The sequence below is a fragment of the Microtus oregoni genome, unplaced genomic scaffold, assembly GCF_018167655.1.
Source record: "Microtus oregoni isolate MIOR12 unplaced genomic scaffold, Mior012 000010F_ref0000083, whole genome shotgun sequence".
Taxonomy (NCBI): Eukaryota; Metazoa; Chordata; class Mammalia; order Rodentia; family Cricetidae; genus Microtus; species Microtus oregoni.
The window spans coordinates 35,394,380-35,465,964 of NW_024543069.1; the positions used below are offsets into that span (position 1 = coordinate 35,394,380).

Sequence of the window (71,585 nt, forward strand, 5' to 3'; positions counted from 1 at the left end):
AGGAAGAGAGTTGTTATGTGTGGTAGCACACGCCTTTAATCCCAGTGCCTAGAAGGCAGAGACAGGCAGATCTCTGTGAGTTCAAGGTGTAATAGTGTACACCTTTAATCCCGAATGCCTGGGAGGCAGAAACAGGCGGATCTCTGAGAGTTCAAAGACAGCCTGGTCTACAGAGATATTCCAGCTCGAAGATATACGCTCAAAAAGCAAAAAGTTAACCTAGGAATGTCACAGCTTAGATTCTTAAGCGCCTAGTGATTTAAAGGCGCAAATCAAAAGTGCCCCTGGATAGTAAAAAATTGCAGATTCACAATAGGACAGATTCAGACCACTAAATGAGTCACACTGTGGATGAATGTACATAGGCTTGGGAGAGAGAAGAAAAAGAATATAGAGAATAAAGTTAATGGTTTAAAAAAGTAAAAGTAAAGTCTTTAAAGAGACAGAGTACAGATAGTTAAAAGATTAAAAGAAATAAAGAAAAGTAAGCCACATAAAAATGGAAAATTCACAGAGAGTCTGGATTATGTACATTGTGTTTTCTTTAAAATTTTTAACTGTGAAGGAGCTAAGTACAGAGAGACATTTCATTATATGGGCTGCCAAGTGGAACCAGAACGGATATCATGAGGGTATGATTTCAGAATTTGGATTTAAGGATATGATACTTTGGAAAAGAGATTCTTCTTTTGTTTTCACAGAGGATGAGACGCTGTTCATTTCTTCTATTCCGATTTGGTATGATGGACCACGCCCTCCTGAAGGGTTGGTGTGAACGCCTTCAAAAAATTGTTTCGCTCAACTGCCAACTGAGATGAAGCTAACACACAGGTTATACCATGAAAGACCTAATTAACGACGCCCCCATTCAGCAGGAAGCAGTTTGGAGAGAAAAAACTGCGCCCGTGTTCCCAAATATGGTTTATAAATGTTCCTTTACATTTAAAGGGGGATATGATATAGATATGAATAATTTACATTAGTATAGTTTTGCTTTATTGATAGAGATTTAAGGTCAATTTTGTTATATGTATAAGTGTTTCTGATTTTGATTAAGGTATTGTGATTGTGTAGTTCATTTAAATATGTACTGTATAATTAAGAAATATAGGTTGTTAATGGATAATCATCGATAATAGTAAAGCTTGTAGTCATGTTAGTTAGATTTTCTAGATATATAGAGATGTATCAGTTAGATAGACATTCTTCATGTCTTTCAAAGATTACAGAATAGGACATTTAATGTTTTAATAACTGAGGACTTTTCATGACAATGAGACACTCTGCTCCTGGCAGCACCAATCTACTTCAAGAGGAAGATGGGCATCGAAGAGGCTCGTTATGGAGTTTTGATAGCCATTTGGGCAAGAAACTGCTCTTGCCTGGACTATTGCATAAACTGGACACAGAGAACCCACAGAGAGAGGACTACTGAACTTGCCTAAGGTGAGATGATCTTTCGGGGTTCCTGATTCATGAAAGAGTCTGCGAGACATTCTGAAGGACACAACAGATAGTGACTGAACTGACTTTGAATTTTCCTGCTTTATGGAAATGTCTGCTGGATACCATGGGCCTGAAGGCTGAGGATGGATGCCCCAACGGTACAAAAGAACTTTGGGTGACTGTCCAGGCAGCGAGATGTCTTTGTCATTTCTAGAGTTTGAAGTTTCTTAGTTCTTGTTTACTTAGGTAATATATCTTTCTGGAGTCTTTGATGGAGTTAAGAATAGTTAGTTATAGTTATAGTTTTCCTTAGTTATGATAAAGATTATTGTAACTTTTACTTGATAACTGTTTTGTTATATGTAATTTTGCTATGTTAAAGCCTTTTTTTTGTTTAAACCGAAAAAGGGGAAATGATGGAGGAAGGTCATTGGCTAATAAAGGAACTGCCCTGGCCCATTTTATTGGTTAGGACATAGGTAGGTGGAGTAAACAGATCAGAACTCTGGGAGGAAGAGGAAGTGAGGTCAGAGACTCCACAGCTCTCTCGGGAGCAGACGCCTCAGAGAGAGACGCCATGCCCCGCTCCTGGGATGAAGCTCCGACCCAGGATGGACTAGGCTAGAATCTCCCCGGTAAGCGCACCTTGGGGTGCCATACACAGATGATTAGAAATGGGTTAAATTAATATGTGAGAATTAGCCTAGAAGAGAATGGGCCAAGCAGTGATTAAAAGAATACAGTTTGTGTGTTGTTATTTCGGAGCATAAGCTAGCCATGTGGGCGGCCGGGTGTGGGGGACGCAGCCCTGCCGCCCCATATTACTACAGCCAGCTGTGCTTATGAGTGTCTGCTGATTTTGCTTGGATTCTATTCTGTTATTGGACGACAGCATATGAACTGTGCAGGAAGCTGTGCAGTCCCTGGATTCCACTGCTAGAATTGCCACCAGAGCAAGCAGCAAACAATGATGCGACCTACACAAATGCATCTTCTTGCGGCTCTGAAAACCAGAAGTCTAAGGCTTAGCAGTCTTGGAATCTGGCCAGGTCTCTGATTTTGGTTTGCCCATGGCCATATTGACCTGCACCCTTGCTTAGCATTTCCTCCGCGCAAGCATCCCTGCCTCTTCTTTTGAGGCTCCAGTCCTACCGGATCAGAGCTTACAAACACATTTGACTTGAATCACCACCTACGGCCTTATCTCCAAATACACCTGGACGTCAGGGATCCAGATGAATGCACTTGAGAGTGCGGGGAAAGGTGCCATCCAAAAGGACGCCAGGGATTAACTGGAGTGTCAGAGGTGTACCCTTCTGCTCTCTAACCACAGAAAAAGCTGATAAGAAAACCCGCAGAGGAAGTCAGAGCTTAAGTCAGAGAAAAGATGAACAGCATGAGAAGGCACCAGTGTTCCTGAGGGTCAGAGACTCTGAGGTGTGTATGTGTGTGTGTGTGCGTGTGCGTGTGTGTGTGTGTGTGCGTGTGTGTGTGTGTGTGCGTGTGCGTGTGTGTGAAGCATGCTCAGGCAGAGAATGCAACAGTACAATGAAGCTCAGAAGTCACAAGGCTCTATTGCTAGTGAAAACGCCTGTCGTAGAGGGACCGCAGCCAGCAGCATCAGGGACAGTTACACGGAGAGTTAGAACGCCATCCCTTTATGCATATGCATGCGTGTATGAATTAATAATATGCCCCTCTATGTATATATGCATATTTTAGTGGTGGGGTTCAAAAGTTCCACTTTCTGCATTTTTATGTATTTCGCATTGTCATGAAATACCCAGTCGTGGTGCAGTAAAAGAAGGCCAGGCCATGGGATGAGGCACACAAGATCAAGGTGGTGCCTGCAGCAGAGACACTGCCTTATGCTCTTAATTTCAAGAGAGAAGAAGAATGCCTCTTTTTTTTAAGATTTAATTTTTTTATGTTTGTGTGTGGATATGTGTTGGTGAGTGTATGCTCTGTGTATGCAGATGCCCTGGGAGGCCACACAGAGGCAGTGGATCCCCCAGAGCTACAGGACATTCTTTTCAACTGTTTTGAAACACTATAGGTGTGGCAGGTTGTTATAGGGCAATTAAAAATGGACTCAAGCTGGGCATGGTGGCACCCACCTATAATCCCAAAGATTGAGGCTGGAGGAACTTGGTGAGTTAGAGGCCAACCAGGGCTACATAGTGAGAGGATGTCTCCAGAAGAAGAAGAAGAAGAGGAGGAGGAGGAGGAGGAGGAGGAGGAGGAGGAGGAGGAGGAGGAAAGAAAGAAAGTAGGAAAGAAAGAAAGGAAAGAAGAAAGAAAGAGAGAAAGAGAAAGAAAAAGAAAGAAAGAGGCAGAGAAAGAAGGAAGGAGAGAAAGAATGAAAGAAAAAGAGAGTTGGGGAAGGAGGGAGGGAGGGAGGGAGGGAGATGAGGAGAAGGAGGAGAGGAAGTAGGGGAATAAACATTCTCATCCATCCAAAAATGGGAAACTTCGGATGGTTTTCAACCCATCTGGGAAAAGTCTGGGAACATCCTTTGTGGTTTTGGTCCTGGTCCTCTGGAATCTTCACTCTGACCCTCTTCTTCTTCTATGAAAACTGATTTGTATCAGTAGCTGAGTGGTTCTGGTGGCCCCGGCTTCCTGAGTCTATGCTATTTTATAAAACCTCTGTTCCTTTCAGGCCCAAGTGGACGATTTCCTGGAGATTACATGTTCTCATGCACCCTTTGGGCTTCCCATGGATGCCCCCATGAGACACAAAACAGATAGACATTTCCTTTATGGCCTCTGCCACTAGGGATGCTCAGGTTGGGCAGGAGGCTACCTTTGGTCTTTGGTGTTGAAACCTCCGAGGTTTTGCTCTTTCTGGGGTTTCAGCAAAGGGTCCACCAGTCTTTGTCTGAGCATGCTCAGCCTTTGTCTGCATCCCGGTTCTGAAGCCGGGGAATTCCCAAGCTGTGACCTCTCTATTAGCGGTTCACAGTCCTTTCTTGAGCTGCTCTCTCTACTGAAACAAAGGGCAAGGCTTCACCTTTAGCCCTTAGCAATCTCCTCTGCTCCTAGCCTAAGCTCACCACGTCAAAGCTGCATATTATAAATAGCCTCGGGAATTCATGTCCCTAAGCCTGCCCTGACCACCAAGCAAAAATGTCCCTCCTTCCTGTTCTGATAACACGTTCCTCCTCAGGCCTCTGGGCCTCCAGAGCTCTCTCTTGCAATGTTGTTGTTTGCTTGTTTTTGTTTTTAATCTGTGTTTCTAGTAACCATGCCAAGGTTCTAAGCCTTGTCTATTATCCTTAAAATTCTAATGGCTTTGGCTCACTCCCAGACAAGGCCTCTCACATATCTGAGAATTTCTGGGGTGGCCTCGTGGTTCTGAGATCTATCAGTTTTCTGCAGCTAGCAAACAAGTTATCACAGACTCAGGATCTCAACTTCCGCTTATCACCCCCTCGGTTTCTGTGCAGCAGAAACACAGCCAGACTCGGGTGACTCTATCAGGTGACCCTAGGTTTAAGGTGCCACTAAGTCCCAATCCAGGTGCTCCCTGCGGGACTTCAGTTTCTGTTCCAGACTTCCATCTCGTGACTGGGAGAGTTTAGTGTCCTACAGCTGTAGCCATTTCCTGTTGGCAGCTAGCCAGGCTCCACTTCACACGGAACTCCCGAGGTCACTGTCCCATCCTTACCTGGGCCCATTGCTGTTTCCAAGCCCGCAGAGGTGCACGAAAACTTCCTTGTTACCCCAACAGTACAGAATCAGAGAGACGGCCTGAAAACCATCAGGCTACTGTGACTGAAATCCCCTTGATGGGCCCTCATTCTGGTAACTCCTGTGATGGCTGATCTTTGTCATCCTCTCCACACACCTGGAAAGAGGGAACCTCAGCTGAAGAAATGCCTCGATCAGACTGGCCTGGGGCCATGACTGTGGGGCATTTCTCGATTGCTAATTGAGAACAGTGGGGCCCAGGCTACTATGAGCAATGCCATTCCAAGGCCAGTGGACCTGTGCTATATAAGAAAGTTAACTGAGGGCTGGAGAGGTGACTCAGAGGTTAAGAACACTGGCTTCTCTTCTAGAGGACCCAAGTACAATCGGCAGCACCCACAGTCCTAGGGGTTCCGATGCCCTCTACAGCATCTCCCAGAGTTCTGTATGCGTGTGGTGCACAGACACACACACAAGCAAACAGTCACACACAGTTTTGTTGGTTGGGTTTTGGTTTTTTGAGGCAGGGTTTCTCTATAGTTTTGGAGCCTGTTCTGGAACTTGCTCTGTAGACCAGGCTGGTCTCGAACTCACAGAATTCTTCCTGCTTCTACCTCCTGAGTGCTGGGATTAAAGGCGTGCACCACCTGGCTCATATACATTTTTAAAAAGACTTGTTTGAGATGAGAGAGAGAGAGAGAGAGAGAGAGAGAGAGAGAGAGAGACTGACTGACTGAATAAAACTGGGGATCAAGTTGGTAAACTGTACTCTTCCATGTTCCCCTTCAACTTCTGCCTCTAGGTTTCCCTGGCTTCCCTATGGGATGGGCTGTAACTGTAAGTCTAATAAAGCCTCCCCTCTCAATGCTGCTTTTGGTCAGTGTTTACCACAGCATCAGGAAGCAAATTATGACAGTTCCGTGTGTGAACTTTTGGTTTCTGCTTTGTCCTATGGTTGCTGTGTTCTCTCTCGCAGCTCAGGTTTGCCTTATCTAGTGGTAACACCTTGTTCTCCTGGCCGCTCAGGAACTCTGGGAGAGTTTTTAGCCAGTGCCGTGTGGACTTGTGCAAAGCACAGCTGGTATCTTATCAATCACAGAAAGTGCCAGTTGCTTGTGCAAGTGACTTTGCTAAGATCTTCCGGAAGCAAATAATGAAGGCCTCTAAAGAATAAAATACTCTTCATTCATTTCACTTGAAACTCAGCCAAATCAAACTACCACACGCTATAATACATGCTCACAGGACCAAGATCGTATCAAACAGCAAACGTCTCTGAGGAAGATACACCAGTGCCAACGATTATGTCATATAGCAAATTACCTTTGAAAAAAAAAATCTTAAGATAGGTTGCGACAACATAGTTTAATTTTTAACAACATAAATTAAGAATTTGACTTTCTTGTTGGATGGAAATCACTCCAACCAACACCCAACGTTTAAAAATTAGGTGATCTTAACCTTCTTCATTTAAAATAATTGAATCTTAGGGAATGCCAAGTTGTTGACCGACATTCTAGAATTAGCTGAGGAGATAGGACTATTTTGCTATTGCGTTCATTTGCAGAACACATGATATGTGCTCAGCTTGTGGTCTCCATTTATACAGTTCGGGGTTCCAATCAGGAAGTGCATGCCACCCGCAGTGGGCCCAGCTCTCACGCCAATTAACATAATCAAAATACGCCCCCCCCCCAGTCAAAATCGGGGATTCACCTCCCAGGTGCTTCTGCACGTTGATGGGAAACTTACCATCCTACTTGCTAAAGCCGCTTTGGACAGCTAATTTGTGTGGCAACAAGAAAAGTTACCAACAACGTAAACACAAAATGCAGCTGTTTCACACAGGTCGTCCGATAGCTACCCGTGATGTCATTCCCTGTTCCTGGCGATGTTGAACTGTGACCTTAGCCCGCCTTGTGACGTCGAGAGTGGGGTTTCTCGTTTGTGCAATCGTCACTTTTCACTTTGGGAGCATTTTCCATTCCAGAGTCTGGATTATTACGTTCAGCCTGTGTTTGTGGGTCACTCGGTGACCTCTCACACCACCCGGGCAGGGTACAGGCTTGACGCTGAGACCATTTTGTTAACCCTGGAGTTCCTGAGGCTTCACAGGCTCGGTTGGACAATCTTGTCACTGTTCTTGGTGCAGTTCATGGAGGTGGTGACATTGGGACCTCACTGTATCCAGGGATGTTGGACCGCCTGGGCCTCTCTTTTCTTAGTGATGGTTCTTAAATGTGAGCCTTCCCACAGTGGAAAATCCTGGAGCTGATGGACGCTCAAGCTGTTACATTCTAATGTGGCCAACAGGGTACATCAAGGGGATTGCCTAAAGACACCCACTGAAGGAGGTAGGGTGCATCTTGGCATCTACCTAGGAAACCCCATAGCTAGGTGTGTGTGTGGGGGGGGGCATTGCCAACTTTACCTCCCTGTTGAAGAATGGGAATCTTTTCATTTAACACCCTTAAAAGAAGGATGATAGAATATATTGAGCTAATCAACAATACAGGCACCTACCCCCAGTTGACTTGCTATGAAAATTATGAATTACAGCTTTGTGGCAAACCTTGTGGCCCAATCTCAAAGAGGAACACAGCTCTGTGGCAGACACCATGGGAGGCCTCCTGTGGTGTTGGAGGATATCTCTGTCATCTGCATCGCATCACAGTTGACTTCCATGAGCTCTCAGTGCTGGGGAGAACAGAGGCTGTAGGACCCACAGGAGCCTCCGAAGCCTTTACATTTATTTATTTATTTGTTTGTTTATTTATTTATTTATTTTGTATACAATGTTCTGCCTGCATGTATGTCTGCGTGCCAGAAGAGGGTGCTAGATCTCATTACAGATGGTTGTGAGCCACCATGCAGTTGCTGGGAATTGAACTCAGGACCTCTGGAAGAACAGCCATTGCTCTTAACCTCTGAGCCATCTCTCCAACCCTTAAATGTCCAGGCTAGCCTCGAACTCGTGATCCTCCTGCCTCTGCCTCCTTCAGCAAATCCTACCGGCATGAGCCACCACAACCGGCTACTTTTATTTTTTAATTGTATAATTGTGTGTGTGTGTGTGTGTGTGTGTGTACGCGTGTGTGTGCACACAAGTAGGTGTGTGCTTGTGACTGCGGGTGTCCCCAAAGACCAGATGGGTAGGAACAACTGGAAACTGGAGGTATGGGCCAAACAACGTGGGTGCTAGAAACCGAACTCTGGTTCTCTGCAAGCACTCGTAACTCTTAACCTCCGAGCCATCTCTCCAGCCCTTGGGAATGTCTAATTAGATCTGTGACTTCTGCAGTTTACCTTTGTGCATCCTAGCCCATGACATTAGTCTTCTGAGGGAGGGCAAGCTATCAATGTATCAATGTGAAGTTATCACACTGGCTGAAGTTATCAGTGTGGCTCAGCAGACACGAGCAGTCTGGGGAAAGAAAAGTCAGGTGTGCTGCTGGGAGCACAGCCAGCCTGAGGACAAGTGATTAAACAGCGGCTCTCATTTCCCTGGGAACGCTCAAGTTAACAAATTTTATGAAAGCTAATGAAGTGATTAATTTAGCCAATGTTGCCATCTCACTGGAGGGATGTGTAGCAGACATAATAAAGTTACAAAAGTTCACCTTGGTGGATGGCACTCAACAGTAGTTTCAAATCGGTGTAACTCCGTGGGATTATCGCTATGATTGTATATGAACGTATGGCCCAGGCCATATGTAAGGACTCCTGAAGGTCATTTGTTGCTAAGTCGGTTTCCAAGGTGCTCAGATATTTACGGTGTGGTTCAGCGAATGCTTCTGAGCACAGGAGACACTTTGAAAGGCGGAGAAGACTTCAAGGCTGAAATTAGAAGATCATGAAAATTGCACGCAAGTTCAGTGCCTGACATATTGTTAGAGGACCCTAACTTGCTCGTTAAAAGTTCCTTTCTGCCTCTGAAAGTTGGACAAGGGTAGACAGTTTAACTTCATGAGACTAAGTCTGCTGTAGGTGTAACGCTGGGGTCTACTGACAATTGATGCTCTGTCTCGAAAGCTAGAGAATAAAGGCAAAACTTTGCAATCAGAGGCTGAACCATAGCTGCATTGGGCCAGCATTCTGCAAAACACAAGTTATCTGGGGTTTCTCCTATCCTTTGAGGAAAAACACCTGTACCTCTTATATTTTCTAAGCAAAGGCTATTTCAGGTATATTTTCTAGAACAGTGCAAGCAATAAGTACCTTTCATATGTAAAGCTCACACAGGCATTCCTCCAACAGGCACTCAGAGGGACAGCCACAAGATGTCCCATGACTAAGCTCCAGTCTCTTTGTCTTGGTCCTTTGATGTCCAGACTGGCCCCGGACTCTCAGTTAATTCTCCTGTCATGAGCTTTGGAGTGCTGGGATTCTAGGTGTGAGCTAGCATGTTCTTAAATGGTAAAAAGCTGTTTTATGCTCTTCATTTCTGTGAAGCTCAGTTCGCATAACCAACATGTCCCATGTTTGTGTAGCGATACCTGTGCTAATAGCAACCTTGAAGCGCCTGTGGGATGGGTGTGGCACCTTCATTGCTTTCAGCTTCTGCCCTATTGAGTGGGGCATGGCTTAAACTGTTTAGAGTTCTTTACATTTGTGGGGAAATGGGAGAGGCTACCGGGGACAACTTCTTCCCTAGCCCTACCAGATAAAAAGCTCTTTTCTTTCTAGGATGGTGAGCTATTGCAAAACACAAAATATAGCTTTAAGGGAGTGGCTAGTGCTCTCTCTCTCTCTCTCTCTCTCACACACACACACACACACACACACACACGTGTGTGTGTGCGCAGTGTGGCTAGATACTTGTGGATTTGTTCTGTGCTGTAGTCAGCTACTGCCTCCCACACTTGGGATCCCTGCAACGCGTGCCTTCCTGAGACTCAATGGGAATCGAATGGAAGCTGTCTAGGACGTGTGCAGTAAAGACCGTGTCATCTGGTAAGGAAGCCGCAGCAAGCACAATCTTCAAAGCTGTGCATAATCTGAAGATGCCCCAGTCCTTAACTTGGCTTTGTAGCGAACCCAAGGATCTGCCTCCGAGTACTGGCAGGAGTCCTCTGCATTTTCAAAGCATCTGACTTAAGCACTCTAAACTCTCAGTTATTGGTGTTTTTGGCCTCTGTCTGCTGAAATGACTGAAATCAGGGTTTAGGTTGAAAAGGATATTTTTCTCTGCCAAAGAGGTAGAAATAGATATTTTCCTTGGCCAAAGAAGAAAACTAACCATTTTTAACATTCTAGTCTGAATTTTTATTTGTGTTTTTTAGTACTTTGTTTGTGGGGTTAATCTTTTGGTTAGAGGTGTGTTCCTAACCAGATAAAAACTTATTTTATCCATAAATGACTAAAATAAAAAGAAATATAACTTTGCAGTGCATAAATCTTAAAACATTAAAATAGATATAAATTTTAAAAGTATGTATGATGAGCATGTTTTCAAACATATTGCTGAGGTGTACAACTCTGAATATGGAACAAAAACAATGTAAGAAATGATTTGGAATGAAAAATGTGCTTTCAAATAAAGAAATTAGAGAGTGAGGCTATATTTAGCCAATTTGCTTTGAGCTTAAAAGGCACCTCACCTCTAATAGGGGGGAAATAAAAAATAAAATAAAAATTAATATACAAGGAAATATATTTGAAAGTGTGAATAATTTCAAATTATTGCAACTGTGAAGAAGAGTTAAGAAATTTTTTTAAAGATAAGGAAAACAATTCTTTAAATTTCTTTTCCCAGAAAGATTTTGTTAAAGGAAATATGGCTAGCTAAACAATGTATGAAAGCCAGCGGACTTGGTAGCACACACTTTTAATCTCAGCACCCAGTGGCGTAGAGGCAGGCAGATCTCTACAAGAGTGAGACCACCTTGGTCTTCACAGTGAGTTCCAAGCCCTCCAGGGCTGCACAATGAGACTCTGTGTCAAACAAAGTCAAACCGATGTATATAGCAAGAGCAAATGTCTGCTAATGTTATTTCTAGTATTTAGGTAATTGATAAAAATAAATTTGATAAAATTGTATGTAACGTATTGCACGTTTTTTTCTGTTAGGAGAAACACAATTATATAAGTGACTTGTGAGATACAGATAAGTGAAAAATTAAAACCCAAATGGGCTTGAAGATTAAAGACTGTTATAGCTGAAGATATTCTTTTAGCGGACATAATCCATCCCTGTAATCCTAGCACTAGTGAGCTAGAGGCAGGATAGCCACATTTAAGGCCAGCCTGTGCTACATATGAAAACTGACTTTCAAAAACAGTATTCCACCTTCTGGTCCAGGCCTAAACTATTCCTTTAATTAACTCAGCGACTAGTTTACTAGAAATAATACTTACAGGGTCAACTGAAACAAACGAGTCTACATACGTATTAAAATCTCTGCATTTACCGTCTTGCCGTATGCTGTAGGAGACTCAGGCTAAGTATTGACTAAAGCTGTGTCCCCAAACTGTGTCTTTATAAAGATCCGCTTTCAGGCAACTCTGGGGTCCCTAGTCACTTCTGCAGGTTCGCTGCCGACCTGGACAAGGTGTGCAGCACTACAGGTGCAGGAGTTAAGCGTGCGCGAGATACCGCTCCGCCCCTCAGCCTGGGCGGGCCTAACTGAGCCGCCTATTTAGCAAGGCACAGAGGCCGACAACAGGCCGGTTTTCCACGGGAGAGCCCCAGGCCCCAATGCACAAAGGCGGCTACTGAGCCGAGCTTGGGGACCAGGGCGCCGAACCACCCCGAGTCACCCCCTCACCCCCGTGCCACCGCCTGCTCTAGCTTCGTGCGGGAGCAGCGGACGGTGGGCGGGGTGGGGCGGGGCCGCGACTCGTGGGCCCTGAGGGGAATGGCTGGGCATAGGAGGCGGGGCTATGAGCTGGGAGGGGCCTGTGGGGAAAAGAAAGACTGGGCCGGGCCTGCGCGAGGCGGGCCAATGGAGTGGGACTTGAGTGTGAGGGGCGGGGTCTAGGCGAGCCGTGACCTATGGGGAGGGGCGTGGCCCGCGGCGGGCGTGGTCTGCGCGCAGCGGGGCGGGGTTGGGCGGTGTCTTTGAGGGGCGGGCCCTGTGTGGGGCGGGCCCTGCGCGGCGGGCGGGGCGGTGGCGCTGGCGGAGACAGTCTTTGCGCCGGCGGCGGTGGCGGCTGTGGGGGCTGGGCGGAGCGCCGCGGTGCGGGGCGGCCGGGCTGGCGGCGGCCAAGAGCCGCAGGCGGGAGCGAGGAGGAGTGCACCGGGCGGCTGAGGCGGTGGAACGGCTTCGGAGAACCCAAGAGCGTGGAGCCGAAAGGACTGAGGTAACCGAGGGCAGCGGGCCGGGTGGAGCGGGCCTCTGCCAGCCGAGCCCGGGCCGAGGCGGGTCAGACCCCTCTCTGGATTCCCGGGGCTGGAGGCGGCGCCCTCGGCGGGACACGGGCCGCGCCCTGCCCGCGCCGCACCGGGCTGCACCTCGTTCCGAGCCTTTGTCTGTCAGCCGAGCCGGTGCCGGAGCTGCGGCCGGGAGCACGAAGGGAAGCGGGTGTCCGAGTGGGTCCGAGTAGGGACTGCCTGTCCGGGCTCAGCCGGCCTTCTGCAGGAGCAGGTCCGGTGCAGCAACAGCCCCGTGCCTCCCCTACGGTCTGCAAACTATCAACAAAGAAGCCCCGGCGGACGGGGCAAGCCCGAGCTGCCTCAGTGGCGCTCAGACACGGCTACACTGCGAGGGCTTTCGGGCTGAAATCCAGAGTGGTGCTGTAGGTGGCATAAAGTACCATTTTGTTTCCGTTTGGACGGCGAGGCTTTCAAAATCTGGGTTAATTCTGATAAAGTCTGTCTCGGAAGCATACCCATGCGGAAAGAAAAAAATGTACAAAGGAAAATGGGCTTATTTAAGGGGTAATCATGTAACTTTTGAAAGTGCTTTATGGGGTGAGTGGTAACAAATGGGTTTGAACGCGGTGTTTTGCATTAAACATATTTTTGTTTGCTTCGTTTTAGTTTTGGGAATTGTTGACTACCTGGACATGGGAACGCCGAGAAACCTACAAACAGGTCTATTAAGGATTTGTCATCTCGAAAAGAAATATTTTATGACTGTTTTCCATTAAGAAGGTGTCAACAGAGGTTTGTGATTTTTGCCACATAAGAGACTAATTTGAAACAGTTCCCTAGCTGTGGTCAGATGTCTGAGACTGGCGAGAACTAGGCTCGGAATGCTCATCCTTCAGCGGGAGGCGCAGCGCTACCTACCTACGGTCTAAATGCAATCTCTCTGGTGCCACTTAACATAAGGGATGGCTTTTCTGCATCTCGCGTTCAGCTAGAGCACTGAGCCTTGCCGTGCTGTGGGGGCGTCTTCTCCGGATCCAGGCACTGGCCGTTCGCTTCTGTTTCCAGATGTGTTTTCTCAGTTGTGTACTTGAAACATCTACCGTCACATGAACTGCAGATTGAGCCACACAGAGTTCTGTGACCCCCCGCCGAAAGATCCAGGAATGGTGTTGCCCTGCTTCGGGGCAAGCCAGTTTTACATCTGCTTGACAATTAAATAAATATATCCTTTGCTAATTAAGGCTATGGAACCAAATAAAGACATGCACATTCCTTTGCCAAATGAAGTCTGGGGCTGTTGAATTTCCCCGTAACTGGTTATTTCCAGTGAACTAACATATAAGTTATGTACAAATGGACATGAAGCCTGTGGCAATGTATCCGGATTCTAGCCCACACTGAAGATTTTTTTTAAAAAAACAACAACAAACAACAAAACAAAACAAAGCCTATTATGACTAATCCCTGGGAAGAGAAAGTCTGCAGAATGGCCCAAACGAGTCTACTGCAAGGGAAGCAGTTTTACTGTCGGGAGTGGGTTTTCCACAAACTTCAGCACTGCCTCCAGGAGAAATCAAGCTGCTGTACCAGTGCAGCCAACACACAGTCCCTCGTGGGGAATGCTGGGAATAACGCTAGTGCTATCTCTGGGAAGGGAGCCTCCTGGGGTGTGTTGCTGGTGGGAGGGCCTGGCAGTGGGAAGACGGCCCTGTGCACTGAGCTCCTGTGGCCCAGCTCCCCAGCCAGCGTGCAGAGAGGTCTGCATCGCCAGGCTCTGGCTTTCCACTTCTGCAAAGCCCAGGACTCGGACACTCTGTGTGTCGGAGGGTTTGTCAGAGGGCTGGTAGCCCAGATCTGCCAAAGTGGACTCCTCCAAGGTTATGAGGACAAGCTGAGGGATCCAGCCGTCCAGAGTCTCCTAGAGCCTGGGGAGTGTGAGAGGAACCCGGCGGAAGCATTTAAAAGGTAACCGTGAGAAGGTAGCCATGCTGGCTTATCTGTGCATCAGATACCCTGGCTACACTGTCTAGCTGTTGGCTGTCAAGCACGGCTCCTCACTACACCTCCCTAGTTTTAATAGGAAAGAGAGCCAAACTTAAACTTTGTTTTATTGCATAGTGTGTGGCTTAGAAGTGAAGCTTAATGTTGCCCATTTCATAATAGAACGCTCCTTTTTTGAACCATGCCTGTAGATAGGGAGGGGAATTTGTTGTGCTAAGACACCGGGGTGTGATTTCACTGAAGCCAGCTTTTGTCTATAGTCGTGTTTATAGTTTCTGTAAATACGAAAGGTGCCTTCTCTAAAACAGAGTCTCGGGAACTTCGCTCAGGTTATGGAGTTTATTCTCCTATTAGCTAAGGGAAAAGTTGAGCGATCTATGGTGATATTTATACAATAGCGAACATTTGAAGCATCTTAGTGCTTTGAGTGAGGAAGACACCATTGTTTTACCCATTGAGAATCTCTGATAGAAGGGTTGGTGTAAGGGAGCATGTTGCTTTGGAAAATGGTTTCAGATGCAAAACTGCATTCCAGGAAAGACCCTTCTTTGGAGATAAGTTTTGCTTGTGGGTCCCTGCTCGTGTAGAAGCGGTCACGGGGTCCTCGATGCCTCACTTCTGCTTGTGTACCTGTGCTCCCTGTGCACCTGTTTCTGCTCCGCACTAGCCAGTTCCTCCAGGACCAAGTCTGTGTAAAGTATTCTGTGGTCCTTCTCAAGCCCGAGAGCTTCGTGTGTCTGCAGGAGGGACTTGCAGAGGATGACAGAAAGCTGTGTTTCCTGTCCTGAAATCGAATGCTTTTGCAGGTGATACTGAAAGTAGTCAATAATAATAGCAAACACTGGGAATTACTATGTTAAGGGTGTTACAAATATTAAGCTAGGTAATTTTCTTAAGAATTCTGTGACATGGGAACCTTTATTCCATTTTCCTGATGAGGAAACTGAGGGAGAGAAAGCAGAAGGAAATTACCTAAAGTTGAACAGGTTGGGAAGTTGATAAATATCCTTTATCAATAAATTCAGGAGTCAGATATGGGGGTAAGGACCGAAGGATGAGAGAAGCAGAGAAACCACCAATCCTCTCCTACCTGCTCTCTTCCTTCCTCCCTCTCTACCCCACCTTACTACTTCCTGTGCCATCTGTCCTCTGTCCTCCAAAACCTGTGGTTAATTTCCAGTCAGCTAGTGGCTAGCTCCGCCCTCTCACTCCAAACAAACTTTATTGTCAAAACACGATAAAAATATCACAGGACAGCATACCTGACACTTGAAGTATATCTCTATAGAATTGTAACTGAGGAGTTGCGTGCACTTCTGAGGAGTAGAAGCTGTGGGTGGTGAAGGTGGAGAGCTGAGAGTGTGTTTAGTGCCATGTTCAGATGGACCAGAGAGTGGCAGGGAGACTGGGGTTCGAATGGGTGATGCCCCAATAGACTGTGTTTGGAAGCTTGGACCACAGTTAGGTGCAGCCCTAGAGGTGGGGCCCGACTGAAGGAAGTGGGTCCTAGGGATGGACCTTGAAGTTCGTGGGCCCCACCCCATTTTCTCTCTGCTCTCTGCTTCCTAATCTGACGATCTCCCTCAAGCTACTGCTACCATGCCTTTCCCAGTGAAGTGGACTGTGCGCCCTCAAACTGTGCCCAAAGCCCTCTTCCCTTAAGTTGCTTCTTGCTAGACATTTAATCACAGTACCGGAAAGCAGTCATGTTGGTAGAGTCACCATAAAGGTTGAAGGTGAATAGTGTAAATGTGTGGTCATCTTGGGGTAGGGTTTGAGAGACATGACATTCTTCTAGACTTGTTATGTGTAAATACAGTCCAGTAAACTGGACAAATCTTCTGTTTTGTTAGCCATCCCATTCAGGACTACTCTCCGAAGCTGATGAAGAAATCAGTACAGGCCTGTGGCATACTCAGGCAGGTGGGAGGTTTGGTGGAGGGCACCCTGTGTGGAAGCCCTCCATGCCTTCCACACGGTACATAAACACTCTCCTTCCCCCTTACTGCCTTCTCTGAAGGTAACTTGGTAATTAAGGAACCAGGTTTTAAATAATTCTGTAAGTTATCTGGGTGACATCTTAATTACTCCTAGAGTGTGTCTTCAGCTATCTGAGTTCCTTTTTTGGTGTGTTCTCATCCCGAGCAACAACTTCTTCATAATATTGGTGATCTTCCTTTTAAAAAAGTTCAGGAAATTCTCTCCCCTTCAGACTTTACTCTGTTACTATTTTCCTACCTAATTTGAAGTTATTAACTAATTGAAGGGAAGGAAGCCACATTAGGACTGTGGGTGAAAAACCACACCCACATTGCGCTTCTGGTTGGCGGAAATACCAGTCCCTTGGTGGTCTCACCTCTCCTTCCTGTGTGTCTGCTTGCTTGGCTTTCCGTGCAGGCATTTAGCAGGAAGTCCCTTAAGAGGCTCCTCCATCTTTTTTTTTTTTTTTTTTTTTGAGGCTCCTCCATCTTGAGTGTCCCACTCTTCAAACTGTAAGAAGCCCAGTAAGCCCATTGTTACCCTTCCCGCTCATATTTTGTTATAACAGTACTAAGTGGACATACACAACTCACTTGGAGTGAACTCTTCAGAAAAGTTTATTAGGAATGTAATTGATTTGGACATTCAACAGGTCACCCAGGAAAGGGCTGTTGCTTCCAAATAACTACTTTATTTGGGGAGACATTGTAGTAGACAGTTAAGGGTGTGTGTCCTAGTTAAGGTTACTAGTCAGGGTTTCTGTGATGAAACACCATGACCAACAGCAATCCAGGAAGGAAAGGATTTATTTGGGTATGCTTCTACATCACTTCATCATCAGTGGAAATCAGGACAGGAACTCAAGCAGTGCAGGAACCTGGAGGCAGGAACTGATACAGAGGCCATGGAGGAGTGCTGCTTACTGACTTGTTCAGCCTGCTTTCTTATAGAACCCAGAGCCACCAACCCAGGGATGGCGCCGCCCACAATGAGCTGGCCCCTGCCCCATCAATCATCAATAATGAGAATGTGCTACAGGCTTGCTGACAGCCAATCTTACAGAGACACTTTTCTTAACTGAAGCTCCTTCCTCTCAGATAGCTGTAGCTTGTGTCAAGTCGACAGAAAACTAGCCAACATAGAGTGAAATTAGATAATAGGATTAAATAAAATATAAATGTAAGCCTAGAAAAATAGAAGCATCCATATTCCTTCCGATAAAAATTTCAAAGCCAGCTTTTGTAGCTTACTTTAACATATAAATCTTGATAATTAATGGCTCTATGATACACAGGAAACATTAGGGCAGCAATCTACCCTTGATGAAGAAAACTCTTAGCTAGGGAACTGGCAGAGGGAGATTCAGTCATGCCTTTTTCATCCACTTGACTTTCAACTTCTTCCTTGTGTTTTGCTCTTAGTCCATGGTAGACTGTGTAGTACCACTGGTTACATTCTTCCGTGACATGACGCATGGCTGAGTTTATTGGGGTGACTTTTAATCTAGGTACACGTGGCAGCCCCTTACCCCTCACACATGCCATGCTGCTTCTCAGTAGAGTTGTCCAAAGTCCCCCTCTCATTCATTCGTTCATTCATTCATTCCTGAGCAGACAGTGGAGTTGTGCTGAGATCTGGAAGAGTCGAGCTGAGCTGGGGATAAAGCAGTGTGTGGCATGGCAGCTGCAACCCTGCTGTCAGAGAGACTAGATTCTCAGTAGCACCCGGCCTGCTTCTGACCACCTGTGAGTGTCCCTGTGACACATGAGCACTGTGCCATGCACGGTGTTGCTTCACTTACTGAAGAGACACAGAAACACACGATTGCTTCTTTTCATTTTCTTTTAGTTTTTAATTAATTTTATATATTTACAGGGTTTAAAAAGAATTCATTTTTGTTACTCAAAGGACCTAGGTTTATAGTGCTTTCATTTTTATGTGTGCTGAGAACTGATGGCCTTTCTTTGGCCCCTCCCTCCCGCATGACTCCCAGGTTTTCATTACAAAGAGCTGTGTGTTTTGCTTTCAACATGGCTTCTTCTCTAGTATTGGAACAGTTGAGGCAGGGCTTCCTGTCAGCCCTGTAACCGTTAGCAAATCCCAGCTATGACTGAGCAAATGGTAACTATCTCTGTGGTGAGGTGTTGGGGACAGTAGCTTCAGGTCTCCTGTGTGCCTTAGAAGCAGGACAGATATCATTTCACTAGGCTACAAACTCCCAGTGAGGCCTTCCCGGTCCTTTAGATTCAGGTGGACACAGTGCCCAGAAGCCTTCATCTCTATCCCTGCCTTTATTTCTGGATGGTATTTGCCGGTGTCCCTTTCCCTCTGGTATTAAGTGTTAAGGAATAGAATTGTGAGGAAATATTAAAGATGGGTGAATGGCTCTAGGTACTGAGAGTTTACCAGGGAAGTGTGTTAGTCAGTGGTCAAGGGCAGTGGACTTGGAAAGAAGATCTCAAGCTGAGCCATCAGTCCCCACCCCGACCCAACAGAACAGGAATCCTGGAAGATCTGAATCTCTCTGGTGATAGATTTCACCTGCCATCCCCGTGCTCTTACCTGGGGTCTCTTACTCATGCAGGCATCCTTTGTTCCCACCTCTTCACCATCTTCATGATGTCATTCATGCCTGAGGACCTTTTCCTGCCTACTCAAGTGCTTAGTTAGCACTCTGCATGATGTCAGCAGCTCTAAGTAATTATCACTTAATAAATGCATAATGCTGCTTGCCTATCTAAAGTTTCTCCGAACATAACTGAAAGGCTGAAGCCTTTGAATGAGTTAAAAAACAGAAACAGAAATGTTGTATTGTTAAAGCTAGTTTAAATGCAGAGCAGGCTAATATGGTGATTTTTATTTTATTAGTCCTCTGTGTGAATTGACGTTAGGTAATTTCATAGCCAAATACCCATCTTTCATCTCACCTCTCTTCAACAGTGGACTCAGGGCAGAGGGCCTGCTTTCTTGTTCTCTTGTGTGTGCTCATGGCAAAATACTCTGTTTCCATCACTTGTTTTTTATAACTAATACTATGTAGGATAACTGTCATTTTCCATTCTTTTTAAAAAGTATTTTTGAAAATTAAAAAATAATTATACATATATATGTGCATTGGAATAAGTCAGGGCTCCCGGAGCTAGAGTTATAGGTGGTTACAATGTTTATTTGTTTTTAAAAAGCATTTTTAGTTGCATGTGTTTGTGTGTGGGTTTGTGCACGTGAGTTCAGGTGTCTGCAGAGGCCAGAAGAGGGAGTTGGATCCCATGGAGCTGGAGTGACAGGTGGTTGTGAACTGCCGTGTGGGTGCTGGGAACTGAACTCAGGTCCTCTGGAAGACAGTCAGCACCCTTAATCCCGGAGCCATTTCTTCATTGCATTCTTCTGTGCATTCTTTCAAGCCTCTCACTTTCTCTCCCTCGGATCTGTTCTCTTGCTCCGAGGTGGACTCAGAGCTGAGCACCTCAAGTGCTCTCTGTAACTCCTCCCATCCTTGGCATCCCAGCATTCAGGTAACACTGGCACAGCGTGTTGCTCCTGTGCCCATATTTTTAGTTCGCTTTGTATAACTTTGATTTTCTTTCAGACCAGAGAGAAGAAAGTTGTGCCCTACAGGTTGGGATATTTTTACCCAATTCCAGAATTTAACATTTACATTCAGATTTTTTGTTCATTCCTAGGGAAGGTTCTTTGACAGTAAGTGGAGTCTGAGCCAGCTGCTGTCTGCACGTGGGGCTGACATGCTCTGATTGGCTCTGCACTGTTCACGTGCAGACAGTTTCATTTGTTTGCATACGTCAGTCACGCCCAGAGTGGCAGCTGTAGGCTTGCACTCAGGTAGTCTGGAACTTGTGCCTGTAAATGCCTCTTCTTCCTCCTCTCTGTCACAGTTCTTACTGGAAAGTGACTTCCGTCAGGGATACTCGCAGGGAGATCTGGGTGTATGAATGGCAGCCTCTGAGCTTGCAGCTCAACCTGCTTTTTGCATAGCTGATGTCATTGAACAGTTTTCATCGTTCTTTCTCGTGGAGTCTCCTTTGACTGTTCTTTGGTGGCTCTTCCTCTGGTTTCTCTCAGGTTTGCCTTACAAAGCACCCTCACATGTTCTTGATGTACATGGTTCTATCTTATCTAGTGACGTGGTCAACAGTGCGGCTGTCTTACGTGTCGCCAGATCTCGCTGTCCTGACCTGTACCTGTCATTCGCTTGGCTATCCCTCGCTGACCTCTGTTCAAAATCACTTCTCTTCCAAGGCATCTTTCCTTTTTCTTTTTTCTAACACTGTGTCTCTGTATGTGTGTGTGTGTCTGTGTCTGTGTGTCTGTCTGTATGTGTGTGTTTGCCTGTATGTGTGTGTCTGTCTGTGTGTCTGTCTGTGTATGTGTCTGTGTGTCTGTCTGTGTGTGTGCACATGTGTCACACATTTATTAAATGAATAAAAAAAAAACCCAACATGTTGCGAGTACAATCCAGAGATATCCTGATTTGCTGCTTACATGCCAAGGAATGAAGTAGAAAAGCACAGAAAGACTGTGTCTTCTGCAATTAGCCACCATGTTTCTGTAAGAGCAGAAGGCTTTGTCTGTGCAATATGCAAGGTCATTCACAGTGCAGGTTCCGAATCCACGCCGAAGTGTTTCAGACCTCTGGTCTAACAGCATGTGCAGTGTGGAGTTTCCGTGTCCCATGTTCAGAGCCAAGGCTGCAGTGAAGTCCTGGGACGCAGCATAGGCGAGCTGCCAGACACACCCTGGATTCCTTCCACATTTTATGTCGATCTAATTTTGGATCGTGGTGTATTCAGAAATCTTTACTGCTACACAGTATTTTTTGAGAATTATGGGACCCCTTATGGAGTTGCAGCCTACAGTTGAAGCAACTGAGGTCTAGCGCCAAGTCTGCCTCTGATTTTCTCGGGATTGAGACTTGGGCCATGGTGGTAGATGTGGCCTTAACAGAGGCTTCAGTGTGGCTTTCCCTCTGGTACTTCTTGCCATCACCATAGCAACGGAACTGTGGTGAGAATGTGCTGTAGTTGGCCTGCTGATCCAGAGATGATAACAGTTATGGAGAGACAGGCCATCTGCAACCTGACCCCAAGCCTGGAGTAGATAAAACACATACATAGACACAAAGGAGAGTATACGTAATTGTCATTGGGGGCAGGGTGTGTGATACAGATGAAGATTGTGAAAATAACTGCAAAACTAAGAAGAAAGGAATATTTCAAATGGGAAGTCATCGCTTTCGTTAGAAATCTGGGAGTCATGGGTTAATCATTTCACTCTTTCACTCAGTCTGTCAGCAACTTGTATCACCTGCAAGATTAAGGCAGCACCTCCTGTTTCCACTTCCCACCATGGCTAAATCCTTCTGTGTTGCCAGAACCATGGCAGCCTTCCCTGCGCCATGAGAGAAAGTGTCAGGTCAGGTCATGTTACCTTCCCACTTACACCTTGAGAAGAAAACCAGAGCCTTTAATGTTCTCCTGCTGACCTTGTCCTTTGACCTTGCCCTGAAATGCTTTGACCCCTTTCCTTGCTTTTGAGTCACACTGCCTTCCTCCCATCCCTGAGATAGGTTATGTTACAGCCGAGACATTTTTGCATGGCCGTTCCTCCTAGAGTCACTTTAGTGTCTGTGTCTTTACCACCTTTGGAAGCCTTCCTGCTCAGTTCTCCTCTTACTTTCTTGTTTCCTGTGGTGCTGGGGCCCATACTTCGGGCATCACACAAGTTAGTAAACCCTCCACCAAGCCACACTCCCACCCTCAGCTGTCCTGCCCATCTTACCGCCCTACTCTTCTCTCTCTCTCTCTCTCTCTCTCTCTCTCTCAATGATCACCATCTGGAGTCATTCTATATATTTTTAACTGACTTTTTGCCTACCTTTTTGAGCAAGTGCAGTACCTGGTTTTTCGGGATAGATATAATAACAGCAATCACTATTAAACTAATAGCCAACTACTTGTTTTAATATAAAGCATTCTAATATTGGCCACAACGATATAATTTTTATTGTCTCAACCACATTTGATTCTTAAATAATCCATTTTCTTGTGTGAGACCGTTTACACATATAGTTATATGAATTACAGAGTTTTAGATGAACAAATTACATCATCTTCCTGCTGTAGCCAGATACTCCCAAATTCAGAGGGAGTAAAAGTGAGCACAGCTAAGGAGCTCCTTCTTCACCCCACTGGTCCTCTCTGGGAGGTCTGAGACCTGGGATATCTGGAGCCCCAGAGATGCACTGTGCAGATGGTGTTGTGCAGCCAGCACCGTTAGGCAACATTTTCCTGTGTGACTTTATTTTAAGGATTTACTTTATTTTTATGCATATGTGCTTGTGTGTGTATATTCCACAAGACTGTTGATGTCCTGAGAGCCAGAAGAACAAGTCGGGTCCCTTGGAGCTGTAGTCACAGTGGTGAGCCAGCTGATTGGGATGTTGGGAACTACATCCTGGTCTTATTGAGAGAGTACCCTGAGGTGTGCAGTGTGGCTGAGGCTGCTGTTGTACTTTGCTTCATTTGTTTTTCTGAATGCATCGAGTCTTGTCCTAGGATATGCGGTAAGCAGGTGTGGCAAACGTCCTGTGTGATTATTGGCTCTGTTCTTGATAACTAGAGGAGATGGTTCAAATAGAAGTTACAATGACAGGTAGCAAAGTAGGGCAGGAGCCAGGGCTGGGAGAGTAGAGAGGGCTGCTCTGTCTTCAGACCTTTAGAAGGAAGTTTGACAGGAGCCCTTTAGGCCCAGGAGATACCAAGTACAAGGTCATGGCCTGGGTAGGAGAGTTGGTTTATGTCTAGGAACAGAGGTGTGGTTGTGTGGCTGGGGAGAGCTCACAGTGGGAAGCAGAGTAGCCAGGAGCCTGAAAGCTCCTTAGATGTTGTGAGGACATTTATTTCTCTCTTGAGCAGATTGGAAGCCCTGGAAGCTCTTTCGGCAAAAAATAATCTGACGTCTGGCTTCATAAGGTCACCGTGACTGATGAGTTCAAACAAGGAAAGCAGTAGATGGCCAGTGTGGTCATCCGTGTGCAGGTGCTTGGCCCTGGGAGAAGTGAAGGGCCCAGTAGAAGTGTGTTCTCAAACTGAGAGCTTGTTGAATGTGAGTTATGCCAGAAATAAACCACGGTCTGGCTCTTGGGATCTCGATTAGAGAACTGGAAGGCTGGGAGTTTGAGTTACTACAGAATAGAAGCTGAAGGGAGCCCAGCAAGGGCTGGACACTGGAGGGTGAGTTCTGAAAAGCTGAGCCTTAACGTGTAAGCACAGAAGGTGAGCAAGCAATTCAGATCCAGCTGAGGCTTGTGTGGGACATTGCTGGCATCTAAGGCCACAAATGAGCAGGCAGAGTAGAAGCATGGGGCTCAGAACCTGGTGGCCTTTCTGATTAAGTAGTTGTTAAGACATAAGAAGGAATCACTGCCATAGGAGGAGAGGAGCATGCTCAAAGGTGTCATTTGTAAAGCAGTCCTGCAACTTGAGGATCTTGCATGGCAGCGAGTCCCAAGCAACTCTTAGGAATAGCCACAGCATGAGAAAGCTCCAACCACTGGCATCGTGAATGAACCCTAGGGGCCAGAACAACTCTAGCAGAACCTGGAGGAACCGTGGGCTTGTGTGCTGTTGGCAGAAGACAGAGAAGACTGGGTAGAAGGGGAGGAGCAGTGAAGAGATGTGCTGTCTGTTTCAAGGGAGACGAAGGAGCCTTGGAAATTGTTGTTGAGGTGGGTGGAGTCTGATGAACAAGCTGCCAGGATAAGAGAGCAAAGGGAGCATCCCCCATGGCCACAGTTAGAGGAGAACTGTGTTTGCAGCCTCTAATGGAGTTGTCTTCTGACATGTGCCGTGTTTATATGGTTGATATGCTGTAAAGGTTGGCATGGAAGACGACCAGGAACTGAGTGCTGGAAATAACCTGGAGTTATCTGGCTATGTGTTGTTTCTTTTGCCGGTAGGTTACCAATCCATATTCCTAATTTTTAAGCATGTATTTATTTATGTGTGTGTGCGTGTGTGTGTGGCCATGCCATGACACATGTGTAGAGGTCAGTTCCCTTCTGTCATGTAGCAACAGGGATTGGAGTCAGGCCTTCAGATTTGGCAGTAGATGCATTTACCCACCAAGCCATCTTGCCAGCTCCCACAGTTACTTTAAATATTTTATCAGGCTTAAGAGATGACTCAGCAGTTGCTCTTCTAGAGGACCCTGGTTCCATTCCCAGCATCCACATGGCAGCTCACAGCCATCTGTAACTCCAGTTCCAGAAAGCCGACACCCAACACATGGTGCATATACGTACATACAAGCAAAATACACATAGACATAAAATAAAAAGGAAAAGAGGTTTGTTTTTATTCTTTCATTTTGTGCCTGTGTGTGTGCCTGAAGTAGATTTGTGAGTGTGAGTGCACTGCCTGCAGAAAGGAGAACATGGTGTTGAATCTCCTAGAGCTGGAGTTACAGGGAGTTGTGAGCCATCCAACATGAGTGCTGGACCTGATCAGGTCCTCTGCAAGAGCAACAAACACTCTTAACCACTGAGCCATCCCTCTACCCTCACCCCCCAATAAATTTTTAAGTATGAGTCAGTGTGTTGGATGATAGCAGTGTCCTAATGGTGTCTCTTATCAGTGAGGACCTTTCCCTCCTTGGGCCAGCAGTGCCAATGGAAGGCTATCATCAGGACTCTTTGTGGTCTCGCCAAAGCCCTGTATAGTTTGCCACACTTCTGACTAGGTCCTGGAGGCATGTCAGCTCCTTGGGGCTCTAAGGTTCAGGTCTTCCTCGGTGATGCTTAGATTAGCTCTGTAGCGTCCTGCCCTTTTCAACTTCAGACTTCTCCAGCTCTCTAGAGTTTTGTTTGTGTTTAAAGTAAGCAGACTTTTCTTTCCAGCAGGCAGGCTGAGAGCTGGCCTGCTGGCCTGCAGACACACTTGGCCTACTTTCCTCAGCCTTGTAAACACTGACCAGGACTTAACAAACACGCTGTGGGGAAAACCAATCTGTGTGCAGACACTTCAGACTTGCTGCTCTCTGAAGTGGACCTGACTGACCTCCACCGGCCCCATGGGCACAGTTCCTGGCAGAGGCCCTTAGTGGGCCCAGCTGCCTTCTGCTCTGCACCTGTGACCACTCACACCGCCCATCCTCAGATATCCCGAAACCAACAGGCCAGTCCCCATCTTGGAAAATGCCCCTGTTGCCTGGAATTGTGGTTCACCTAGCCTTCTTGTCGCCTCTCTCTCTCTATAGATACAGGTGTTGTAATCTGGCCTTTGCTTTTTCTGGTGGCCCAGGCAGCCCTGTGATGTTGGCACTCTCCATGTTCACTCTGCAGAGTCACCACGGATGGAATGCCATAGAACTTTCCCATTGTATGGATTTGTGCCTTGTGATGTTTCTTTAAAATGAGTTCATCCCTGCTTTTTTTTTCCCTATGAATATTAATTTGGCTTTTCTAAGTCCTTGGGCTGTGTTATAAATTACTTCTCTTTGGACATCAGTGTTAGTTAGGTCTGGTCTGCTCTGGGGTGACCACTCTGGCCATCCTGTCTTTTACACCCCTCTTCTGTCTGGATCCCCAGACTCACCATTCTGCTTGCTGTCGCCCCCTCCCCCCACTTGCAATGCCTTGCTCTCATTGTTGCCTTTGAATAAGGGTAGCAGTGTGAAACTACAAGTCACTACCCTGAGTTGATTCCAGCATTAACATAGATGTTTTCCCACTTAGTTCCAGCCTTCACTGGACTGTATGTGTGTGCAGATGTTTTTCTACTCGGTTCCTGCCTTCACGGGACTGTATGTGTGTGCAGATGTTTTTCCACTCAGTTCCTGCTTTCATGGGACTGTATGTGTGTGCAGATGTTTTTTCACTCAGTTCCTGCCTTCACGGGACTGTATGTGTGTGTAGATGTTTTTCCACTCAGTTCCTGCCTCCACAGGACTGCATGCATGTGCTCGCCACAGGTCTAGCAGGTCTCTGGCCGTCGTTGCACACCTTTGGGCAGAGTGGGCCCAGTTCTCTCAGAGCTAAGCTTCTGGAGTTGCTTTTGACTGCTGTGTGTTTTTCTTCATGCTATCATATTTCATGTTTGCTTTGGTCAAGGTTTCAGAAACAGGTTTCCCCCGTTAGGTTAATCACTGACCTTGTTTTAATCGACAGATGGCTGTTGTTACTGTTGATTGTAGCACGGTTAATAAAAACCCAGAGACAAATATTGGGGTTCAACTTGAAGGTCAGTAAAGCAAAACAGCCAGCCACTGACTCTTACCTTGACCTCAGTCTGAAATGGCGATCCTGCCTCCAGGAATCTCAGAATGAGACTGTGTGTGAGAACTGTCTCCTCCTGTTTTATATTTATTCCTCTCTAGTGCTGGAATTAAAGGTGAGCACCACTACCGCCCGGTTTCTGTGGCAACTAGTGTGGCTACTGGGATTAACGGTGTGTGTCACCACTGCCTGGTCTGTAAGGCTGATCAGTGCAGCTGTTTTACTCTCTGATCTTCAGGCAAACTTTATTAAAATACAGACAAAATATTTTTACAGTTGTTTAAGAGAATGAATATATAGTGTTTTATCCCCGAATGATTGAAAATACCAGCTACTATCATCTCCCTGACACACATACACCCCTTACAAATGTTTTCATTTATTGGGTGGTGATTCACTTTTTAAGAAAAGAAAACACAATCTAAGTTTGTTTTCCCAAGAGAAGACAAGATAAAAGGTATTAGTATTTTTAATCTTCTGTAAAAAGCAAATAAAACCCCCCAGGGGAAAAAAAATTTTATTAAAGGCTGTTTTGTTGTTTGTTTTGCTTTCAGAACTGAGTGATTATTAATAAAATGTTTGGTAGAAATGTCAGTATGTCCTCTGAGGTAATTTAGAACATGCTAGATTTAGCATTAACCTTCTAGGTAAATGACCCTCACACATGCTACATGGGGGTGCCCCACCACTGAGCTAGATCATCAGCTCTTACGTGGTTAATACTCAGATACTGAACTTTACAGGGAGGAGAGAGACTTGAGACTCTAGGATTCAAAATGTGTAATCTGGTAATGTCACACTCTGACATTCTGTGGGGAAAGCAGCTCAGAGATAAAGGCCTTTGAACTTGGGCTCAGGCTTTCCAAGCTCTGGTCTCTGGTCAGATGAGCCCATTATCCCTAGGCCTCTGTTGGGGATGCTAGCCATCAGTGGGGGAGCATGTTCAAAGCACAGCTGCTGTTCTTACGGCTGGGTATTGAAAGAGAAAAGGAGGCCTGAGTCCCAGTGACCTCTTCAAGGGCTTGCCCTCGTGACCTGAAGACCTTTCAGCCCCAAATTCAGTGTCTTGTGTGGAATTCTGAGTGCTAAACACTTGAGGATCTTGGTTCTTCACACTCCCCTGGAGTCAGAACAGCTTAGTGCCCACTTATAAGTTATATACACCATGGTGTGCGTGTGGAGGGGGCAGTGGGCACCCTTGGTGCCTGTTTCCTTTTTCTCTCGTTTGCCACTGTGTACTCCAGACTAGCTGGCCTTTGAACTTAATCTTCTATCTTAATGGCCCATTTCTCATTCGGAGTTTTGAGTTTCAAGATACACACTTTACCTGGTTTGCGAGGTTTCTAACTGAGGTCCTCAACCTATGCAGCAAGGACTTTCCCCGTTGAGCCATCCCCTCAAGCCCCTCAAGTCAGAATGTCTGACCGTAGCGTTTAAAACAGAAGTGGACAGTCTGCCTGCACAACCCCAGTCATGTACCACTCGTCACTGACGGAGTGCTGTGCGGAAGCCCGGAGAAAGGATGGCTCAGATGTGTTCAGAGAGACGGATGTACACCTTCTCGCTGGGAAACAGCAAGTAACAAAGCAGAGCCGCGATGTCCGGAGTCCACAGGACCTCGCTGGCTCTTTCCATCCTTGTCCCTTTTCCTTTTCATGTTCTCTCACAGACCTGAGCCTCCGGCAGAAACGCAGGTTTATGTAGTAGAACCCAGTAGTACTGTTACATAGGAAACAGAGTAAGTGCTGACACAGTTTGCTTTTAGATGCATGGGCACCAAAGTTTTGTGACTGCCTGCTTTCTGGACTCTCTCATAGACAGATCAGCAGCCTTGATGTCTGTCCACCCCGGTTTAATAGAGGATTCTGGTACTCTATTGTGAATAAAGATTCCAGGAATTGTTTAGCAGCACTAGGGTTGCGAGGGTGGGGAGTGCCCTAGTTAGTGTTACTCTTGGCCAAATATAATAATACCATGACCAAAGCCACTTGGGGAGGAAAGGGTTTGTTTCAGCTTATTACTTCCAGGGAACAGTCCATCACTGAAGAAAGTCAGGGTGGGAGCCTGGCGCAGGAGCTGATGCAGAGGCCATGAAGAGTACTGCTCATTGGCTTGTTCACCAGGCTTGCTCAGCCTGCTCTCTTATAGAACTCAGAACCACCAGCTCCGGAACTGCAGCACCCACAATGGGCTCGGCCCTCCCTCAATTACTAAGAAAATGCCCTGCAGGCTTGCCTACAGCCCAATCTTTTGGAGGCTTTTTTTTTTTTTCTTAATTGAGGTTCCTTCCTTTCAGGTGACATTAGCTTGTTTCAAGTTGACATAAACTGTCCTGTAGTAGGTCATTACAGGATCTGACCTTTTAAAATGTATTTTCAAAGTTAATGCAACCTACTTGAAATAATTGTATCCTTTGATTTAGGTTTGTTTTTTTGTTTTTTGTCTTGTCCCTGTTTTAGCTGCTGGTATCTGCTGTTTTTTTTTTTTTTTCACTTACTAGTTCTGAGTATGTGTCTTTGTAAATGCCCTTTAAACTAAGCGCTTAAACGTGCACGCACGCCCTCTTTTCCAGAATTTGTATTTTCCTCCTCAGCATTGGGGCAGCAGGACCATTCCAAATCATGTTGGCTGAGGTTTGCACCAGCAGCCGTGTCCTAAAGTGTCCTAACAATGAGAATAAATGTTTATTTGTCAGAAATGGAGGGATCAGGTCACTCTGCTTCTACTTTATTGAAACTGAACTCCCAGAGTTGGCCTCAGGTATTTCTTAGGATACTTCTAATGTCTGAGAAGGTCAAGTCCCCACTGTTACATGGGCTGTAACAGCCCTGCTGAATTTGTGGATTACAGGTGCCCTGCAGCAATATATACTGTCTTACAATTGCTTACCTTTGTAGGTCCAGTGTGTTCTCTGGGAATAGTTTCAATTGTTTATTCCAAGAACTAAACCTAAAAGAAATCACAAAATGAGTCCTTTCCCCAGTACTGTGGAGTATTGTAACCTCACAGCTCCCTGTAGAAAGGGGAGGGTGATAGAAACATGCTGTATAGGTCCAATTAAGAATTCCACATAGAAATCCTCAGAGTACATAGAACATTCTCAGAACTAGTAAGGTAAATGGCTTTAGAGTAAGCCCTCAAAAGGCTCCACAGAAGTTGTAATGCATGGATTAATTATAAGGAATTCACCTCCATGGTGATGTATGCTGAGAACTGCAAGGTATGCAGCTAGCGGGTAGGAGACCTCAGGGCAGTGGTGGTGCAATTTCTCTTTGCAAAGCTCATGTTCTCAAGACCCAAACAGCTGATTTTTCTTTTGACCCTGAAGAAAGGAATAAACTGATGTCCCAACTCAGGCAGTCATGCAGTTAGCTTTTGGCTGATTGGATAAGAGCCACTATTTTGAACCTTAGAAACATCCAGAAGAAGAGAAGACCACATGTGGGCATCATGTGGTCCAGTCAAGTTGTCACATAAAGCCAACTTCCACAAGCCAGCAGTAGCCAGCCGAGAGTCGTTTATGTTTACATTTGGGAATGAAGAAAACTGCTGTGTCAGTATTGGCGTTGTAGGTATCTTATTCTTGAGTGTTGTGAACTTTTTATGTTTTGGGGATAAAAATCTTTATAAGCAAATGTTTTACAAATATATCAGGCCACTCATCCATTCACCCAGAAAACATAAGTAAATCTTCATGAGGCCCTGGATGAGCTCTTGGTGGAGAAAGGTGAGTTCTGGCAATTCCTTCTCTTCCCTAGAGATCAGGAAGGTAGATGCTACACTACTGCTTCCTTGGGTTACCTGGTTAGTCCCAGTTGTTAAGGGCATTTGAGCAGTGTGTGTTTAGAGGGTGCAGAGTGAGCAGGCTTCTGTGAATGTATCTGAGCTTCTGTGAGTCTATCTGAGCTGAGCTCTGAGGCGAGGAGGAGTGCGTGCGTTGTAGTAGGCATACAGGGAGGGCTCTGGCGTGAGAGGGCCTGTTCATAGGCCCACAGGCAGGCCCGCAGAGTTGGAGGGAATGGGTAAGTAGCAATTATTGGTCAGAGCCTGGAAACAGAAACCCGTAGTTGGGCTCAGCATGCTGCCAGGGCAGGGTGGACCTTGGTAGCTTGAGGAGTAATGATGGGATTGGAGGCCCTGGCCAGGCTAGCCCTTGAACAAAGACTTTCTGTGTACTGACTTGCTCGGCATTAGTGTGTGAAGAACAGAGTCAGCCGACTACTGAGAATTCAGACTCCCACACCGAGGGACACATTACCAGGAGAGGCTTGTTATATTTTTCTCGCATATTTTATATCATGTAAATGTTTTTTAGTTTTCATGTAGTAATAGTGGCTCTTGTACAGTTCTGTGATTTTGACAGATGTAGAGTCAGTGATGGTATATAGTAGCACTTTCTTGTGTTGGGCTTTTTCTTGGGAACCACCAGCTCCCAAATAATGACAAATGACACGGAGACATTATTAATTATGAAAGTTTGTTCTTTAGCTTAGGCTTGTTCCCAGCTAGCTCTTATAACTCAATTAACCTGCCTTTATTAATCTGTGTTTGGCCCAGATAGTATCACTCAGGGGAATCAGGGCTGGAACTGAAGGCAGGAACATGGAGGCAGGAACTGACTCAGAGACCATGGAGGACTGCTGCCTATTGGCTTGCTCATCATGGCTTTGGACCACCTGCCCAGGGTGGCATCATTCACACTGGGATGGATCCTCCTACATCAGTGATTGTCAGGAAAGTGCAGTCCAGACTTGCCCACAGACCAGTCTAATGGAGTGTTTTTCTCAGCTGAGGCTCATTCTTCCCAGGTGACCCTAGTTTGTGTCAAGTTGACCAAAAATCAAACCAGAACAATAGGTTTCTGCCTGCTCCTCGGAGTTGTCTCTTTTCAGCACAAGGACAATCTAAGCATTTTAAAACTGACTCAAAACACCGTGAAGGGTGTTGAAATCTAGTTTCATCCAGTTCCTACCACCCTTAATTACCCTGAGTCAGAGAATATGCACAGGGTAGTGCACAGCACACACTGTACTGGAAGCTGATCGTATTGGGAAGTGAACTACTTAGAGGATGCATTTTTATCTGAAATCTCTATTCTTAGGACATTCTAACCAATAATGCCAACATGCATACTGTGAATGCCAGTGCCCTGTCAGTGACATTGCCCTGCTCTCTGGCTGTCTGTCTTACAGGTGTGTGCTGCTCCCGCTCCTGGGGATGAAGCCGCCCTCACAGAGCCTCTACCTGCTGGTTGACTCCGTGGACGAAGGCTGCAATGTGATGGAAGGGGAGCAGACATCACCCAGCCTCTCCGGGACTGTGGCAGAGCTCTTGGCTGGTCACCACGAGTTCTTTCCCCCATGGCTACTGCTCCTCTGCTCCGCCCGGAAGCAAAGCAGAGCAGTCACTAAAATGTTCACTGGTGAGCAAGACTGCGTGTCGCCCAGAGTTATGTGTTCTAAGACCGAGCCCAGGCTGGGTTTCTTCTAAGGCTAGAGTAGGCAGATGGAGGCCTAACTGCTGCATACACCCTCTCAGCCTCTCGCCACCATACCTTAGGATCTTGTTAATAAGGCATGGTGTGTTGTAGAGTCACTTACATTAGCTTTTCTCAAAATTCTTTCCCTGGGCTGAGGGGATAATTCAGTGAGTAACGTACTTGTCATACATGCATGAAAACCCCCCTACAGGCGTGCTGGCACAAACTTCTGATCCAGTGCTGGGGAGACAGACAGTCAGACCCCTACAGCTCACTGTCCCACCAGCCTAGCCTAGACTGTGTCTCAGAAAAAAGATGGCTGCCTCCTGAGGATGAGTAGCACCCAAAGTTATTCCTTGGCCTCCACATGTGTGTACACACACAAAAATGTGTGAACATACGAAAAAACGCTCTTTCCCTACTTCCCATGAAAGACCTAACGTAGCGATGAGCTATGCTATTTTTCAGTAGGTCTCTATACTTTCCAGCTCATCGGTCACTGATCAGTATCTCCCTGTGGTCCCTGAAGTCCTGCCATAGGTCCTCACGTGCATCCCTTTGTCATGACAGGGTTAAACCCAGCGCTTCACTGCTGTGGCCTTGGATTCTTGAAGTGCTCGACTTAGCCCTGTTGTGGCAAAAGGAGCGCACGTGATAAGGTCACAGCAGTGACCACAGCCAGTGCTATGCCGCAGCTCCTGTGTATGGCTGAGGGCATGGCCTCTTCTCTCCCTGTCCAAGTCACCCAGTATCATCAGCTCATTTTGTGTCCTATATAGCTTATGAACTTTAAGTTTCATTTTGAAGTGTATATGCATGTGTATGAACTTGAGTTCCTCTAAGTAGAGTTACAGACAGTTGTGAGTGACCCAGTGGAGATGCTGGGAACCAAACTCAGCTCCCCTGCAAAAGCTGTGCATGCCATCACCCCTGAGTATCACACACTCCAGCCCCAAGCTATATAGCCTTCTGTTTGCACAAATGACTCACTACAAAGTGTACGTGTTAGTGCTCACTGCTGACTGTGTGACCTCAGGCCGCTTGCCTGACCTCCCATTTCCTGTCTGTAATGTGGGGTCCTCTGAGGTTAGATGTGCCTGAGGCATGGTAAAGGCTTCCTACACATTCCCTTATTCTAGTCATCTCAATTTAATTTGTTAATAAAATTCAGTTTTGACCTGAAATCTTTGGGTTGTTGACCTCAACTGCTGGGTGTTCTTGGCTGTGAACAAGTGTGCTTTGGAGAGATGGAACCTCACCTGAAACCTGAGACAAGTGTTTCGTGGCAGGACCTCTTAATGAGCTGCAGGCTTTGCAGCTAAAGCTGAGTCAGGAAGCCTCTCTTAGATGAGGCGCTTGCTTGCCTCTAGCAAGCAGAGTAGAACCGAGAAATTGCTGCTACCAAGAAACCAGGCACAATGCTTTCATTTTGTTCTAGAGTTACTTCCCAAGCTGTCTCAGGCTTTATGTGGAAGCAGTTGTCCATGTGGGCGCCATATGAAGTAATAAGGGCGGCAGCGAGGCTGCGTCCCCAACACCCCAGCCGCCTGCCCGGCTAGCTTATGCCTCGAAATAATTACACAGACACTGTATTCTTTTAAGCACTGCTTGGCCCTTCTGCCCTAGCCCTTACTGGCTAATTCTGATATCCCGATCAACCCATCTCTAATAATCGGTGAGCACCGGTCTTACCGGGAAGATTCTAGCCTAGTCCATCCTGGGTCGAGCTTCATGGCGTGTGTCTGCCTGGGAGCTGGGAGTATGGCGTCTCTCTCTGAGGTGTCTCTCTCTGAGGCATCTGCTCCCGAGAGAGCTGTGGAGTCTCTGACCTCACTTCCTCTTCCTCCCAGCGTTCTGTTCTGTTTACTCCTCCCACCTATCCTCTAACCAATAAAATGGGCCAGGGCAGTGCCTTTATTAGCCAATGACCTTCCTCCATCAGGTGTGCAGGCAACTGGAGGATGGATGATTGATGTTAGAGGGCTCAGTCCTGTGTGGCTGGTGCCACCCCCAGGCAGATGGTCCCAGGTTATATAAAGGAAACAGGCTGAGCAAGCCAGGGTAACAAGGCAGTAAGTAGTGTTGTTTGGTGGTCTCTTGGGTCAGCTCCTGCCTCCAGGTTCCAGCCCTGAGTTCTCTGGATGATGGTGTACAAGCTATGAGATGAAATAAACCCTTCCTTCCCGAGTTGTTTTTGGTCATAGTGTTTCATCACAGTAACAGAAATCCAGTGAGATGACAGGCCTCCTCTTCATCCCTTTCGTCCTCTATTCCTTGGCTTCTGATTTTCCTTGTGCTTTCACTGCGGGCTGATCCTCTCATCTGACCCCTAAAGTCCACAGTGCTCCAAAATCCAAAAACTGAGTGCATCCAAGGAGAATTCAAGGTCAAGATTGTGTTTTGTGTGGTACTTAAAATATCACCTGCACTTCGGGATGTGTGGATAATGTTCATGTGACACAGATGGGTTCTGTGCTGGGAGGTGGGTTCTGTTCTCCTTATGTATAAGCAGATATTCCAAATCTGAGAAGATGTAACTACTTCCCATCCCAACCATTTTGGATGAGATACTCAACTTCAGTTGCAGAACGGCTTGGTCAATGACCATCTGTCCTCCTGTCCGTTTGGACTTGCTGAGTTAGGAAGTGTGACCATCATGGTCCTGGGTTACTTCTGCTGTATTACAGTCTTCCATGCACGCAGTGATTCCCATGCCTGCCTCAGCGTGAGGGCTCCCTCTGCATGGTCTTCAGCCAGCGTTTGCAAAGTCAGGTTGCCTCTTCCACATTACGGTTTGCCTATGATGTTCTGCTAAATGCTCATCCCTTGAACTTCTTGCCATCTTCCCACTTAGGTGACCATCCAGTTCTCCATTCTTGTTTATTTGTGGCTCCCTCCTGCACAGTCACTCTGTCTGGTTTCATTTCTTTCATGAATGCAGTATCACTGAAAATTTTTCTGGATCGCATGTGTGTATTTACTACCCATAGCCATCCTCTCAGTAGGATGTAGTCTCTGTGAAAACAGGGTGTTCACTGTGTGAGCACAGACTGGGGTCCCAGAAGGGTTCTGACCATGTGAACTATCAGAGTACCAACTGTGCACTGACTGTAGAAGAGACTCAAGCCCATTTGTTTAGCCAATGCCAAGCAGTGTCATACCCACTGAAATATTTTACCCAAGATAGAAAAGTGGTTAAATGGGCCTGTAGATGGTTCATTGGTGGAGCACCTGCTCTAGGACCCACATAAAAAAGCAGGGTGTGATAAGCTTCCTACTGGAGAGGCAGAGATAGGAGGGTCTTTGAGGCTCACTGGCCAGGCAGCCTAGCATACATGGTGAGTTCCAGGCCAGTGAGAGACTCTCACTCAAAAGAGAAGGCGTTGGCTCTGGGAATGTCCCCTACATGAGTGTGGGGCTCAGTTCCATCCCCAGCCCCCCAATAAATAAGTGAAGTCATTTTCAGTTCTCAAGGTTGGTGGTCAGCGGACAGACTGAGTTCTGTGTGTGTGTGTGTGTGTGTGCGCGCGTGTGCGCGCGTGTGTGTGTGCGTGCGTGCGTGTGCGCGTGTGTGCGTGTGTGCGTGTGTGTGTGTGTGTGTGTGTGTGTGCGCGCGCGCGCATGCGTGTGTACTGCAGCTCAGCCCAGAACTTTGCATGTGCCGGCCCAGCTTGCACTACTGAGCACTACTAAACCTCTGATCTTATTTCTCTTCTGTTTTTGCCACTAAGTCTCACCCTGACTGCAATGGGCCTTCCCGTGTGGACCTTGAATCGGCGGCAGTCTTCCTGCTTCTGCCTCCCTGGTGCTAGGATTGTTGGCACAAGCTGCCTGCCCCGTGCTCTTAATCATGTCTTAATTGAACATAACTGTTGCTGGGGGCAAATATAAATTCTTAAATCCACATCACTCCTTAAATTTAGGAAAGATCATGCTTCAAGTGTAAGCATTTCGATTCCCTCTGTGGAGCATCCGATCCGTGCTCCACCACTTCCTCCTTGTGGCTCTGTCAGCATCACACAAAGCCCTGATGCTGACCCCTTGGTCCCCGTGTACAGGACAGCTGTGTGAGTGAAGACCGAAAGTGCATGTAGCCCAAGGGGAAAGGCCCTTGCCCAGCACTCAGTCCCCAGTTCTGCCGCACACAAGGAAGCTGACTCAGTGCATTTTCTTTAGCCCACTTTGAACACATCAGGCCTGGCACTGTGGAGGCTTTTCTATCTCAAGTTTTCATCAGATGATCTTAGTTAATTAGCTTAAATTATAGATATTTATGCATAATGGGTTATATAATCTTCGACATAGATCAGCCTGTGTGCACGTCACTTTGGAAACCTTAAAACATTATTACATACCACTTTAGTAATGTTTTATTTATTAGCCACAGGCCTAGAACTTGCTGTGTACTCCAGACTGGCCTCAAATTCATAATCCTCCTGCCTCAGCTTCCCAGTCCTGGTGGGTTCCTTTTTACCCTGAACTGTTGTAAAGACAACAAGGAATTGAACATACGAGAGGTTTGGAGACCAGTCATATCAAATGGCTAGGGTATGTGGGGTGCCAGACATTCCTGGCCATGTGCTCAGCCTTCCTTTAGGTTGGAAGGGTTTATTTTATGTTATGTTATCAAACTAAAATAATTATGCTTACAAAACTCTAACACTTAAAATACAGCTGCTAAATGAAAGCAAAATAAAGTGTGGAGTTTTTTGATTTGTTTGTTCATTTGTTTGTGGTTTTCAAGGTAAGAGTTTCTCAGTGTAGCCTTGGCTGTCCTGGAACTCACTTTGTAGACCAGGATGGCCCTTGAACTCACAGAGGTCCACCTGCCTCTGCTTCCCAAGTACTAGGATCAAAGATGTGTGCCACCACTGTCTGGCTCTTTTCTTTTTTTTTTCAAATGTACTTTGATCAAAGTGTATTTTCTAAAGGGTTACAGCATGAGGCACACACGTGAGGTTATTAGTCACCTTATGGAAGAAAAGCTCAAGGGAATACACACTAGGCAGTAACATGGCCAAGACTGTACTGTGAAGTACATGCTAACATGGCTAGGAATGTGGGAGAGGTCAGACTTAGGCCAAACTCAATTCTAACCTTCCTTGTTGTTCAGCCTCTTTCAGAGTTTGTCTTTTGATATGAAGGGTTTAGGTAGTGTGTGTGTGGTGTGTGTTATAGGTACCACTCTATAAATGTAGGGCACTGCACATGTGTTATTTTATCTTGTCTGTTGTTGGCAGATTGTACTTTTCAAAAAAAAAATGCCCTCAGGTATTTCAGCCTTGGGTTCAGGTAGTTGAAGTGGTCAGTCTTCTTTCCAGACCTGTGATATTGGCCAAGTCCTGTTGGTCAAGGCAGATGTGGGGCTCACTTTCAACTTATGAACACTCATCCAGCCCTGTGTGGACCTCCTTTTGCTCATAATCCCCAGCACAGCATGGATCTATGTCCCTGAGGCTGCTGCTGCTATCAGACATGCCATGGTCCCTTCTGGAGTGTCTTTTATCTCAAAGGGTCTGCATCCTTGCCTGCTCTGCTCTTGAGTGGTTTGGGGATGGCCATTCCTAACACACACTGACCTTGATGAGTTTATCTGTAGCCTTTACTTTCATGAGACAAACAGTTAGCTAACAAATCCAGGTCTGTACACTGATGTCCATTTAGAGCAGTGGTCCTCAACCTTCCTAACACTGAGACCCTTTAATGCAGTTCCTTATGTTGCAAACCCCCAACTATAAAATTATTTCATTGCTACTTCATAACTGTAATTTTGTTACTGTTATGAATCGTCGTGTAGATATCTGATCTACAAGATATCTGATATGTGACCCCCAAAGGGGTCACGACCCACAGGTTGAGAACTGTTGCTTTAGAAGCTGTTGTCATAGTCTGCTTTGAAGATAATAGAGTAACCACCACCATGTGCTTTTAGCTTTGTTTGACTTTCGGTATCTTTTTTTTACAGTGCTAGAATTTTACAAATGTAATTTGGAAATTTGCATCTTAATTGGTTCCAGCTATTTCTTGACAGTCTTCAGATTTAATTATTTTAATTTAATATCATAAAGCAATGTAGTATAAAGAGAGTGACTAGTGTTACTGTTTTGATATAAACCGTTCACATCAAGGCTGATACATAGTCAAACAGATGGGCAGAAATAGCTATTATTTGTGTGAAAGAGATCATCCTGTAAAAACAGACCTATTTGGCTCTCACATCTCTGATATTCAGAGTGTCTTCACGAGGTACTTCTGTAGCTGTGTGTGTGTCTGTCTCTTTCCACTTAGTGCTTCTTGCACAGGGGTTGAAATAGGCATCGAGCTGCAAGACAGCTCCTCATTGCTTTGTTGTTTATGTGTTTCCGTACAAGCAGTAGTGGTAGATCCTCTTATTAGTATTAAGCCGTGAGTCAGGTTATTTGCCTTGGTCCACTCTCTTCACACACGCGCCCACCTCTGTATTCTACTTACTCAGCCTGGCCGTCTTCTGCAGGTTTCCGGAAGATCAGTTTGGACGACCTTCGGAAGGCGTACATCGTCAAGGACGTACAGCAGTACATCCTCCACCGCCTGGATCAAGAGGAGGCTCTTCGGCAGCACCTCACCAAGGAGACGGCGGAGACTCTGAACCAGCTGCACATCAAGAGCAGCGGGTGCTTCCTGTATCTAGAGCGCGTGCTGGACGGGGTTGTGGAGAATTTCATCATGCTCCGAGAGATCCGTGACATCCCAGGAACTCTGAACGGTCTCTATCTCTGGCTCTGCCAGAGACTTTTTGTCCGAAAACAGTTTGCCAAAGTCCAGCCCATCCTGAACGTGATCCTTGCGGCCTGCCGGCCCCTGACCATGACAGAATTATACCATGCCGTGTGGACCAAAAATATGTCTCTAACCTTGGAAGACTTCCAGCGCAAGCTGGATGTCCTCTCCAAGCTCTTGGTGGATGGGCTGGGCAGCACAAAGATCCTATTTCACCACAGCTTTGCCGAGTGGCTCCTGGATGTGAAGCACTGCACCCAGAAGTACCTGTGTAACGCGGCAGAAGGGCACAGGATGCTGGCCATGAGCTACACCTGCCAGGCCCGGAACCTGACCCCACTGGAAGCACAAGAGTTTGCCTTGCACTTGATTAATTCAAACTTGCAGTTGGAGCCAGCCGAACTGGCCCTGTGGATGATCTGGAATGGCACCCCAGTCAAAGACTCTCTGTCCACCTTGATACCCAAGGAACAAGAGGTGCTGCAGCTGCTGATCCGAGCCGGCGCTCATGTCAACAGCGAGGATGATCGCACTTCCTGCATCGTCCGGCAAGCCCTCGAGAGAGAGGACTCCATTCGGACATTGCTGGATAATGGGGCTTCTGTCAACCAGTGTGATTCCAACGGGAGGACTCTGTTGGCCAATGCCGCGTACAGTGGCAGTCTGGATGTTGTGAATTTGCTGGTCTCCAGGGGAGCGGATTTGGAGATCGAAGACTCCCATGGACACACTCCACTCACGCTAGCTGCTAGACAAGGACACACGAAGGTGGTTAACTGTTTGATTGGGTGTGGAGCCAACATTAATCATACCGATCAGGATGGTTGGACAGCGCTGAGGTCTGCTGCTTGGGGGGGCCACACTGAGGTGGTGTCTGCCCTGCTTTACGCTGGCGTAAAGGTGGACTGTGCAGATGCGGACAGCCGGACGGCTCTGCGGGCAGCAGCCTGGGGTGGCCATGAGGACATCGTCCTGAACCTGCTACAGCATGGTGCCGAGGTCAACAAGGCTGACAACGAGGGGCGGACTGCGCTGATAGCTGCAGCATACATGGGTCACAGAGAGATCGTTGAGCACCTGCTGGACCATGGTGCGGAGGTCAACCACGAGGACGTGGATGGCAGAACAGCTCTCTCAGTGGCCGCACTCTGTGTGCCTGCAAGCAAAGGGCACGCATCAGTTGTGAGCCTCTTGATTGACCGAGGGGCTGAGGTCGATCACTGTGACAAGGATGGAATGACGCCTCTGCTGGTGGCAGCCTACGAAGGCCATGTGGATGTGGTGGACCTGCTTCTCGAAGGAGGAGCAGATGTGGATCACACGGATAACAACGGGCGGACGCCCCTGCTGGCTGCAGCTTCCATGGGGCATGCTTCTGTGGTCAACACGCTTCTGTTCTGGGGTGCAGCCGTGGACAGCATCGACAGCGAAGGCCGGACAGTCCTCAGCATAGCTTCGGCACAGGGCAATGTGGAGGTGGTGCGCACTCTCCTGGACAGAGGCTTGGACGAGAGCCACCGAGATGATGCTGGCTGGACGCCTCTCCACATGGCAGCTTTTGAGGGTCACAGGTTAATATGTGAAGCTCTAATCGAACAAGGTGCTAGAACAAATGAGATTGACAACGACGGGCGCATCCCCTTCATTTTGGCCTCACAGGAAGGCCATTATGACTGTGTCCAGATCCTGCTGGAGAACAAATCCAACATAGACCAGAGAGGCTATGATGGCAGGAATGCATTGCGTGTTGCTGCTCTGGAAGGGCACCGGGACATCGTGGAATTACTCTTTAGCCACGGGGCTGATGTGAACTACAAAGATGCTGATGGGCGGCCCACACTTTACATACTGGCCTTAGAGAACCAGCTTACCATGGCTGAGTATTTTTTGGAGAACGGTGCAAATGTGGAGGCCAGCGATGCAGAAGGAAGGACAGCTCTGCACGTCTCCTGCTGGCAGGGTCACGTGGAGATGGTCCGGGTGCTGATTGCCTGCCACGCCGACGTCAATGCAGCAGACAATGAGAAGCGCTCGGCTCTGCAGTCTGCAGCCTGGCAGGGCCACGTCAAAGTAGTCCAGCTTCTGATAGAGCATGGCGCCGTGGTGGACCACACATGCAACCAAGGCGCCACGGCCCTCTGCATCGCGGCCCAGGAGGGACATGTGGATGTGGTGCAGGTGTTGCTGGAGCACGGCGCTGATCCCAATCACGCCGACCAGTTTGGACGTACTGCCATGAGAGTAGCAGCCAAAAACGGGCATTCTCAGATCATTAAGTTGTTAGAAAAATACGGTGCTTCCAGTCTGAATGGCTGCTCCCCTTCCCCTGTCCACACAATGGAGCAGAAGCCTCCGCAGTCGGCACCCACCAAGATGCAGTCTCTGACCATCAGGTCCAACAGCTCTGGGGGGACTGGTGGAGGTGACTTGCAGCCTTCCCTCCGTGGCCTGCCCAATGGGCCAGCTCATGCCTTCAGCTCTCCATCAGAGTCTCCAGACTCGACTGTGGATCGGCAGAAATCGTCCCTGTCCAACAATTCCCTGAAAAGCTCCAAAAATTCCTCCCTGAGAACAACGTCCTCCACAGCCACTGCTCAAACGGTGCCCATTGACAGCTTCCACAGCCTGTCATTCACGGAGCAGATCCAGCAGCACTCGCTGCCGCGCAGCCGCAGCAGGCAGTCGGTCGTGTCCCCTTCTTCCACAACCCAGTCCTTAGGACACAGCCATAATTCCCCCAGTAGTGAGTTTGAGTGGAGCCAAGTCAAACCAAGTCTGAAGTCAACAAAATCAAACAAAGGAGGCAAATCAGAAAACTCCAGCAAATCTGGGTCAGCTGGGAAGAAAGCTAAACAAAATAATTCCTCACAGCCAAAGGTTCTAGAATATGAAATGACCCAGTTTGACAAAAGAGGACCTGTTGCTAAGTCTGGGAGTAGCCCACCTAAACAGACGCCAGGGGAATCTCAGTGTAAAATTGTAGCTCAGGATGGCAGCCGCACCCAGCCGCAGTTTCTCATCCACCAACAGAGTGGGGAGCAGAAGAAGAGGAATGGGATAATGACGAACCCCAATTACCATCTGCAGAGCAACCAGGTATTCCTGGGCAGGGTCTCCGTCCCGCGAACAGTGCAGGAGCGAGGGCATCCAGAGGTGCTGGAGGGCTTCCCTCCCTCCGAGACAGAGCTGAACCTTAAACAAGCCCTGAAGCTCCAGATTGAGGGCTCTGATCCCAGCTTCAACTACAAGAAGGAAACGCCCTTGTGAGAGGTAAGAAGGCAGTGGGGAGAATGAAGGAACCATAAGTTAAAATTCCATCTTCCTGGTGCTCTTAAGGACTTTCGGGTTCCTCCCCTAGGCACGCATGATCTGATCCCAGCCAGTCTGCTCAGTTTGAGGTCTCCAAACTCTAGCACCTGTCCAAAGCACCTATGTAACATAGAATTGATAGATCCATATACAGATGCAAAGACTGAGGATAGGATAGCTAATAGGTAATAGACAGTGGATAGATATGCTAATCTATGTAGATAGGTAATAGACATTGGATGTGTTGATACATGGCTCAGATGATAGGTAATAGTCATAGATCGATAGGTAGAAGATGACAGGTAATAGCGATAGACAGAGACAGTGGGCGACAGATAATATATAGTTGGTGATACATACATAGACGCTTAATCTATTTACTCTTTATCTCCTCTCCCTTTTTCCCCTCAAAATGTTAGACTGAAGGGATGTGTGTAGTCGATGCTGAGTTCATGTGCTTAATCCTATTTGAACCTGTGGCAGTCTTTTGTAAAAACGTATTGGATAGGAGGATGAGCAGATGAATATATCATCTATCAGTTCTAGACTAAGAATTTTTTCCTGTATTATCATTTCCCTCCCCCAGGAGATTTCTGGTGGAAAACAGGACTGTTTTCTAAGTATTCACTCTTTGGTTTGGAAACAGTAGGCTGTGCCTAGCGGATGGTTGGCAAATGTTAGTTTGCCTGTTTCACCCAGAAACAGACCATGGATTTAAATTGGTAATCAAGTTTTATTATAATAACTGATAGAAATCTAGTAGTTTTGCATGTATCATGAACAGGTGTGGATCATAGTGAAGGGTTTAGGCTATCATTTACTTAGTTCCATATTTAGGGGCAGGATATAGAGACCATATATTAAGTTCAGATCACTAGTATTTTTTTATTAAATAGCTCTTTTTATCCTCCATCTCAAAGGAGGCTGCACTGCATAGGAAAAAGTGGGTGGAGAAATAGCAGGAGCTCTTGTGTACGCCTTGGGTGTCCCTCACAGGCACTTGTCCATGTCTAAATAAACTGAAGACTTCATTAAGCAGCTTGTCTAATGTCCAGCGACTTTGTAGAAGGCCTGATTTCCGGTGACGGTCACACTCAGGCAAGCTGGCATCTCCATCTCTGCTCCTCTTGTCTTCAGTGATCTAGTTTAGGGATTTGACAAATTAACCATCATTACAAGTATCTTCTAACACTAAACATCCTTCTGTGAGGTCGGATGAATGGTCAATCCAAAGTCACTCAGAAATACTCCTCCAAATACTTGGTTGTCATGGTGCAACACCTCCCCCCCACACACACACACAAGCAAGCTCATAATATCTCTTAGGAAAACGAAATATTATGTCTGTGTCTGTAAAAAATGTGATAGAAGGTAAGTGGTAGAATAATTTTCTTTTATAAGGTCTTAAAACTGTCATTACAAGAAAAATATATTTTTTTTTTCAGTTTCCCCTTCTGTGAAACAGAAGGCATTGTGGCCAGAATGGCCGTTCAGCTGCCAGATGGAAGCAGGACACCAGAGGATGTGCTGGCCAGACTGTGACTCCCTCAGTACTGTGTCCTGATGTACTGTCATGTGCCTACCCAGCAAGGCTGCCCTTCTCAGCGCAACCCCATGCTGAAGCAGTCTCCGCCACACCGAATAAATGCAGATGTGAACTGCAGCTCCTCAATACAACCAAACCCGGTTTTGAGTATTTTCCCATTCTGTAAATGTGCATGTGCCACAGTCAGGTGTCTCCGCAAAGACAGTGTTCCGTATTTATTGTTTCCTGCGTTGTGGTGTGTACTCAGTCCCATCGCATTGTCTGGTGTGCCTGGTTCTTGTGTATTTAAAGATGTTACTCAATAAAGCAATTCTTGCAACTGTTTTTTGTCTGCTAACCTTCAGCGTTAGATACAAATGAGTTTCTGTGTTGATGCCACATGGAGGTGAACAAATGACTTGGTGACAAGTTTTCCATGGTGTAAGAGTCACTCTGGCAGTTTAAATCCAGGCAAGCACCATCCGTGTAAGGCCGAATGACAGAGCAGGCAGACGCTGGCCACTCTTGACTACAGGCGGAAGAGCTCTACCTCCACAGAGGCTCTGAGCCATCTTCTACCCGCCTGTCATCCCACGTGCGAGTAGATGGACCACCATTCCTGAAGCTTGGATATTCTCAGGGACAGAGCAGTTAGTGCCCGGGGGCACATGTGCAGACAGAGGCTCCAGGTCCAGCTAAGGATGACTCTGGTCCCTGAATCATTCACCAGCTGCCTTCGCCTCCTTCAGCTGAATGAAATGGAATCTCATTGTAATTGAATGTTCACTTCTCTGAGCTATTTCCACTTACCAGTTTCTGCGTAATCAAATTAGCCCCAGTCAGAACCAACTGGGTATATTTGAATGACTTGCTGGGATGGATGTTCCTAAATGTCCAGTGTACTGTCCATCACAGGTGACACCACTAACGGTTAGTCACAGCACATTGACAGAACTGGTGGGCTTGCACGTCCCTGGCCACATTCTTTTTCCTGTTTTCATCTTCGCACAATTGCACATAGGATGACTGGGTGCCAAGGTATAGGAGGCATCAGCTTCAGGAACGTGGAGCAGTTTAGATGGATTGTGCAAATGCCTGGCAGGATGGTATAGAAGTCAAGGGCGGTTTGATCCTTGAGCACTGTAGTCCTGTTCATCTCCCGGGTCTTGGAGATTCTGTGCTCTCCTCATACTGTTGCTAAGGGGGAATGGGGAAAGAGAATTTGGCAATTGAGCACAAAACCATTGCTACTACTGAAAACTTTGGAATGTTATAATGAGAGGCCAGTAATGGTCATCACGTGTGAAAGGCACTACGTGTTGTTCGTGGAGGCTCAGATGTGTAACGGCTTGTGCTGTGGGTTTCTCTCTCCAGTCTTTGTGAAAGCCTTTCCTTGCTTTGTTTTTCAATGTCAGCCAAACTCATTTCCTGTGTGTCGCCCGCCAGTCATAACCAGGAAGAGGGATAGCTGCTGAAGTCACTCAAAGTTAAGGTGATGGCATGGTTGATACTGACAAGTCAAATGTGAATGTCCCAAGGATTGAATTCTTGTCCCTATGGGACGTTGATTAATGACACTTAACAGGACTCTTGCAAGGCAGCCTAGGAAGTGTTTCTGAAAATGTCGATAGTACCCTGATATTAGGACCAGTGTGACTCCATCTCACACACACACACTACATTTGCATTAGAAGAGGAACCTCTGCCTTCTTATTAGGTATATCTTTTTTTTTCTTTCTAAGGAAGAAAACCACGAAAGCTGCCAGTTTGTCTATTACTCTTGAATTATTGAAATTGTATTTATTTAATTTTATTGCTTTTACAAAATTGCACCTTGTGACCAAAGGGCAAAGGGCTCATCGCAGTGGGGATCTGTATTCTCCAAGTGTTTTTTTGTCTCCATCTTTACACCCCTGGAAAAGTTGGTAGGAGGGGAGCCTGTTGGAAAACTAGGGTTCTCATAAGTATTCCTCAAGGAGTTTTGATCGAACAAAAAAGGCTTCTGACGTGAGGATCGGGCTGACCAGAGTGATGCAGCCACCCCCCTGTGCTTGTCCAGTTTGGGATGCGGGAGGTTAGTGCCACACTGGGGAAAAGCAATGGCTTTTGCTCTATCACAAAGCTAAGAAACAGTCCCACAAATAAATAATAAATAACTATTTTTGAAATTCAAATGTTTAAATTTTGTAAATCAGCAGTTTGGGATGTTGCGTGTTTGTAATGCTTTTGTATTGTTTCCTTCACACCCCGTGCTGAAGGTCAGTGCCACTGGCAGGAGAAGTGGTAAAAATGTCAGAAAAGTGAACATCTGGAGGGGGTCCAGGAAAATTTGGGGAGAAAGAGGACCAGAAGTCAGCATCCTGTGGTGTACAGCGAATACCTTTTGTTCCTTCCTCTCCCACCCCTACCAGATTCCTCAACCAAAAACAGCCCCTTACTTCAGAGACAGGAGCTTCAGTTGTCCGTGCTGTTTGGCTATGCAACTGTTTGTTTTGCTTAATGCCCTCCGTCAACACGTTCCACAAATACAGTGGCAGACAAATGCTTTCCTTCTATTGTTCGCTCTGTGTGGGGTGTATAAATAACCTAAAATGTACATTGAATTTCACAGTGTAAAGTTTATTTTATCCCTTGTATTATATTATGCGAGAACATCCCAATGTACATGAAGTGAATAATAAATCTATTTGCTTTACAGAAGATGTCTTGTTTTAACTTTATCCTTTAAGGAGCAACGCGTGCATGATGTAAGTTAATAAAGTTTATAAGTTAAAAAACTGGGGGCGAGATATAACGCTGGCCTGACCGAAGGAGGCAGGAGACCAAGATGGTAGCCTTTATCTCTTACACAGCTTTGATAAGTGTTCGCTTCTGTTTCTTTTCCTCTGACAGAGTGTTACTGTCAGTCAGACCTCTCTGTCAGTTTCTGCTATCTGAGATGAGATGTGTACATGCATGTCTCTTGGTTTTACTACAGCCTTACCCTGGATAGTTGGGTTTTTTTTTTTTTAATTATCTGGAGAAGTGGATTTTTTTCTAAATAAAATTGTGTGCTCTTCCCCAGAAGAAGCCAGCACTGACCTGGACATGGAGCCATGAGTTTATGTACGTTCTTTTCATTCCAGGGAAGGCTCCTAAGAAGGCCAACAGTTCTTTGTCCTTCATGACTTTATGATGTAATGTAGTTCCCTAGAACTCATCATTTCCTGCAATCATTCACTTACTCATACGCTGTGGAACAGTCCTTGTACACTGTAAATATGTATTGCCATCATTGCTAATAAAAAGCTGACTGGCCGGTAGCCAGGCAGGAAGTATAAGCAGGACAACCAATCTAAGGAGGATGCAGGGATGAAGAAGGGTGTACTCAGGGAGTCACCAGCCAGATAGAGAGCTAGTCAAACACACAAAATGGGACAGAGGTAAAAGCCACAAGCCTTGGGGCAGCACATACATTAATAGAAACAGGTTAAGAGCTAGTTAGTAACAAGCCTGAGCTACTGGCCGAGCATTTGTAACTAATATTAGGCCTCTTAGTGATTATTTGAGAGTGGCTGCAGGACCAGAAAACTTTTCCTACACTCGTATTTTTGTGCACTTGATGGGTTGATAAAATAATATTCTAAGCAATTTTAATGTAGGCGATGTTTGAGCAGAATAAGTGATACTTATAGGGTTTTAAAAACACTTCTTGGCCAAGCAGAATTCAACTGGTGGAGGAAAGAGACAGGGCAGGGACTCTGCAGTTGGAAAGATGCCAGCTAATGGTGAGATACACTCAAGAATACACTGCATTTCTGGGAAATTTTCATCATACAACATATGTGTTAATGTTACCGTGAAGATATGAGATCTGCCTACCAGGCTTTCCATTACAGGATAAATAAAACAATCCAATATACAATAAAATAATTTTAAACTTATATCATGTTTAGATTTCCATTTTTTCAAGGTTTTTTTTCTTAAATGTGGGTATTTGTATGTATTTGCCTGTGTCTGTGCAGTTGTGTTTGCATGTGTGTCTGTATGGTCTTGTGTATCTGTGGAGGAGGACCAGGGCTGACTATCAGGAGTCTTCGTTGCTCTTTACTTTATTCTCCGAGTCAGGGTCTCCTGAATTGAATCCAGAGCTCAGCAACGCTAGCCAGCTTGCCCATGGATATCCCATCTCTGGCTTCTGAGTCCTGGGGTAACAATGGACGAGCAGCAACACCCACCCAGCATTTATGTGGCTTCTGGGGATTTGAACTGGCCTTCACACCTCAATAGCAGGTGCCTTAACTACTGAGCCATGTCTCTGTGTTAATGTTAGAGTAGCCCACTGTTAGCTGAATGTACCACTTTACAGTGGATAATTCTGACATAGGTTTTTTTGCATATATCGTAAATGTATGCATTTGTTGTTAATAAAGCAATATTTTTACTAGCTATTATCACTCTTCTGCAGTGGTGTTACCATTTCCATTCCATCAACTCTATACTGGACTCACACTCAACGTCTCTGCCAGCAGTTACTTAATTTTCTTTTTCCCCTCTAGTCATGTATTAATAGTGCATTGATATTTGAATTTGTATCTGTCAGGCAACTAATGATATTAAGCATTGCATGAAAGTGTACTAGGATATTCTAACTTGGAGAGAACTCACCCATGATCCCCCTTAGGTTTCTTGGTTTGCAGACTCCCTTGCCATTGTCACTACATTCTTTGGGTAATATATGCAAGTGTCTTCTCAGACTCTGCCTTACGTTAACAAAAAGAGATTCTTATTTTTTTTTTCCATCCCAAGGTCCTGATGACATTGTCCTCTGTTTTTCTCTAATATCTTAGTTGGTCTGAGTCAGTGATGTAACCAGCATCACCTGTTAAAGTGATCACTTTCCTCATTGTGTTTTGATGTGTAGCTTTTGACCAGCATCATCTGTTGGTAGTTACCACCATCAGTAGCTCCTTACGTTTTCATAGGGTGTTGAGAGTCCTCACATCTCCTCCCGGAATCTTGCCTTAGTTTCTGTTGGTGTAGCTCATCTCCCAAGAGCTTTAGAGAGGCTTGAACTCTGATTGTTAAAACATCTGGTTCAAGACTGGCAAGATGGTTCAGAGAGTATCGGTACATACGCCAAGCCTGAGGTGTGTCCCTGGAACCTACAGAGTGAAGAAGGAAAGGATCCCACAGTGGCCATGACCTCAATATATATGAACTGTGCACACACACGTAAACAAAATGTAATTTTTAAGATTCTGGTTTTGTTTCAGATATTGACTCCACAGGTGAGCTGTTGCTAACCAAATTGTTTATATATTTTAGTCTCTTCATTTCCTTCATTATTTATATATTTACTTGAGTGATGTGTCTTTCACACAAAGCTATGGACAATGATTAGCAGGGCTCCCTGGTGCTTTGTTGGTTACGGATAGTGATATAAATGACATCTTAAGTTTCATTTCCCCTGTTAACACAGAAATACAGCTTGCTTTGGCACAAGTGCTTTAAATTTATTTTAAAGCAATATCTACCAGAATTCACGTTTATATATTGTTTAATAAATTTATCCTTTTAGATGGGTTCATATAGCCCAGTCTAGTCTTGAACTCACTTTCTCCTGCCTCAGCCTCTCAAATACTGGGATTCTAGGTATATGCCACTGTGCCCAGCAAGCTTGTGGTGCTTTGATGAGTCTGATAAATTCACTAGCATAATTGAGTTGGGAAATATTTTCTGAGCCTCTCAAGGCTCATTGCCTACTCCCAATCAGTTTTCTCCTCTCACCCACCCCCTAAGAACCACTCACTAGATTTCTTAGTAGTTTTGCCTTTCTAGGCTTGCCAATGAGTAGAATACAGGTACCTGGCTCTATATTTTGTTTGGTTTGGATTGGTTTGGTTTTGAGGCAGCCTTGCTGTGTACCCCAGGACAGACTGGCAATCGTCCTGTCTCAGCCTGAAACACAGAGTCGTGTATGAAATTCTCAAAGAATTTTCTCAGTATCTTATCTTCGGGTTCCCTTAACATTGTAAAAACAAGAGTTCACATTTTGCTGGGAGTGTGGCTCTGGGGCGAGTATGCATTTAGCATGTGCCCTGGGTTCAGCACCCCAAGTCAAAAGCAGAAAAAGACAAATGTGCTGTGCTAACAACTAAGACTTATATTGTTGGGTACCCATGCTCAGCCCCGACAATGTGTACGGCAGAGCCAGGTGCCATTGTTGGCATGGTACCTGCTTATGCTTCTCGGCACACCCAGACTTAATGCAGCCCAGTCTTTTCCAATGTAATCCTCCTTATGTCTTAAGAAAGTAATATTCTTGTGAAAAGAAAGACTGTTAAGATAACCATATGATTTTCCACATTTGATGGTCTTTAATAATTTGGCTACGATGTTTCATAAAAGACGGCCAGGCAGTTCCAGTTCCATAAGGCTTATCAGACAGCCTAACCTCATTCGGGAGCTCTGTGACAGTGAGAGACCCTGTCTCAAAACACAGGAAGAGCATCTGAGGGATGACACTCCAGTTTTCACACACTGACACACATCTGTGCATCTATACCCACACACATGTGTGCCAGCACACACATGAACACATATACTCACACACACACACACATACATATCCCGACTACCATACCTCAGTAATAAAAGCACTTTTACAGGCGCACATATAAACTTTAACAAAATGTTACCTTGTCATTATTTCTCATAAAGTTGAAAGCTTCCTATGTGTGTCTTCTAAGGACACTGCAAAGACTGTATATCCACACCTGAGACTGTCAACTTTCCCCGGCAGCCAGCCAGCGGTCACATGGATGCCTGTGAGAAGGCCAAGTTGGTCATTCTACTGAATTAATAGGAAAGATCCCATTTGGGTGGCTGATGCCCAGAAGAGCCAAGGAACTGTTCTATTTTTCTCGGACAACCAGTTACCCCTTCTGGTTGCGTTGACCAGCGTTTCCTCCGTGCAGTTCATTCTAGCAGATGCACGAGCTTCGAGTCCACCATCTACTCTCACGGACTTCGTTTCCACATTGCGTTAGTAAGTATAAGATAGATATTCATCACTCTGCGACTACCAATTGCTATACAGCTGGCTTCTTTTTTGAAGGATCATACGGCTGCATGTTGACATATTAAGATCTATTAAAGTCACTTCAGAGAAAAAGTTTAGGACTTAACTATGAAGGAGGCTGAGGAGCTCTCATTTCTAAGGCAATGTCAAAGTACCCAGGGCTTTTCTCAGACTCACCTGCCTTTCCAGTTACTTCTTCCAATTCATTCCCTCTAGCCAACCCCACAAGATTTAGTGAGCCCCATCCTGTCCGTCGTCCCCTTGCTAAAATAATTTCCTCCTCTCTGGCTGGGTCTCCATCTTCAACGACCTGAGTCTGCCTCTCCCAGCCTTTTCTTTCTCGTACTGAGGTGGTATATTTTGTCTTTGCTGGTTCCTTTTCTGAGTTAGCTGGAGTAGACGCTCCTTACTGACGCTGCAATCTGCTGGGGGATAGAAATCGAGCCTTCCTTATCCCCGTGTGTCTGAATTATCTTCGCGAAGTAAGGGTTCGATTACTTTCCGTAGTGTTTTCTTTCCATTCAGAAACAGCTGTGTGCTTTGAGACCCATGTAAATCCTGCTATGTCAGGCCACCTGTCAGAACATAGTCTCTGCTTAGCCGTGCTCAAACAGGAACCCCACTCACGGCCCAAGCGAGGGTATGTTTTCTCCCTGCCTTCCCATCTGCTGTGTTCAGATAGTGCTGAGTGCGGCTAGGTGGTCCCACATCCCTTATTCATCTGCACACCCATCCTGGCTGCTTAATCTCTTTTCAGCAGATACCAGGTCCGAAACTCTTTGAACTGGCTGGCAACCATTAAGTTGACTTCGGCTGACTTTTCAACAGAGAAGAATTTAGAAGCCAGTTACGACGTCGGGGAAAATGATTCATTTGCTCTTTATCCTCCAAGCACAGAGGACAAACACTGTCACGGGCGCAGTAAGATGGAGTCTAAGCACTCAGACCCCTCCTGATCAAAGGCAAGCACTTCCTGGTGAACCTACCCTGTCTCTACGTGTCTATCAGAAACTCTGTTTGCAGGTAATCTAGGCGTGTATCCGAGACCAGGTGACCTTTGACAGGCAGACATCCGAATAGAAACTGAAATGGAAACAGTTGGGTCTAATGACACATTAGAAATGAAATAACATCAGTGAAGCAAGAGAAGAGAGGATGGATGAACCAGGATGGAAAACAAAAGAAAGTGCAATCTTTAAAAAATAAAATAAAATAAACTAGAACCTCTTTAAAGGCGAGATGAGATGGTGAAGCCCGATCAGGGAAGGCTGACCTGACCTTATCTTCAGGTCTGGACCTTGTGCCATCTACTCTGTGTAAGACACACTTTAAATTTTCTTTATGCATTGCTTCTATTGCTTATTTTCATTCGTGTTTCTGACACTTTGACTTTTTCTGATTAGCTGTCATATTTACCATCTAGTAAAATTCTTCATTCACAGAGTGATTTTTGTGACCCGTCGGGCACTGAACATTTGACAAATAAGTAGTGGAAATGGTTAGATTGGCCTTATTTACCCCTGAGAGCGTTTCAGCTTCTCCCCTCCCGCATTCTTATGCTCCAATCTTAAGTCTGGACACAGTTTGTGGCCAACAATGCATTTATTGCCATGTCAGCACCTTTCCCTGGAAGGTAGATTCATTTACTCCCTCCATAAATACCGACTGAACACTTAAGTCTGCTCGATATCATGCTAGAAAGTGACAAACCAGAGCACTGTCATTTCTTGGCTGGCAAAATGTCTCAGTGTGTAAAGGGGCTTGCTGCTAATGTTGATTCCTTGAGTTCAATCCCCGGTATTCACATGCTGGAAGGAGAGAACTTCTAAGCTGTCCTCTGACTTACAAATGTGCACCTTGGCACATTCAGCTCTACGTATACTTCTCTACATAAGATAAATCAATAAATCTAATAAGGAAAAGTGTAATCCCGGCTGCAGCAGGATTACATTTGGTATAGTGCCTTCATTTTAGTTATATCTATTAGAACAGAATCATCAAGGTTACATGTCTTTTCTATTTTCTTCTCTATCATCTTTCCAGTAGTTGTTAGCATAAAGAAAGTATTCATTAAATATCAGTCAGTGAATGAATGAACGATCTCACTAAGATCAGAAAGACACACAAGGTCTACAAATGAAAAGTGTTTTATTGTTGTGTCTACATCTTCAGCGGTGTCTTGTTCCTAATCCCTAAATTGGAGAGGGGATAACCGTGCTACAGGAAGAGACCGCTCACACCACCCAAAACTTACATTCTGACCATGGATGAAGTGGGCTTCAAATGGCTTAGAGTACTGTCCGATTGTGTTAGAATTCTTTGGGTGAAGGAAACAGAAACCAACTTAGACCAAAAGGAATGTATTTGAGGCTATAGGAACTCACACAATTCATAGGGAATGGATGATCTGTCTGGACACGAGCTAAATTCAGGTCATCTATAGATTCAGAGACAGGACACACAGAAAAAGCAGGATGAGCTTGGGTAGCGAGTCACTGCACCATGAATGGGCACCCATTGTCTCCTTGTCTTGGCTACTTTGTGAGTTCCATTGAGGTTAGGTGTGGTCGTACCTCTGTCCCTTAACTAGCAGAGGACAGAACACCTAATAATTAAATTCCTGAAGATAGCACTCAATGCCAAATGCATAATACTTAAGAGGGGAGTCAAGGTGCTATGAGTAACAAAAAAAAAAAAAATGAATGCTAAGAAAATTCAAACTAGAAAAAGCTAACTATATTGTTGAAGCGAAGTAAGACATCCGAAGAAATATGAATGGTCTGAACTTATATTCTCCACCTGAAGACTATGAGATAGCCTGCTACATCCTCACAGATGCCAGAAGACCCACGACTCGTTTGGAGACGAGGGACATTACTGTTCACAGCCCACCAGGCCTTGCCACCTTGAACCAGTCAGTCCTGTGGAATCAATCAGGATGCAGACTAGAAGGATGCTGTAGCCATTGTTCAGAGAGGCTATGGACCACACCTCCAGAACCTGGAATGGGGGGCTCAGTCTTGTGAAGCAGCTACTAGGGAACTTACTGTCACTGGGCCAGAGAGACAGAATGCTACTGTAGAAGTAGCTGCTTTGTCTCCAACACGTCATTTCCCACACAATCATCTTCCAAAGGAAGGTTCAGAATAAACAGCGATGTGGGCAGAAACATGAGGGAAGAGTTATTTCCCAAGCAAGGTGAGGGGATCCTTAGGATGGGTGACGAGAAAATAGCTCGTGACCATCTGATTTACCCGAAAGATGACAGAGAAAGCCAATGTCGAAAATGTAACAAAACAAAGCTCAAAGGATAAGTGTAATATCGGGGCACACAGCGAAGAGATCTGGGGTGAGCAGACACAGAGAGAAGCAGGTGCTGATGCTATGCCTAGCGGTAGAGTTAGTCTCCAATGCCAATTGCCAGGCTGGCTTAGCCTAGCAAGAAAAGAGCAGGAAATCACAAGTCCATCTGTTTGTCTGAACATGAAGAAGGACATGGCCATATCTCTGAGGTGCGGGTGGGGGATCACATGGGCACTAGTGGAACTTACCGGGACTGCTCTCTGAGATCACCTTCACACTGTTGCCTAGTGACAGAACCCTTACTTCTAAGGTTGCTGATTGCTGCAGCCCTGACCTCTGAGACTATTCTCAGTGAGTTTCCTTGAGGTGTTCATCTGGAGCCCAATGGCAGGGAGTTTCGTAGGATTCGGAGGTGGGAGGAAAATGTCACTGCCATACTTTGAAATGTTTTCTAGATGGAGCCTTCCTGTGGATGGGAATTGTCTGCCTTCAAGTTCCCAGATACTTCCTGGGAGAACAGAAGCTGCGTTCTACCTTTGTGGATCCCAGCCCTTCCTCCAGGCTAGTAATGATCTTACTAATGCCGGCTGTGAACCAAGAGTGACACCCCAGAGCCCTAATGGGAGAGGAAGGACAAGTGTGGGCAAGGTCCCTGGCTCCCCTTCCTGCAGCTGTTTCTCATACAACCTGTTTCTCGGGGGAAACATGGAGAAACAGCTCTTGGTCTCTGCTTGAAAAGGGAAGCAGTCATTCAAGAGTAAATCATCAGAACCGAAGAGAAAGTTCTTACTGTGAATGCGCTCTAAAACTTAATCCCGAGGTTATGTGGGACGGCGTATGAGGCGGAGCTGTGGGTCCCTGTGTGGGTGGATGACTGTATCAAGACACCTTTTAGATATTTTTAACTGAAGAGAAAACTGCTAAACCTTTGTGAAATTTAAGCCCTGCAGAGCCGGTGGAAATATAAAAATAAAGCTTATATCAAATAAGAGAGAGGTTATCGCCTATAAAGGCATACTACAAACCATATCCGAAATGTCTCCTTTGTATGCACCCCTCGCCCATCAAATCTTGAATGACAAATGATGAAGGCACCTTTTAATATCTGAGAGGAAGGCTCGACATTGTTGCACGTAAAGCTGACCTGTAGAACATATTAAATAAAATACTTTCTTCTACAAGGAAGCCTGGGCATGAAGCCGTGGAGTGGATTCAGAATTGTCAGGATGAAAAGCGATTGGCCAGTAAGAGTGCTCACATAAGGATGCAGAACGCAGGTATGGGGGTAAAGTTTTTACATCCCCCCCTTTTTTTGTCTTGTCAATCACTTGGTTACTAAGTTGGAACAGATCTATGGCTTCATTCAGTAGAGGTAGTTGTCCTGCTCAACACGGACATTTTCTATGTGAACATTGTCTTGGATCAGTGAACCCAACGCCAATCGTGATCAAAATCTCCCCAACCAATCCCTGTTTGCTGAGTTATTTATTATACTGTGAAGCTCTGCCCTGCCACCTGACTTGACTTCCTCAGGGGACAGAGTGACTCAGAACACGGAGTCTCACTGTATGGCAGGTCTTAATCCACACCAAGTGATTTTCTGTCCCCATCTAAAATTCTGTGTTCCTACCTTTCATATGACTTTTCTGATGGCCTGCCTTTTTTCAGCGTGTCCTCAGTGACTTTCCATTATCTTAAAGGTGAGGTTGTTTTATTTTGTTCTTGAGACAAGTTCTCACACTCTTACCCAAACTTGCCTGGAAGTCACTGTGCCACCCAAGTTAGCCTCAAACTTGTAGCAATCCTCCTGCCTCAGCCTCCTGAGCACTGGGAATATGCCTCACCATGGCAAAACTATCTCTATGAGAATAAACTGGCCCAAGAGATAAAGAATTGGCTTGACTATCAACAGCTACTGTACTTGCAGAAGTGATTCTGAGACCAAGCATGTTCCTAACCCCAATTTTTCTCAATGGTATATTACGTTACCATGTACTGACTGAATCCAAGGAATTGACAATTGAAGCCCGCTATGAAAGATTACAGGCTCGATTTGTATGTCCCAAGTTCTTATACAATCCCCACCACCACCACATATACAGAATCATATAGCTCCCCACTATAAAAACAGAGAGGTGTTCCCGTCCCGAACCTGTCTGTCCACGGTGACTGGGCACCTACCCTCATGACATGTAGTATCTGGTAACTACAATAGGAGAATCCACAAGCCGCTGGGCATCAAAACTGCAGTTTACAAGGTTAAATACAAAGGCTAAAGATCTAATTCACTTTATGTTGAAAAGTAGGCATGTCTAGAATGATCAAGTTGCATGCCCTCCCCACAAGGGAACATGGGCACACTGTTTTGGGCAAGCATAGACAACTCACAGACTCAGTCCCGAGGGTTAGGTCTGCAGCTGCCTCCTGGGTGAGGGAAAGTAAGTCCCACCTCAAGGGAAGTGACCAAGGAGACAGCAGTAACTGCAGGACCCTGATGACATTTGGGACAACAGTTACTATGGTGACCAGGCCTTTGTGTCTCAGAAGGCGCCTCAGACACCACTTTGATGCCTTCCAAGGGACACTGGAGTCCTTGGAAAGGGACTGTTTTCTAGGAAAATGTCATTTCCTCTAACTGACCCAAGAACGGAACAGAATCATTTCAATTTATTGTTGGTTTTTGTGTTGGAGGCTCTACGGATAGAACCCAGGGCTTCATATGTTCCAGGCAGGCCTTCTACCCAGGAGTGACAACCCCAGATCAAAGAAACTTTGGAAGGTCTTGCAAAAGACAAATGCTCTACACAATGGAGTATGCTGCAACTTGTAAAAGTTTCGTTTCATTTTGTTTAAGGGAAGAAACATTTTAAAAAATGAATGTGGGCGTTCTGAAGGACACTTTGTCACCAGGAGGGGGGAACAAAAGTTGGTTTAGGCCCACATGTGCTTTTGACTAAGAAAGGTAACAGAAACATCTGCAGTCACCCTGGCCGCAGTCACTAACCACCAGGCTTCTCTGATGGAGGAAGAGGGATGGGAGCTCAGCTGGTCAAGATGGACATCAGGTTTCTCAGTAAACATCTCATCTCTATTCACTTCCTGAATTGGCTCCCACTTAAAAAGCAACACGAAGCCTTTGACAAGCTCTCTGGACTGATATCAGTGCCCATCTGTTGAAGTGCTGTTGGTTGATCGCTCGCCCTCTTCATCTTACTCCAAATAGTGAACTGGTCTACCTGCCTCCTTAACCACCAGCTGGAGCGGTTCTTCTGTGACTCGGGAATCAGCTCAGGGTGAGAAAGCTCATCCCTGCCCCGCCTGCTTGAGGAGGCATGAACCCTTTCAGTCAGACCTAAAGTTAAACCTAGTCTGCACTGCTTTTGAGTCATGTGACCTGTGAGAAATGATTTAACTTCTCCTAGCTTCCTTTTTGCAAAATGAAGATCAGACATTAACTAGAAAGCCTAACTGAACCACAGGAATTAAATGTACCGACACCTGCTGTGGTCCTAAACACGTGTTCTTGTCACCTCGTTTCCCGCATCATTTCCTGCCTTTGCCAAAAGCATTTTAGTTTAAATGCTCAAGTACAAAGAGTATCTTAGTGTATGAGCTAAGTTTATGTCAACAACTTAAGCTAGGGCAGCCATTCTCAACCTGTGGGCGGTAACCCCTTTGGGGGGGTCAAAATGACCCTTCCACAGGGGTCACATAGCAGATAGCCTGCATACCAGATATTTACATTACAATTTTTAACAGCAGCAAACTTGCAGTCATGAAGTAGCAACAAAAATAATTTTATGGTCGGGGGTTGCCACAACTGTATTAAAGGGTCACAGCATTAGAAAGGTTGAGAACCATTGAACTCAAGTTACCAGAGAGGAGGGAGCCTCAGTTGAGAGAATGCCTCCATAAAATCAGGCTGTAGGCAAGCCGGTAGAGAATTTTCTTAACTAGTGGTAGATGGGCCCAGCCCATGATGGGTGGTGTCATCCCTGGACTGGTGGTTCTGGGTTCTGTAAGAAGCCAGGCTGAACAAGCCACAAAGAGCAAGTCAGGAAGCAGCACCCCTCCATTGCCTCTGCATTACCTCCTGCTTCCAGGTTCCTACCCTGTTCCTGTACTCACAGCGGTGAATGATGAACTGGTATTTGAAACTATGAACGAAATAAATCCTTTTCTCCCCAAGTAGCTTCTAGTCATGGTGCTTCATCATAGCAACAGTAACCCCAACTAAGACACTTACTCATACTTTGTACACCAGTTGTTCTAAGTTAACTCGCCAGTCACCCAGGTTTTCTGTTGACTTTCTGTTGTAATAGTTTTGACCACAATATACATCAATGGAGCCTTCATCCTTTCCTAAAACACTAATGGCTATTTCACAGATGTGGTACTTTGAATAGGAATGGTCTTTATAGGCTCATACTTGAGTCATTAGAGAGTAGCTCTACTTGACAGTGATTAGGAGGAGTGGCCTTCTTGGAGTAGGTGTGATTTTGTTGGGGGAAGTGTGTCACTGGGGGTGGACCTTGGGAATTTTAAATGCTCAAGACGGGCCCAGTGTCTCTCTCTCTTCCTCCTGTATGTAGCTCCAGATGTAGAACGCTTAGCTCCTTCTCTAGTACCATGTCTGCCTGTGTGTGCCATTCTTCCCACCATGCTGACTTAACTTCTGAACTGTGAGCAAGCCTCCAAACTAAATGTTTTCCTTTATAAGGATTGCCATGGTCATGGCGTCTCTTTAACGCAAGCTCTCTGCCAGCACAAAAATCCCAATCACAACAAGCCAAATTAAAAATATCCAGGTTTAATGGCATTCGTTCACTCTCAGGTGGCCCCGAGGGGGAACCAGGAAGCCACAAACGTGACCCCCGGGAGGGGGGGTGACCACGAGGAGACTTTCCGGGGAACAGTTTAAATAGACTGGGGGAGTGGTCAAGATTTTGGTGGGCTGTCTTAACCCTCCTCCGGGGAGGGGTCAAGGTTTGGCTGGCACAGGGAAGGGGCCTTCAAAGATGGAGGACAGAGACCGGAGGCAGAGACAGATGGTGGATCTCTGTAAGTTGAAGACCAGCCTGGTCTACAGAGCGAGTTCCAGGACAGACTCCAAAGCTATAGAAAAATCCTTTCTCGAAAAACAAAAAACAAGAAACAGAACAAAACAACAGCAACAAAAGTGACTGATATGAAAAGGTCCAGGATGAGAGAACCTGGATTAATTTAAGTCTTCCTGCAGGAAGGCCTGGGTGATCAGGTATGAGGAGCCTGGTTTATATTATATTTGATGAGGTCCTTTTAATTAGATCCCTTGTTTAGATTCCAGGGATAGGAGATTTTCTCTGTAGGTACCTTGGATCTGAATTGTCCCCCACCCCCGCCCAAAGACTCTGTGGAAGAGGTTCAGTCCCTTTGTTTGACACAGAGAGGAGGTGGTGGAAGCCTAAAGTGGCTCATCCTCAGGAGAGGCTTCCTGTCGTTGAGAGCAGAGCCTTAAAGGGATCCAGAGCCCCATCCCTTTCTCCTGGACTTCCTAACTGTAGCGAGGTTGCAGCATTGGGCTACCCATGCTCCCCGTTGTGGATCTCCACCTCTTCTCTAGCCCAGGAGCAGAAGAGCCAGCTGTCCCAATTACATCTCTGTTGCTGCGGTAAACATCATAACTGAGGCAATGTATAAAAGAAGCATTTAATTTGGCCTCGGAGTGTTAAAGTCCATGGCGGCAGAGTAAAGGAATGGCTCTCATCTTGATCCACGACCTCAAAGCAGACAGTGCAAAAGGCCTGATGGCTTTTGAAACCTCAAGTCCCACCCCCAGTGACAGATGTCCCCAAACAAGGCCACGCCTCCTAATCCTTCCCAAAAGGTCCTACCAACTAGGAACCAAGCACACACATATGTGAGCCAATGGGGGCCATTTTCATTCAGACACCACCCCAAACCAATGAAACCTCCAAAACTGAGCCAAAGAAAACCTGTCCTCCACTCAAGTTTGTCACCCTGGGCACTGTTGACTGAGTGAGAAAGTTTACTAAGAGACCACTCTCAGGAACTCAAGGTCACCGTCGGAAAGAGAGGAAAGTCGGTTTACCCTAAGCGCTGTAGGAGGTGGGAGGAGTAATTAGTCTTTCAGTGGGATAGAATGTGTGCTTCCTTCCCAGCATTCCCTCTCCTAGTGCGGTGTCTACAAGCCACCACAAGGCTCTGCTGGGCTGGGCCGACTGCCTTTCTGCACCCTAAAAAGTAACTTTTCCCTTTTCTTCTTTTGTCTTTCGGGTGCTGGCCAGAGCTGATGTAGGGCCTTTTCTGGTACTTTGGATTTCCTTGCTTCTGTTAAAACGCCTCTTCCCTGCCAATTGGCTGCCTGCTGCCTAACCCTTGTGGCAGCTTAACTCGGAGGACATGGCTTTTTCCCTCTCTCTTCCATTGTCTCCGTCTGGGAAGCTGCTGAGGTTTTGCAACTTGTCTGCCCTGGGAGTTTTCTTTTAAACTCCTCAAGCTTCTGTTTGAGTTTGTTCTTCTCTTATTTTGCTAATGAAACCACGAGCCCTGCTATCACCTGGCGATCATGAAGGGACTCCCCAAGATGTTAGGGGTTTAGAACTGTATTGGCCAATAACCACCCCACCCCATCATTGTTCCTAAAGACAATCCAGAGTAGAAGAAAGGGGACTGAGTTATTTTCTGTTTCTCTCTAAGGGAGCTGCCTGAGCACATCATGTAAGCATTGGGAAGCAAGCGCAGACTCTGTTTGCCTCATCAGGGATGTGGCAGCTCTGCGGCAGGATTCTTAAGGAAGGAAAGACAGAAGAGCTTGGGCAGAGAGCCGAGCACCGACGGGAGCATCGACGGGAGCACTGACAGGAGCAACTGGCTGGCGAGCTGTGGAAATGGAACCCACCACACATTCTCTTCCGACTCCCGGCACAGTCTTCCGTCAACCTTCCCAGACCTAAGCCTCAATTCTTCAGGATTATGGGGGAAGAAAACCAGAATACGTCTAGCTTTTATAACAAGGAACCGCGATTAGTCCCTTCGCCGATCGTCTTCATACGTTTTAATATTTCTCCCTAGAGGGAAACTTCTCTTAAGACAAAGAGGTGGTGCACGGGGTGCACGGGGGTGGGATGCGGTACCAAGCGGGAGGTGCCACCCTGGTGCTCCAGGCTGAGGGACGTTAACCCCACAGGAGAGTTAACTGTTGAACCAACTGCTTTTCCGATCCATTTCCCTTTGCTCTCAGCAGCAGCACTTTCTGGAAGGAGCTGCTCCCCCCCCCCCCCCCCCCCCCCACCACCACCACTCGCGGAGCAGTTTAGAATGCAAAAGAATGACAACAGGATTAATTTCATTTGCCTCCCTGCGGGTTTCCATCCTCAGGGCGCCCTGGATTTAAAGAAGGAGAACATTGGCTCCGGAATTGGGGAAATGAGAACAGCAGGCAGAAGGCAAGGGTGTGAGGCAATCAGAGGCTCTGTCTGCCAGGAGTGGGCCTCCTTAGGTGGAGGCCTGAGGCGGCACCAGACCCAAGCCATGCAGCCAGGGCATCCAAAAAGAGCTAAGTCCCGACAACCTGCCAAGGTGGCCGGAAATGCCTTCCTTAGAGGATCCTGAGTTCTGGTAGAAAGCTAATATGGTGATCTTGCTATTTTTCTACCCTTCCCCCTTTTTGTGAAGGAGAAATCTCTTGTCTGCTCTTGTGTGTGCCTAGGAGAAAGGGACAGAAAGTAATTTACCAAGAGCTGTGCTCCAGGCATCATGCAGAGGGGGCACTGTACAACCCTCCTGCACTTAACCCTAACAAAAGTCCGTCAAAGGGGCTGTTAGCAACGGTCTAGAACAAATTAAAGAGCCAGGCATGGCGGTGCACACCTATGATCCCAGCGCTTGGGAGGCAGTGGCAGGTGGCCCTGTGTGACTTTGAGGATAGCTGTTCTACAGAGTGAGTTCCAGGACAGCTAGAGAGACTCTATCTGGGGGGAGGGGGGGGGAGAGAATTAAAGAAACTTAGGAGTGAGGTAGTTTGTTCATTGCAGATAAAGTAACTAAATGGGAGGCCAGATTCTATGGGCACTTGTTATTCTTGCATATTATCATATTATGTTGGAGGACAAGCAGAACAAAGCTGTGGAATTTTAACCGAGGGTCCCACCGAGGCCTGGTTTCTGTCACTGGCACTATGCTAATCCCTAATCTCATCCTAGGAGAGGTGGAGACAGCTACGTAATAAATTTAAGGCCAGCCTGGGCTACACGAGCCGTGCCTCAAGAAACAGTTCAGTAAAACATGAGAAGCGAAGACGAAGGGAATTAGTATTCATTCCTTCTGAGTGCATGAAATCAACGGAAAGGCTAGAGCTCTTCTGAATCTTACGTGTGAAAGGAAGAAATGGGCACAGCTAATTTTTTTTTTGGTAAGTTTTGACACAGTAAGAAACTAGTGTAATGGCTCTGTGAATAAGAACAGCTGGTGTCAGGCTTGATAGCCTGAACTCAGTCCTGGGGGTCCACATGGCATAAGGTCCCCTGACCTCCAAGTGTGTGTGGGAGAGGGCCCAGGAACACACAATCGTTGCAAGGAGGCCACTAGTTAGCTCCCGGCTGCTCAGCCCAGAAATAATCACCCAGAAACTGTATTAATTAAATCACTGCTTGGGCCATTAGCTCTAGCTTCTTATTGGCTAGCTCTTAGATTAATTTAACCCATCTCCATTAATCTGTGGCTTAGCAGCAAAGTTTCAGCACGTCTGTCTCTGGCAGCAGCTCCATGGCTTCTCCCTGACGCTACCCTCTTTCTCCCAGCATCCAGCCTAGCTTTCCCCGCCTAGTTCTGTTCTTCCCTGCCATAGGCTCAAAGCAGTTCTTTATTCATTAACCAATAAAAGCAACACGCAGCCAGAAGGACACACAATAAATAAATAAACAAACGTGATAAATTTTTAATAAGCCTTGTTATAATTGATTTCAAAAATTTAAGAGTAGTACTTAATCAGAAACTTTTCTTTTCCTGTTCGATCTGTGTCTCTCACGTCATGCATCTCCATCCCATTCATTTCCCCAGAAACTTTTTTTTTTTTTAAAGAAGAAAACCGCATTTAATCTTGGTGGGAAGCACCACGGGAAGAGCCGTGGCAAGACAGGAATAAGTCAGTGAGTCAAACATCCCATGACAAGGGCTCAATGACAATGGTCCATCACTGGAACTTCCTGCCTTCTGCTCTTTGCTGGTAGACATCTGGTAGTCAGAAAAGCTTGGGAGTAGGGGGCGGGGTCTTGGCATTTCTAGAAACTGAACAAAGTTCCACATTTGTAGAAATAAGGGTTTGCCATAGCCAGAGAACACAGATTCATGTTGTCTTAACGCTGTGTAACCGCCTAGCAGGTCAGTTAGTCTAGGGTTGTAACCCGCCTGGCAGGTCTGTTATTCCAGGGTCCCGAAGAGGAGCTATCTGAAAAGACATGGGCAAGAGAGAGGAACGAGGCCAAGCAAGATGTTGTCAAAGCCTCCGTTTATTAGCGTCATGATTGCGGCTTATATAGCCCCTGGATGGGGAATTTGGGTTGGGATGGGGGGCAGGGGCATGACCAGGGCAGGAAGGGATCTTGCAGCAATAGTCGAGCCGGTCACGAGGTCGTCGGCCAGGAGGTTAAGATAGGTCAGGTCACACCTAGTTCTCTAGATAGTTCTCTAGATAGTTCTCTAGATAGATGGAATGTGGGGCGGGTTCCGCTAACAGACAGCTCACAAGATAGTTGGGTGTGGGGTGGGCCTGCCAACAAACAGCTCTCAATACAGTTGGGGTGTGGGGCTCTCTGCAAACATCCCCAGGACAATGGTCCCTGCAATACTTTTTGGGGGAAATGGCACGCCGCACTCCAGGGTGAGGGGAGTCCCCGAATCTTAGGGTCACAGAACAGAAGAAAGCCATAAATCACAGCTTTTACTAAAAAGTGATAAAACTCCACTGTGTCTCAGATGTCGGCTTGGGATGCTCTTAGCTTTGGGGCTAGTAGATCCAGGTGGTTGCTAAGTGACTGATGATGGATTCCACAGGTTTTGACAGAAAGCTGAGGATGGGAGGTCACTCTGAGGTGGGCAAGTAAAGAACACTGAGGGGCTAAAGACCCCTCAGATTGCTTGTCTCTAGACTGGCAACACTCCAGCTCTCCAGCTGACATTTGGAGTCAGACTTTAGCACAGGTATGACATTCCCCGAGGGCCGTCAGTGTCCCGTGGTCGCCACAAACATTCGGTTATCTTTGAGTACAGAAGAAAAGAAGTGGAAATGTGAAAAATATTCTTATTTTCTTAAGAACGGAATCCAGGTACTGGATTGTTTGTTTTTGTTTGTTTTTTTCAAGACAGGGTATCCCTCTGTAGCCCTGGATGTTCTGGAACTCACTCTGTAGATCAGGCTGGCCTTGAACCCATAGAGATTGACCTGCCTCTGCCTCCTGAGTGCTGGGATAAAAGGCACGTGCCACCAGTGTCAAGCCAAGGTACTGTTTTGATTAGCAACTGACACGCGCTTCTGGAACATATATATCTCCCAAAGAAAGTTACGATGACACTTCCCAGTTATGAACAGAAGGTGGAGAGAAAGGTGGGGGTTTTAGAGCCATGTGACCTTGACTTTAAACACCCCCCCCCACACACACACACACTCCCTTTCATACCTAAACACATTTCCCTAAGGTCCATACATTAAAGGCATCTCAGGAGAGTACATGAAGGCAGAGGCTGTGGTCCTCCAGGGCTCTTTAACGGTGTGAACAAAGACTGAGCTCGGAGCACATGTGTTAGTGGAGATCAGAAGATACAGCTGATAGCAAACAAGCAGGCTTTGAGAGTTTGCAGGACGGGGGCTGCTCCAGGAAAAGTCTTTGCATTACACTTGTGGTTGCTGAGGAATCAGAACATTTTGTATTCTGGCAGGGCTCTTCTGGGAAAGGGGCACTGTGAGGGGTAAGGTAGCCATCAGTTCATGACTAGAGCTGGTAGCTGGAATGTTCTGTGTGTTTTGGGTACCATTAGCATCAGAAGCACACAACACAGAGGATTCTCTGAACATGCACAGAGAGTCTTTTGCAGAGAATATTTGAGATGTTTCCATAAGTAAGAAGGAGGCTGTTACAAGCTTTGTGAGATGAGCCCTCAAAGTTCCCAAATTAAAGAGAGAGAGAGAGAGACAGACAGAGAGAGAGAGAGAGAGAGAGAGAGAGACAGAGAGAGAGAGAGAGAGAGAGAGAGAGAGAGACAGAGAGAGAGAGACAGAGACAGAGAGAGAGAGACAGAGAGAGAGACAGAGCTACAATCTCCACACTGCGACTTAGCCCTCACACGCCCATCCACAAAATGGACAGCTGCTGCTCCGTCCCACCACCTACAGGGGTGTGTTCATGGTTACAGTGGTGGAACCACAATGGCTCTGGTGGCCCTGCCACTCCTACAGTGCTGAAACCTCCATGGGAAAGCCGTGGAGACACCGTCCCATCTTCTTCCATAGAGCCTGGTGCCCTAACTGAGCATCTAAGAACGGAACATATTTTTGACGGATAACTAAATCTGGATCAGTTGTCCAGGACCTGGAAGAAGATGCAGGTCCCCTTCACACCACACCACACAGACTCACTCTCTGCATCTTGGGATGGAGAGGTGGGGTGCCATGCAATCACTCTTCTTTGCAAACCGTGGGTGCAGATTGGGAGTGAGAACTGCTCCAGCAGGTGATAAAGCGGCCATGTTGGCTACAAGATCGTCTTTTGCCTACTGGAGACCAAACTCAGGGCACTGTGCGAGCTAGGCAAGTGTTCTTCCATTGAAATTCCTTCCAAGCCCTGAAAGGAAAGAGTATTGAGTCTTCAGATAACTTAAAGAAATTACTCCCTTGCTTTCTGTAAACCTTGTCCAATAGATGTGTTAACTAGTCAGAAAGAAGCAAGAACCTAATAAGCCCCAGATTTGGTCTGGGGATCTGGCTCAGTGGGGCGAGCGTTCGTTGTACAAACAAGAGGCTCCGAGTTCAGGTCCTCAGCAGCGTTGTTAAAAGCTGGCCCTGGTGATGGCTGTGCCATAGAATGGCAAGGGCTGGAGACTGACTGACCTTACAGCGATGTGTATATAACCAGACTGTGCTTCCTTGAACTTCAAACTAACACAGGAAACTGCTCATTTAGAAAAAAAAAAAGTTTTCATTGTGACAGGGTTTTTAGAAAATGGGGAAAATGCATTTTAAGCGGGGTATAAATAAATCATAATTGATTATGTTTCCAGATGCATCAAATAGGCTGGGCCTCACAATTAGGGAGCTAATTAAATTGGAAATTCAATTTTGCTTTCCCCCTTAGGCTTGTTCACTATTTCTCAGCTCCACCTGAGACATGCAAGGGTTTTCTTGCCGCTAGGCAGCACCTGAAGAAAATATTTAAGCACGTGCAAGGGTAATTGGAGAACTGTGAAGGAACGCGCAGAACGGCTTTCTGCGAAAGAGATGGCTATCTGCTTGAAAAATTGGATCACTTCCCTTGATTTTGATGTATTTCCACTATACACAGGTGCTACTGTTCTTACCAGAATATAGGGTGCCCAAACATGAGATTTGGAGGAGGGGGTGGGGGTCAAGTGTGCATGCGAAGGCCCAGAGCAGGGCCAGGTTGCCACAGGCTCATCAGGTAGCATGCCCCGTACCCCCCAACATCAAAGGCAGCCTGCAGACAACTTTCTATAGTGAGGCCATGCCTGACTGATAATGTGGAGGTGGGTTTTAATTCTCCATCACTTAAAGAAAAGGTAGCTTCCTAGCTGAGAAGGCAGCAAGCTTCCTTAGGTACAGTGTCTTCAGGCACCAAACAGTTGGTGCCTTCTTGATATTCTTAGGACATAAACAGCATCAACCACAGAATAAAACTCATCTGGATATTTCACTTAGAAGAAAAGATTTTATTGTTTGGGTGGAAGCGTCCCTCCAGCCCTTGGCATCCCCATACCCAAAGAGTCTGGGATGTTTGGGTAAAAACCTCACTCCAGCCCCTGGCATCCATATATTCAAAGAGTCTGGAAAGTTCAGGTGGAAGTTCTACCACAAGCCCACTCCCCTGGGAGCTGCCTTAGTCCAGACTCCACTCCTGAGAAAGCTCACCAAAAGATGACTCCTCCCAGAGATGCTCAATACCCACGGGGTATTTAAACTGCCCCCCAGAGAACAAACACATGGTTTTCTGGTCTTCCTTTCCCATCTGCTTCCTGGGGGGCTAGGAAGTCATATGAGAGCGTTTGTATCCATTATACCTGGGCAATTACTAATTTGGTTCGATTTGGTCTGACTTGGATTATTGCATCAGTGGAGATGTTTATTGGGGTGCAAAAATTTCTTTTTAGGGGGGGCAAGGTCTCACCAGAAGTCCTCTGTGCAACTAACTGAACCTAGCCTCGAACTGCTGATCCCTCTGTCCCTGTCTCTCCTGAGTGCCGGGATTGCAGGCATGCACCACCAGCCTGACTTGACAGTAACACTTTGAATGCCAGGCAAGGATGGAAAGAACTGACCTCTTCACGGTACCCAGGAGCTGGATGTTGCCCATCTACAGTAGAAGCAAATAGCGTCCTTGCCCTGGGGGAGCTGACTTTCTGGTTGTTACACTGCTGTAGGTGAGAACCTCTCACCTTAAAACATCTCTAACGGAAGCATCCTTACAGCAGGTACAGCAAAGTGACCTGGGATTAGGCCTGGGATCTCCTACATAAACCTGAGGCCTTCGTCTCTCTGTTTTCAAAAATTAGAACACAGAAATTGGTAAGAGAAATGGATGTATTTATAGTTTGGCAGAAGCAGAGAGAGAAACACGCCATTGCTCCCTCTGCCCCCACCCCTTCCTGCAGGGCACTACACTTTTACAGAAGATGGCCTGAAAACCAGGAGGTAGGCAGACTTAGCTGCTGGAACTGTGTGGAGTCTCTTCCTGGGAGGCAACTTCCTCTTCTGGCGCCAGAGTTTCAGCTCCCTTCCCCCATATGGGAACGGGATAAGGGGGTGGTGCAGATCAGAATTCTTTGGGGTCCATTGTTTTCCAGATCCTGTTCCACATAAAGATGATCAATACAAAACAAAGTGTGTGTGTGTGTGTGTGTGTGTGTGTGTGTGTATGTCTATTCTGTGCATATGTGTGTATGTATGTCTATGTGTATGTGTCTGTATGTGCATGTTTGTCTGTGTGTATGTGTGTATATGTGTATGTGCATGTAATGTATGTGTATGTGTGGCAGTGATTGAATTTCTGTGACAAGCACTCTACATTCTAGGGCATTGTTTGGACCCAAGCCCCTGGTGTCCCCTTGCATGGTCACTGTGGGATTGCTTGGTCCATATAGGCTGGTAGTTTTGAACACCATATTCCAGACAAACAAATTAGACCAACAGAATGGTCTGTAGTTTTTCTAATTCCTTTGAAACTATTATTAATTTGATCAAAAGGTCTGGATATTAAAATATATCAATTTATTAGGTTACAAAAGTCCTTGTTTAGATTTGGAATAAAACCAAGTAAACATTATGGACAATTTTTATGAATTTATTCACTTCTCATTACTTAGTTCTGCTCTCTCAATACCAGGAACATTAGGAGTAGGCTCTGGGCATGTTAATAGTTAGATATTTTGAAAGATTAGATCTTTAATTATTTAGGTTCTTATATGAAACACAGCCTTCTCCAATTCTCTGATTGAAGATTATTTCTCCTTCCACACATCTGCTCAGGGACTATTTTCATTTTGTAGACAGGAACTTTTTCTTGCCTGCCTATGATGAAGGAATATGGAAGGTAAGGTCTGCCATTGGCTTCTGTTATTTGTTCCCAAGTAACAGACCAGTGCGTCCTCAGATGTTTATGGGGTTTTTGTCTTTCTCTTCGGACACGCTGCACTGAACCCAGATCTGTTCCTGTCCTCTGTGGGTGACTTGTCAGACCTGGAAAGCAACTGAAAGTCATGAGGGAGCCCAGGCTCAACCCCGATGACCATGGATTCTACTTTGTGGGGCTGGATTCCTCAGCATCAGCAGGGCAGGAAGCCAAGATGGAGGTGAAGCTGAGTGTCGGAGAATGTGCAGGGAGTGACCACCTATGTGGGAGAACTCCTCCGTGGTTTGAAACAGCTTCTCATTGGTCTGGCCCCAAAACCCTGACTCCAGAGATCTTCTTGCCTCAGCCTCCTAAGTAACTAGGATTATAAAAGTCTAAGCTTGAAACAGAGACCACATAAGAACCCTGCTTGCTGGCTTGCTCAGGTGCTTTTCTTACACAGATCCCGATTTGGACTATTCTTCAGCTGAGGTGTGTCTTCTAGCTGATTCACGGTTCCTTTCGAGTTGAACGAGAGGCCGCTTTGCCGTCACACTTGACTCAGTCCGTTCTCTGCTCCAGAAGGTGTACCTTGTTCTGCTTACTCTCCTGCGAAAAGCAAACTTCGCTTGCCTGTTCCATCCACACCCTGGTATAAATTCTCCTCCTCTGGGAACACAAGAAGAGACTTCTGACTTCAGAGCTTGGGAACCTATGGTATGTGGGAGGAGATATTGCCCGGTGACGATGTGGAATGGTATGTCAGCCTCTGATTAAACTGTCCCTTGATCTCTTCCTGACTCCAGCTCAAGGGCCGTCTGGCTGTTCTCATCTGTAGTGCCGTCTGCCCTCTCCATCCAATACTGTACTTAGTCACCGCTTCCTGCCCTAGCTCAGCATGACGAACTGACCTGGCAAGATGAAGACAGCTCTCATCCCAGTGGCTTACTACTGTGTAGGAACCATTAGATCTTGGTCTGTCTGGGGTGCTATGAGGAAATGCCCGAGCCTGTGTGAATTACAAAGAACATCTCTGAAGGCTGAAGTCCAGCCTCAGAGGTGTTCAGTACATGGTGGGGGCTTGTTCCCGCTGGTCTTTTTGTGGTGTCAGACTCACATGCAAAGGGCGGAAAGGCACAGGGCTCTCACTTTGTAGAAGACCAATTGCTTGTGAAAGGGCTTTGAAAACCAACCGCTTCCTACAGGCCTCACATTGGCAATGGTTTCAAACTTGAATTTGGGGGAGAAATGATCCTAGTTTCCTTCACACTGCAATGGCTTCAAACGACTTATTTTTTTAAGTGAAAAATCCATTTTAAAATGAATTATGTGTTTGAGAGTGGAAGGGTGTGTCCTCATTACTGTGGGTAGCCTCAGAGGTCAGAAGAGAGTGCTGGACCCTCTGGAGCTGGAGTTCTAGCTAGTTGCAAGCTGCCAGACTTGTATGCTGGGAACCCAGCTCCAGGAGCAGGCTCTTAACTACTGAGCCATCTCTCCAGCCCCAGGGCAGTGTATTCTTCATATCTGGGGGTTCTCTAGGTTGCCCAGGCTGAATGGAACAGTGTTCCCCTTGAACCTTACTGATGACATATCCCTCAGAGGCTGCCCATGTGACTGAGCCTATGACAGAATGGAATGTTCTCTGCTGTAGGCAGGGAGCTGCCCCCAGACTGGTACAGTGTCACTTCTGTGACATTTTTGTTAGTCAAAGTGAGGATTTAAGGGATATGTGAATGTCCTCTAGGCCTTAAAAGGCATGTGAAGGCAGGACCAGAAGCATGTGGGAATTATTGTTACTCTTGGAAAATAGGAGACAAAATAAGAGTGAAAATATTAACACTAAAGGTTTAGATCAGCAATTCTCAACCTGTGGGTCATGACCTCTTTAGGGGTGGAGGTTAAACAACGACCTGTTCACAGGGGTCACTTCAGACCATCGGAAAACACAGATATTTACATTATAGTTCATAACAGTAGCAAAATTACAGTTATGAAGTAGCAACAAAAATAATTTTATGGTTGGGGGTCACCATATCACGTGGAACTTTATTAAAGGGTCACAGCATTGCAAGGTTGAGAACCTCTGGCTTATTTGACCTGGTGACATACTATACAAGCAGCTGCTCAGGGATAAGAAGGTTTATAAACAACGGAAAGTATCCAGCGTGGCGGCTCACACCTGCAATCCCGGTACTTCAGAGCTGAAGCAGAAGGATTCTGAGTTGTAGGATAGCCTGGGCTACCTAGCAAGACCTTGTCTATAGATAAACATACAAAAGGAAGGCATTCTGGCGAACGTTTTAGTACAAAGTGAAGTTTGCCATTTAGAACCAAACAGGAAGTCACAAAGTGCAGTCCAGGCTCAGCTGAGAGTGGATTAAAATATCTTTATTAAGAATCTCAGCATCCAATGGCGTGCTTTAATGGGTGATGGGAATCAAGCCTCTGTTCTTGCTCTTTCCAGGACTACAATAACTCAAGTGGGTTTCCTCCAGCCGCCTGACCCTTCCTGTTTACTCAAGGTAGGGACAGTCCTCCAGTGCTAGGCCAAGGAACTTCTGGAGGCATCCTGGTGATGTTTTGAAAGCAT

At 46.2% G+C, this 71,585-nt stretch overlaps 1 protein-coding gene across 1 annotated transcript; it reads left to right on the top strand.

The window, feature by feature from the left end:
• The first annotated feature begins 12,245 nt into the window (after positions 1-12,245).
• Positions 12,246-46,490, top strand: Ankrd50 (ankyrin repeat domain 50). The gene is made up of 5 exons (XM_041658988.1): positions 12,246-12,441; positions 13,121-14,419; positions 31,916-32,145; positions 38,696-42,231; positions 43,716-46,490. Exons 2-4 carry the CDS (start codon positions 13,908-13,910, stop codon positions 42,226-42,228), a joined length of 4,275 nt encoding a protein of 1,424 aa, XP_041514922.1. The 5' UTR covers positions 12,246-12,441; positions 13,121-13,907; the 3' UTR covers positions 42,229-42,231; positions 43,716-46,490.
• Positions 46,491-71,585: the final 25,095 nt, after the last annotated feature.

What these genes read in the sequence shown, in the direction of transcription:
- Ankrd50 (XM_041658988.1), top strand. Translation starts at nt 13,908, where the DNA reads ATGACTAATCCCTGGGAAGAGAAAGTCTGCAGAATGGCCCAAACGAGT. An exon ending in CCGGCGGAAGCATTTAAAAG is followed by an intron (nt 14,420 to 31,915) that starts GTAACCGTGAGA and finishes TCTGTCTTACAG; the next exon opens with GTGTGTGCTGCTCCCGCTCC. An exon ending in AGTCACTAAAATGTTCACTG is followed by an intron (nt 32,146 to 38,695) that starts GTGAGCAAGACT and finishes CGTCTTCTGCAG; the next exon opens with GTTTCCGGAAGATCAGTTTG.